The 72,089-nt window shown below is 34.5% G+C and overlaps 1 protein-coding gene across 1 annotated transcript; it reads right to left on the minus strand.

Moving 5' to 3' along the window:
- Window positions 1-17,742: 17,742 nt before the first annotated feature.
- LOC149424366 (uncharacterized) lies at window positions 17,743-56,380 on the minus strand. The gene is made up of 8 exons (XM_089651504.1): window positions 55,052-56,380; window positions 30,669-30,909; window positions 26,906-26,992; window positions 25,303-25,617; window positions 24,785-24,916; window positions 24,352-24,568; window positions 23,958-24,092; window positions 17,743-21,206 (listed from the first exon to the last, which is right to left on the minus strand). The coding sequence occupies exons 1-8, from the start codon at window positions 56,002-56,004 to the stop codon at window positions 21,103-21,105; spliced, it is 2,184 nt and encodes a 727-aa protein (XP_089507630.1). The 5' UTR covers window positions 56,005-56,380; the 3' UTR covers window positions 17,743-21,102.
- Between the last annotated feature and the right edge of the window lie 15,709 nt (window positions 56,381-72,089).

Below are 72,089 nucleotides of genomic sequence, written 5' to 3' on the forward strand. Positions count from 1 at the left end.
GCGTTGAAATTTTTTAATTGAATTGATAATTTTTAACTTAAGTATTTAATCGCGTGTAAACTTTTGGCACACTTGTCAATACCAGTAGACGCCTGGGTAAGTGATCACTGTAATCAATAATATTAGGATGATTTGCATTCTTGTGTACGGCCGTTTTTATGAAAATAAACTCAATGGCGATTGTTGGGACTGTTGGGTATTACAGCGCCTTGGCGCTTTGGCAGTTCGGCGCCTGGAGCGGAATGCTCCATTTGCGCCCGGATTTGGGCCAGCCCTGACTGGAAGGATACCACATTACACGAGATATGTACATACAATAATTATAATACTAGTAGTAAGTAGAAAAAAAATTAGAAAAAAATCATAATAGATAAGTAATGATAACATAAAATAAAAATGAAATTATAATCAAATAGAAGATGATTGGTAATTATAAAGACCTGAAATCCAGAACGAAACAATTATTATCGTAATGGCTGTTACGTTATCATTGGGAATTTAAATAAATAATCTACTTACTTTTTAATATTATTTATTGTGCTAAGTAATTCATTTATTTTTTCTGTCTTGTGAGTACTGTTTTCTGTATTAAGTGTCAGTTGAGTTGAATTGACAACACTAATCTTTGATTTGTCTCGGAGTTCAGAAAGTGTTGGAGACAAGGGATTTAAAACTTCGCCAATATTTGTAGTTTGCCTTTCTTTCTCACTGACTAAATGACTCTCTGGAGCAGCTGTAGAAAGTTCATAATATAGTTGATTATGCGGTGATGCCTCACAACCTTGCTCTGCTTCGTTTATTTGAATATCTCGAACGTTTTTTATTATCTCTACAGCTTCTTTCATTGCAAAAGTATTTTCCACGCTATCTTTAGGGTTTGCTTCTATTTGATATTTTCTGATAACGCTTTGTTGTTCTATTTCACTTTCATCTGTTTCACAATCTCGCATTTCATTAGCCATTTCAATAGTTTCATTAATGGCATAATCCATATCTATGTCCGATTCTTGCCTGACAACGATTGGCTTTCGTTTTTTTTTGGCAATGGCACCCGTTCTTAACGACAGTACTACTAAGCCGTGGCTATAGTATTTCTGTGTATCATTAAGTTTTATATTAGTCGTTATAATTGGGTTTTTTTTTAAAGACTTTCTCATCTTGATTTATTAAATCTTTCGTTTTTGTTTCACATACTTTTTTTATATCTTCAAGAGAATTATTGAACTCCTCTGAAAAAGCTGACTTTTCTTCGGGTTTCGTTGGTTTCTCGTGGTTGTTTTTAAATTCACTCTTTTCAGGCATTTGTAAACCTTTACGATAGCATGTTTTTACAACCTCATTGTTTTTATTTTGAGTTAAAAGGTTTTCAAATTTTAACACGGCTTGTTTCACAGGAATTTTAGTATATTCAAAAGTAAATTGCTCATTTTTTACTTCCTTGGATAATCCACCGCCTTTTGAATTATTTGAAACTTCTTGCCGTGTTGCACTGTTATTGCAAACATGTTGATTAATGAAACTATCAGTACGTATCGTGAGAAGTTTATAAATTTTGATGCTGTTCACCGTTCGATTCGTATTATTGCATTTTAAATCAACACCAGAAATGTTATTTAATATTTCACAATTAATTTTCGCTGTCAAACTAGACACATATCCCAATTGTGTTATTGAATGAGGGGATTCATTATCATTTTTTACTCTACCTGGTATTTTTTCCGGCTCATAAAACCGAATAAGTTTTTTTAATCTTCCGTTTGGTGACATTTTTAAGCTTGTCGGTAATGGTGACCTACACAATTAATTTCACTTAACAATTAATTAAATTCACGAACTTAAAACTTATTTTTGCATTACATTTGAGTAAGCACCAGTCGCGTTACACACAGTTGAAAAATGTGTCTCTAATGGATGAATTTTAATCAATTAGATACGTGAATTTACAACTCATATCATTTATCTTGTTTATTAAATAAAAAGTTATCTTATCCATAATCGAGCAAGCTATTAACTGCACAAGAATTGAAGCTAATACGACACCCCAATATCATGATAAAAATGTTTGACTAGTATTATTATGAATCATTGTAAATTATAAAAGACATCCTTGACAAAGTTTTATTTTACATTTAGAACGTTTAACTAGATTTACTTTACATTTACATCTCTGACTCTGTCAATCTAACATACTCATAATATTAATTTGTTACCTGAAATACACCTAGAATGCAAGAATACCTACATCCACATAAAATGCTAGCTACAATGTAAAATGAGGCTGACTCAAGAAAGGCTGGGCCCGCAATGGACGGCGGCCACTGAAATAGCCCAGGACAGAGACGCCTGATTAAAGTTTTGGGTCCCCGACCCGAATAGGACAAGAGCAAAAAGATGAGAAGAGGGTCTTAGGTAGGTACAATGTGGCATCGTCATCATGGCGCTACATTCCGATATGAAGTTTGGTCTCTTTCACAAATGGTCTCAACTGGCTGCGGTCCCTCTCCATTCGCTGCAGTCCTCAGTCCTTCCCATCCTCTCCAATCCTCTTTCATGCAGTTTATCTACCTTTTCTCCGACTCTGGGTCGCTTCCACTTCCCGCAGAGTCATAATGCTTGGTGTCCTGTCATCTAGCCCAATCTTAGTGATAAATTAGGTCTAAATTTATGCATGCAATAGACTTTCCTGACGTTCTTATCTTGTCACCAAACCTCGTAAATTGATTATTCAACCGATAAGTAACCTATACAAGTAGAGTCAGGTAAAAATGCTGATTACTTACATTAATCTCTCGAATTCAAATTATTCGCAAGACAAGGCTAAAATATGTTTTTATTTTTAGAGTGAACTGGAAAAATGCTGTCGTAAATAATATACGCCAACACTTAAATTGCAGTTCCCATAAGGGGATACCTTACATAACTGTAATACCTACAAGCTCGTAGTGGATTGAAGCTGGCTGCACGGTATCGCTTCCAAGTAAATAAGCACAAACTCGACGATCTTCGGATCTACCGGAGATTGATATTGATGAGATAGGAGAGATAGCGTTTTTGTGGTTTGTGACACAACCACACAAGCGTTTTTGTCTGGCTTGTGTACTCAGCCAGGCCCCGCTACTTTTGCCGGCCGGAGGAATCCCGCCGGCCCACTGAGCAGGCGCTCGCGCCCCCCAACTGCCTTTCTCAAGGCAACACTTTTCACGCAAAGTATTACTCAACATAAAAATCCACGCTGGCCCCTACAAACCGCCCGCAAGCACCCGAGACGTGCTCTCTTTTTAAGAGGAGACACAGACTTCCGCATGTCAAGATGTTCCCGACGAGGATGCTACCTGAAGACCACGAGGACTCCCCGGTCGTGGTACCGCCCGGCGCTCACCAAATCGCGCTGCGTAAGAAGACCGGGACCGTGCGCTATACGGTCCCCGCACCACAGCCCCGCCCCGAGGACCCAAGGACCCGGAGACCATCCACCACCACGGCTCCCACGACGCCCGACGCCACCGAGATGACGGAGCCCGTAGCAGGCCCATCCTGGGCAGCAGGACCCAGTCCTGCCCCCACGCGCCCCCCGATAGGCCCAGCGTCGGCCTACGTGGCGCCCCCGAGACCGCAGCAGCCGATGGAGACGGCTGCCCCCCAGGATGGAGGCTGGACGAGGCCGTCCAACCCCGTGAAGAGGCCCATGTCCCCACGGGGACCACAACCGCTCCAGTGTGGCAACCGATTTGATGAGTTGCCCGAGGTAAGCGAAGGCGCCGGCGCGCCGCGTATAAAGCGTGCCAATACTAATAATAATTTCTCTCCCGCAGGTACCGGCAGGAGAGACCGCGTTCCCCCGGTTGTGATGACCCTGGGGAACATGACGCACGCGCAGATCACAGCTGCGGTGCAAGGACACCTGGGAGCTGGTAAGCATTTTACTTTCAGGTATAACAGGGGCGGCACGGCCAACATCTTCGTGCGCACGATGGAGGACCATCGCGCCCTCACCAATGGACTGCGGGCGGAGGCTCGCGGCTTCCATACATTCACGGCCGAAGCAGAAAAGATGAAAAAGGCCGTCATCAAGGGCCTGCCGCTCGTAGAAGTGGAAGATATCAAGGCAGACCTGGAATCGCAGGGATTCCCAGCAGTGAAGGTGGTCAAGATGACCGCCTCAATAGAATATCCCATATACTTAGCGCACTTCAATAAGGAAGTCAACATGGGACAGCTGCGCGCGGCCGTCAAATACCTGTGCCACTGCCGAATTCGACTCCAGAAGCACAGGAGCAACCACCTTCAACACGGCACTCAGTGCTACAGATGTCAAGACTTCGGGCATGGGTCCCGAAACTGCTCGCACACAGCAAGGTGCGTAAAATGCTTACTGGAGCATGCTTCGGCAGAATGCCCCAAGAAGACGAGAGATGAGCCCGCCGCATGCTGCAACTGCTCAGGCCCGCATCCCGCCAATTACCGAGGCTGCCCCAAGCGGGTAGCGTACGTCGCCTCAATACAGCAGCGACCTGCCAGAAGGGCCCAACGCCCGCCGGCAGAACAGAACCCGAGCAGGCCACCTCCTCAGCCGAGGACGGATGGACGCACATGGGCCAACGTAGCCGGAGGCACCGCCCCCGCCCAAGAGCAGCGCGAGACCGCGCCGCCCCCACAGCCACGCCCACAGCAGGAGCCCGTGCGCGCGCCCACCTCTTCAGATGACAACCTGGACCTGATGGCCCTGCTCCAAGGCCTCCTGAGGATGCGATCACAGCTCGCCCGCTGCGCAACAAGAGCAGACAAGCTCGTCATCCTGATTGAGCTCCTAGACACCCTCGATGCCTAATACCGAGACGGTGAAAGTCCTCGTATGGAACGCATTTAGCGTGCGCAACAAGACAGACGAACTGCTCGCTTTGGCAAACGAATTACACACCGACATTATTCTCCTATCAGAATCTCACTTGAATCCAAGCGTACCGCTGAGAGTGCAAGGTTTCGAGATTTATCGTGACGATCGACAAGGAAGATCAGGCGGAGGAACCGCAATATTCGTTCGGCAATCTATGACGTCCACAAGAATACCTACTCCGAAGTTGAAGCACGCTGAAGCCACGATTATCGAAGTCACCATAGAGGGTAGAGCGCATACCATCATCTCCGTATACTGCACCCAACACAACCTAGTGAGAGAAGATCTCAATAAATTGCTCAATCTGGGACCGATTGTTGTGATGGGAGGCGACTTGAACGCCAAACACAACTATTGGAATAACTACAGAGGAAATGCGAACGGAAATACGCTCTTTACACACATGCAGACAAATACCTATTCGATAATGGCGCCCGACAGACCTACGTACTACTCGCAACGATCTAGATATCCGAGTACACTGGACATAGTACTCGAGAAAAATGTCAAGACAATATCTCCACTGCGCACACTAGACGAACTGTCTTCGGACCACCTGCCCGTGAGCTTTACTATAGGCGGCACAACTTCAAGGACCCCCAGAAAACAGCGAAATTACAAGGATGCGAACTGGGAAGGATTCAAAAAAGAAGTCAACGAACGAATTCATCTCACTTCGGGAACTCTGCGCTCGCCACAAGAAATCGACGAAGCTACAAGCACTCTCACAGAGATTCTTCAAACAGCACAAGACACACACATTCCTCTCAAAGAAATACATTCATACACGATCAAGCTTCCCGAACACGTTTTATCGCTCATCAAGGACAAAAATCGCCTGCGACGCATGTACCACCGCACGCGTGACGAATACTTCAAGACAGCGTACAACTGCCTGCAGAGGGAAATCAAGACCGAAATCGCAGAACTCAAGCGCGAACTTTGGGACAAAAAAGTTGCGTCGCTCACGCCGAAGGATAATTCCCTATGGAAAATGGCGAGCGCGCTGAGACATAAAGATTACACAATTCCCCCGCTACAGAAATTGAACGGCCCCGGGACGGCGCTTTCGCTACAAGAAAAAGCTGAAACACTCGCCGACGGGTTCGAGAGAGCTTACGCCGCTACAGACGGCCTTTCCGACCCGGCTACGGACCGGATCGTAGCTGACTCTCTACGAGATTTGAACGAAGCGGAGCAGACAAACGCTGAAGATATTCATTTCACAACGCCGAGCGAGATTGCGGTCACAATCAAGCGACTCAGAACGAACAAGGCGCCGGGAAGCGATCAAATACACAACATTCTACTCAAACATCTTCCTCAAAAAGCCATCATCTACACAACAAAATTGTTCAATGCCTGCCTCATGACCGGGCATTTCCCCCAGATTTGGAAATCGGCGACCGTGCTGCCTTTCGCAAAGCCGAATAAAGATAGAACGCAACCGACAAGTTACCGGCCGATTAGCCTATTATCTACGCTGAGCAAGGTATTTGAACAAATTATACTCAACAGGCTTGTACCACACCACGACGACAACAAGACTTTGCCAGACGAGCAGTTCGGCTTCAGAAAGAGGCACTCCACGACCCATCAACTCACCAGAGTAGCGGAATTTATCGCAAGAAAATTTAACGAACATCGCTTCACCGCCGCTGCGCTCATCGACCTAGAGAAGGCATTCGACACCGTATGGATTGACGGGCTCGTGCATAAGCTGCACCGCACTAACACGCCCATATACCTAACGAGACTGATACAGGAATACCTAAAGAATAGATCGTTCAGAGTGTTCATAAGGAACGTGCTATCTTCAATGCGTGAGATTCCAAAAGGCGTGCCGCAAGGAAGTTTACTGGGACCATTTCTCTTCATTCTATTCACCTACGACATCCCCCGAGACGAGAGATGCAATCTGTCTATCTACGCAGATGACGTCAAACTATACGTTTCTTCGCTGAAAGCGAACATGGCCGCGATTTACCTACAGAGAGCGCTCGACGCGCTCGTAGAGTATTACAAGAAATGGCGCCTGAAACTGAACGAGGCGAAAACCGAAGCCATCATGTTTACGAGAAAACGTATAAATAGAAAACCTGACTTCAACATCGAAATGGGAGGACACAGCATTGAATGGAAAGATGAAGTTACATATCTCGGCCTGACCATGGACTCCCGCCTCAACTGGAAATCTCACCAAGCGAAAATGCACGCGCGCACGCGACAAGCGATCGGCATGATGAAGCCAATTTTCAATAGACGGAGTCCGCTACTTCCCAAAACCAAACTCCTCATCTACTACTCGCTCATTCGTCCGGTACTCTCTTATGCGATTCCCGTATGGAGCAGCATCTCACACACAGACCACAAGAATCTACAGACACTTCAAAATCTCTGCATTAAAATCACATACAACACGAGACTCAGAACAAACTTGAAGAGATTACACGAACGAGAACAAATTCCAACTCTATACGAATTCACACACAGACTGACTGAACGCTTTTACAAATCACTCACACTTAGTAAAAATCAACTAATACGAGACATAGGACAATACAATGCTCCGAGCGACCTGACATTCAGATACACACATAGACTACCAAAACACATCCTCATGGACCATGACCACATATGGCACATACCAGAACTAGACGCGGACGAATAGCGAGCAGTAGGTATTTCCTAAACTCCCGACCTTCTTCCCAAATATATAATGTTTATATATCTATTTATATATTTATATAATATTTTATAATTTGTATGTATATGTATGTTTATTTTCTATCTTCCCATAAGTATATATTAACATAAAAACAGACACACACACACACATCTCAAAAATGCAGGACATCATATACCGATGTTACTGAAGGCCGCAAACGTTTCAAGTTGACGTTCGGCCGCTCCTTCCTGGGTAAGGTTTTCTGCGATTTTCCTTACTCCCAACGGCAAATGCGGAAGGACTCCAACAAAAGGGCGCAGCCGAAATTTCCCTCCCATTCCCAACACAACACAAACAGACACGTATGTAGTATATGGCCGCTGTAGGTCGCCGCTGGTGCTGATGCTGGATGATGATACATGCAATTTTAGTAGGGTTTTTAGGTAACAAATTTTTTCCCTACCGAGAAAATACAAGGCCTCTAAGTCTATAAAAGCCAGGTAATATTTAAATAAACCCATATGAGGTAAAAATTGTGAGGCGCATATGACGCCGTTCTATTTGTATAAAGAACATTAACTTTAAATTCAGTAAATTTAAATGATTCACCACTTCATGGAATATAAGAATCTAGAAAATGAAAAAAAAAAAAAAAACTTCGGATCTACCGGATCTGCCCTGATGGTGGACACTGCAATGCTGTCCGAAACGTCGGCTAAAGAAGGAGTTAGCGCAACACGGCATAACACCCCAAAAACAAACAACAAAAATACGCCAACAATATTTATTATTTTGTTCGTGTTTCTGGGAAAAGAGAGGCAGGAAAATGTCGGGTTTGCCCAAGTAAGATATGGCTCGATCAAATATCAAGAGTTCGTAAAACAGAATATTATAATAATAATACTTTATTGATTATTTGAAAAGCGCCTTTTTGTGGAAAATAATTATAATGTATTTTTATAATAATAATATATTTTATATATACTTATGTTATATATGAGCGCAGTAAAAATAAACTTACTAATCGTCAGCATAGCAGTGATACAAGAGACCAAATGACTTGATTATTTTGGCGACGTCATTTGTAAAAAGGATGAAGAGAAGTAGACCCAATACGGATCACTGGGGTACCCCTGAAAAAGGTGTTTGCGAAGTTAGATAGATTATTTTCAACCCTTACGGCTTGTAAGCGATTGGATAGGTAAGATGCCAGCCAATTTTTGATGTCAGAATTCAAACCAAATATTTTCTCTAATCTCCTAATGAGGAAGTCGTGATCAATCGTTTCAAACGCTGCACTCATGTCTTCGAGTGATATAAGTGATAACTTAGCTGACTACGGTAAGAGTTATGTCTGACAGCATATGAAGTAGTCCGGTTTCGGTTGAGTGCGAATAATTTATTTGAATTCAAGTGACTGGTCATTTGTGCAGCAGCAATTAACTCCAGGATTTTTAAAATGAAAGATAATTTTGTCGATAATTACTTAAGTTATCGGCGTTTAGTTGTGTCTTTTTCACTATCGATGTAACTACAGCTGACTTGAGTGGTTCAGGAAAATCACCCGAATGGAGTGATTTATTAAAAACTAGTGTTAAAAGTTAGGACTTTCGAACAAAAGGGTAGATTCTTTATTTAAAATAAAACACTTTGGAGAGGTTGAATTCCACCGATTTATTGTCATGTTTTTGCAAAGTTTATATTGCTACCGACACTCTGAAGAGATCACTCAACCAACGGACAGCGAATATTATAATTAATTTGTTTTATTTAGCTAGAAATATCGAGGAGAAGTGAGGTTTTTCAATTAAATTAAAACCTTAAAGGACCTAGTTTTACTGCCCGTAGAGAAGGGATAAACAAGTACCATCTATGATCTAAATCAACTAATATATATTATTATTGTAGAAAGCAATCACTTTGTGGTTTGACATATTTAATAAAATAAAATACTTTTTTGTTTTAAAACCACGATATTTATTAATTTAAGAACCGACCGGTTTCGCTTTACTTAAGCATCATCAGGGTACAAATTAATACTGTATTAATTTGTACCCTGATGATGCTTAAGTAAAGCGAAACCGGTCGGTTCTTAAATTAATAAATATCGTGGTTTTAAAACAAAAAAGTATTTTATTTTATTAATATATATTAACTCAGAGCAAATTCTAACAACTAGAAATGGAGCTAAAACAATAGAACATTGTTTTAATAACCATGTCGGCCAAGGATAAATAATGCACTGCTTATTAGGCGAGCTTAAAATATTTTTACTTCTTCCAGCATTGTGGTTTTGAAGGAAGACAAGATTCCTTTAGTTTGCGGGTGGAGGATGCTAATCCAATAATGCAATGCTTCCATTGCCTGAGATTTGGTCATTCAGCCGTCAACTGCTTAAATAAGGACAAGAATGCTTTTTGCCTGCACTGCGCCATGGATCATCCTTGGAAAGACTGTCCTAATAAAATAAAGAAGAAAAATGCAAAAATTGTGATTTCCAAAACAACACTTTTAAGTCAACAAACGATACAAATCATAAAGCAAATAGCGAAAATTGTACGTATTAAAAAAAATGATGACTATTGCCCAAGGGCGTATAAATTATGAATAGGTATGTACCTACTTCAACATTCTTAATAACTAACTTTAAAATTCTTAACAATATTAAAAACTCAATACGAAAATTTATTTTTTTGTTTCAAATACGTTTGTTTTCTGACATTTCTCACAATTTAGCTATAAATATTAAAACTTTAAAACAATTGAGAAACATTTTAATATTATTAATCTGCCATCGAAGAGCTAACGATTTATCAGAAATATCCAAAAAATATTTAATTATCTATTTCTGTAAATTTTTAAGACAAAAACAAAGCATTAAAATATTAGCCTACTCTCAAAGTGTTAATGTTTGTAAAATATTATTTATACAAAACAAAATTAATATACTACATAGTATGTATCATCTTTATAATATTATCACTAGTAATATGATGCTAAGTTGTTCAATATTGTCACCAAAACTATTTCAAGTCAACCTTGATATTTTCCGTGTACATATGCTGCTAATATATAGCTTGTCATCAAAATCAAATTCAGTTTTGATAATTAGTTATAACAATGGCTCACAAACATTATATGTTTTAGTTACATAGATGATGAAAATGATATTAATTTTTGTAAGGTAAATAACCTGCATGAATGGTTTCAAAAACAAGATACAATAAAATGTAAAACGAGTAAACTTAATTTTGTGGAACTAAACATTAGATCAATATGTAAGTATTGGGACCTATTTCATGTTTATTTTAAAGACTGTTTAAATCAAATTGATATACTCATTCTTTGCGAAATTGCAATTCGTTCGGAACTTGTTAATCTTTATGATATTCCCGGATACAATTCGTATCACTATTGTAGAAACCATAAATCCGGTGGAGGCATTTTGTTATATGTAAAGAATAACCTCTCCTTCTCGCAAATATTTCTGGACACAAAATATTTTGAGAATGTTTTTGGAATATTGACACTTCCAAATACTTTAAATGTCTTAGCAATATACCGACCCCCGAATTTAAATAAGCAAGCATTCTTGTCAGAAATATCCTCTGTGTTTGATAACAATATTAAATCAAATGAAAGTGTTATATTTTTCGGCGATATAAATTTAAATTTATTAAATAAAAATCATGCTATCATAATAAATTATGAAAATATCCTTACTAATAACTATTTAAAAAAATGTATAGATGTCGCTACTAGGGAAGTAATAGTTCTTCAGAAAATAAACCGCTCATGTATCGATCATTTTTATGTGCGTTTAAGTGGAAAGCCAACAGCTGGATTATCCAGTACAATATCTGCGTGCGTGTATGACTATAACATCGCAGACCACAATACAACGGCTGTCACTATACACTATAACTCGATAGATCATTTCAAATCTTCTGATTCTAATTACGTGAAAATTCTTTCGCAAAAACTGATCGATAAAAATATTTGTAATTATGATTGGAAATCGCTTCTAAAGGAAACCGAATGTTCTGTTATTTATTTAAAAAATAAAAATTATTTTGATGACTTTTACAAAAACAGCACGATTAAAATTAGCAAAAAATATAAAAGCAGACCTCATGCCATAAATGATTGGATATCTACGGATGCACTATATAAAATTTAAAAAAGAGATTATTTATATAAACGTTGGAAAAATGCTCCAACAAACAAATACTATGAAAAAGAATATAAGTGTTACCGAAATTTTTTAAATAAATTGTTAGTTAAATTTAAAACCACATACTATAATGAAAAATTTCATAAACCTTTTTCAAGATTAAAAAAATACATGGGACCAGTGTAATCAAATTTTAGGAAAGAAATGTAAAAATAATTGTGACCAAGTTGCCTCCAAATATTTGATGAAAGATCAGACCAAAGAAAATGTAAATAATGATTTTGTTAATTATTTCTCTGATAGTGTTTGCAATATGTTACATAAAATGTAATTACAGGACAACTGGGTTTGAACCAGAGGAGATGCCGAGACAACTTAAAAACTCTTCTCCTGGAATTGATAATATCAGAATGAGCGATATTAAAAAACACATATCTACCTTAGGTCCAATTATAACCCCATTTTGTTAATAGAATATTATTTGAGGCAAAAATTCCAGATGACTTAAAATGTAGTATCATCCGACTCATTTATAAAGGCGGTGATCACACGGTATTGGGTAGATAGGTCGATAGACCCATTAGTATTTTGCCAAAAAAAAACATGAAAAATACATTCAGATTGATTAAATATTTAGAAGATTTTTCTATTATTGATACAAATCAATATGGCTTCCAGAAAAAAAAGGGCACTGAAATGCTAATTCAGAAGTTTGCCAGCCTAATAAATAATGAATTAAATAGTAAAAATCATGTATAAGTCTTATTTATAGATTATTCCAAGGCATTTGACACTATTAATCATAAAAAAATGTTGAAAATATTAGAAATAAGAGGGAAACTTTTAAAACCCTTTGAAAATTACTTAAACAACCGATGCATGAAAATAAAACTTTTGAACACCTTAAGTAAACAAAGGAAAATATTAGCAGGCGTTCCTCAAGGTTCCATATTAGGCCCAATATTATATATTATTTATGTATCTTTTATTAAGTACATTTTTAAACATGTAAAACACTTTGTATATGCGGACGATACTTCATTGGTGATTTCTCGCAGTGATTTGCAATTATGTATTGAACTATTACAAAAAGATTACATTGAACTTTTGAAATGGTCTCACGACTCTGGTTTGATTATAAATGCCAAAAAAAACTAAATTGATACATATTAGATCACCCAATGCTAAGGCAAATATTATTACACCTGAAATAAAGACAAACACTTCAAATTGCTTACATGTTGGTATTCCTGCAATAGGTACATGTGAAAATATTGAACTGGTCACAGAGTATGTATATTAAGGTATTATTATTGATTGTTTTTTCAAATGGGACTTACAAATAAATAAAGTCTGTGAACGTCTGAGATCTATTGTTAATAGATTATATCAATTAAAATTCTATGTTCCAATACGTACACTTAGAATAATTTATTTATCACTAGCTGAATCTATAATAAGTTATGGAATCACAGCTTGGGGACTTTCATGTAAAACAAATATAAACCATGTTCAATCAGTTCAAAATTCACTAGTTAAATTATTATCTCATAAAAGTTTATACGAACAAATGCATAATGTTCCATACCTTTATCAGAATCTTAAAATTTTCTCAGTAAGATCAATTCTGTGGTATAAAATTATATTTCAGCAAATGAATAGCCCTATATACATAAATAGACTGGACCACACTTACAATACTCGTTTTACGTTAAATGAAGGACTAATTGTACCTAAGCATTTAAACAAATATGGACAAAGAACACTGGACTACATGATACCTAGTTGTTTAAATATGTTACCTGCTGAAATAAAAAAATGTAAAAACAAATATTATGTTGAAAAATTGGCTCGCTGAAAGAAATAGTTTGTATTAGAGTCTAATACAAACTATTGGTAGATACTATCACTGTTGTGTATATGTTTTTTATATTTTAAAACAAATTGTTATTTTTTATTATTATCACTGTTGTCATTAAGTAAAATTAGTTTTATCTTTTTTTAATATTTTTTATGTGAAAAGTTGCCATCGACAAACTACTGAAAAGTAGTTTATTGGAACTTTTCTGTTTTTGTCTGTATTTTATCTTATTATTTACTGTTATATATGTTTTTGTCTTGCTTTCTTAAAAAATAACATTGAATATTGGCGGAGGGGCGTGAGATGTGAAGGCAAGAATGGATTCAATTTTTTCCAGAAAAAAAATTGAGAAGGCATCCGGGGTAATATTCGTTGGAACGGTGACTTAGGAAATTACAGTCTTTATTAAGTTCCAGAGACGTTAATCTTTTCTTTCCAATACTTTGATCTTTTGGAATTTATTTTACTCGTATACTGTTTTAAACAAGGATCAACTAGTCTCTTGAAGTTACAGTAAAATTGTTTTCTATAGGACCTCTCTATTTTCGCATAAGTCTCTCCCGGTTTCGGCGTTTATTGTCAAACCATCCGTCAGACTTTCGAACTTTTCGTGTTTTTGATGTTATCGAGTCATATTTATTTAACAAACATCAAAGTGTTTTATTGTATGTCTTTTCAAGCGCTGTTGGGGTCTTTGTTTCCCAAATATTAGGTGTACATAATAGTCTTTAACTCATCCAGAAAATCACTAAAGCTAAATTTACGCTTTTCCCTCGATACAATTGTTATATATAGTACATTAGACGGGTTGAAATCAATATCAGTGCAAAGAAGCGGATGGTCTGACAGTCATATATCCCGAATATCTGCTAAGAGCGGTGGACAACTATTTTTCAAAATTAGTACATATATAATGTACCACCAGCATCGTGAGTTGGGACATCGACCCATCGGCGGCATCCAAAGCTGGATAACAGATTTAAGAATTTAACAGTGTTTAATGATGTCACGCGCTCGAGACGAATATTAATGTCGCCTGTAATAATGAGTGTGTCGGAGAATCCGAATGAAAGTTGTAAAAAATGTAAAACTCATTATAAAATTCGACAGCGATTGGTTTCGATCCGGGCCTATAAAGGGTGCACAACTTGAACGGCGTTCCTGAAGAAGAAACCCTGCATCCAATAACTCAAACGTGTAAAATGTACCGAATGTCCTTGTCGGGCTATTATCGCCACACTCCCGTGATTCACGTGTGAGATATTGTTTGATGGTTCCTCCCCACTAGGTAGAGCTTCTTCGAGCACCCTAAAGCTCGGAGTCTAGTGAGTGTGACGGTGAGGATGTGGAGTTTTTGGTCTCTGAAAACATTGTCCACCACCTCTAAAAACCAATTCCAAAAACCAATCTGAAGCTGTCTGCTACTGTAGTTGGAATGTCATTCTAATCTAATTTTATTTAAGTTGTTGTGGAATTTATCAGAATCGTGGAGGGCTTTAGACGTTATGTAATTTTGTTCGTCGATTGCTTAAAATATATTGGTTGTATTGGTTTGTCTACTTGAACAACCTGTACTGACGGAGTTTTATTAATATAATCATTATTATTGTTATTATTGATAATTGTTCGAACGTATTGTTTCTCTCTGCATAAATATTTTGTTTTTGTTCACCGCGACACACCTGTATCTAAATTTCATATTATTATCACGGACTGGATTGTACAAGGTTGCTTTTGCAGCCTCTAAAAGGTTCAACACAATATCAATATTAAAACTTAAGAGTGTCGCCCGATCATATACAATAGGAGTGTTTCAGCCTGTGCTACATTACAAAGTGCAGTGTCTAGCAACACTGAACAGGCGATTCGGAACTGCTCGGGAAAACGGACCACTTCCGAACCGGTCGCGTAAACGGGCGAGCGTGCGCGGCGGCGCTCGCCAGACGGAAAACAACCCCGATAGCGAGCACACGTTATCAAACCACGATTGTACAGCTCTGTTGTAAATAGCATTTATCGTAATAAATCTGTCAAAGAACCATCAGAGTTTCAATCATCTAACGAGCCTTTGAGCTTCAATATAAAGTGTAGTAAACACCCAAAACACTACACAAAGTATTTTGTTATATTGTTTCTTTCTGATGCACATTTCATAGTCTATGTTTTTTACTATTGCGTCCAGCACAACCACCACGAAATCTTAATTTTCGGTAAGTAGTATTATTATCGCGTCTAAGGTCATACAGTGATATTTTTGTAGCTAATATAGGATCCATAAAAACACATTCTCTATTGATATGGAGTAGTATCGCCCTTTCGTATCGAATATTGTTTACAATTACCATAGTTCACAGAATACCCATTATAAATCACTTGACGCACTGACACGCGACACTGTTCGCTAGCATTCCACCCTGCATGTGCGGCCAGCACCTTCGGCAGATTACCGATGCTTCAGCGTTATTCTGCCCTTTTAGAACAACGTGGCAGATTTGATCATAAAATATTTGAAATTTTGCATTAAAACTAAAATAAATCTCGAATCAGTGACACTGAAATTATTTTATTTGTATTCATCTAACTTAAGAATTATCGCAGTTATTCTATACTATATCTACACCGTAAAAATTGAAAACTTCCCAAGATTTTCAAAATAAACTCGGAGCGCTTAAAAAAGCAGCCGGCCACTTACAATAATTAAGAAGATGTCTGAATGTGTATAGATGAGAAAGTTCTAAATCAGAAATCTTATCTGCCTACCCCTGCAGGGAATCGGAGTATGCTTAATCCACTGATGATTTTAGGATAACCAGTTCTGTCTTGTCTTTGTTTGGTTTCATTCATTTTGTACTAATCCTAGATAGAGATACATATAGATAAAATTATAGATAGATTTTAAAATTATACCGACACGAATTGAGTGTTGTTCTGAAGCCCCCGCATTCCCAATTGAGTGTTGTTCTGAAGCCCCTGCAATTCGGGCCTGCATTCCCAATTTAGTGTTGTTCTGAAGCCCCTGCAATTCGGGCCTGCATTCCCAATTGGGTGTTGTTCTGAAGCCCCCGCATTCCCAATTGCGTGTTGTTCTGAAGCCCCCGCTTTCCCAATTTCTACCGATTTATAACAAGTTTCCCTTTGGTTCTTTAAGTTTTAAGTTCCAAGAAAAAAATCGCAAAGTATGCTCCGAAAATGATTAAAAACACATGTTATAGGCATGAAAAAATTACAGTGTATCTTTAAATTAAACTTAAGCATTTGTCAATAGATTTTTGCTTTATTTCAAACAGGTCGTGTTTTATTAAATAATTTTACCATGTGTTCGCTTAATTTTTATCGTTTTTTAATATTAGCGCGCATTCGTATTTACATATCTACCTTTCAAACCATTTTTATACGCTTACTACGGAGCCTGAAGGAACCCCTTTTAGGAGATGCTTTAATTTATTAAAATCAAATAGGGTGATTAAAATGTACTTAGCATTCACGTCGTTACTTTAAATCTGTGTTTAGGTGAAACTGCTACTGGTTTGAGACTTTGCTAATTATTAGTTAAGACGCTGTACCTAAAATAAACATGAATGTTTAATTTTTTGAAATATCTATGAACCATATTAATTTTTTTTTGTACTTTCACTGCAGTTATGACGGCTTATTGTAATGTCATTAAAGAATTTAAGCAGGTTTTGGCTTTTTCATACATCTCCCCCCTCACTCCGCGGCTTTACATTGCTCCGTCCAGGGTCTCGATACTCGACTCGAAGTCATTTCACTCGAACTACGAGTGATTCGACCCACTCGTTGTTAGGGTGGAACAACTTTTACGTTTGGCGTATATAAGTATGTACCTTCGACGAAACTCAAGAATAAGAGTGCTGACGAATTTATGTTCTGTCGACGGCGATTGCCAGCGGCCTGGATTGGAGAATCGGTACCCAGGCCTGTTTACGTTCATAAAAATAACATAAATTTGAACCGATTGGGAAAGTTATTTTTATAATATGTATTTACAAAGAAATGAGATAAATAAAGAACTTGATACATTTTAATTTTTATTTCAAATAAATACATCCTTCCGCACGTACAGTAATAAACCAAGTTTTAATAATATGTCTTTTTTAAAACTATTCTCAAAATATGTATGTTTATTATTTATATTTTTATATTCATTGCATATTTATATTGCACCGTATGTAGTTATTGCAATAATAATCAATTGTTTCATTTTTCAGGTCTCTGGATTTTTTTTGTAAATTACTGATTGTATGTAATTTTCATTATCATTTTCAACAGAACTTAGAAAAAATGTTTTCTTTTGATCAACGTTATCGTAGCTGTGTATGTAAATATAAATTAAACAATTTAGCTTTGTTTGAACAACTAGATATTTTTAAATAAAAATATAACACTTTGTTTAAAAACCAAGAATTATGAATATATATTATGAATATTATAACGGTTTCGCTTGGTAGAATCATCTTCAGGGTTCAAAATTTAACTAATCGAAAACACAGTGAGTATGCTTATAATATATACATTTAGAGTGAGACAAAACATTACAATAATAGAACACTGAGATAGCATTAAGGCGAGCCTTAATGCCAAATGACTATTTTGATTAATCTTTATTACGAATTGGTGTACATTATGAATACCAAAAAATATGCTTTAGATAAATTGAAGGTTTTCCTATCGTTTTGCTTGAGTAGAATACAATAAAAAAATAAATAACTCAATAAAAAATATAAATGTAAACAACTAAAAAAAAATTTTTTCAATAGAAATGTATGAAAGGAACGTATAAAGGAAACAACTTAAAAAAATACAGTATTATAGCTAAGATTATCTGTGACAGTTTCACTTGATCAACTTTTTTGTTTTCTTATAAAATTATTTACAAAATAAATAATATCCAGTTTTGTGCTTTAAATCGAACGTTTTTAGTCTCCGTTTGTCAAGCGATTTTAATGCCTATTACCTATAATATAAGGTATACCAAGAATATACACATTTTTGGCTTGCAGCTTCCTCTTAACTTAAAATTTAACATAGTATGATTTATGAGATAATTTATGAGTATTATATGGGAAAAGTCCCTAATATTCGGCTATTAGACACATTTAACTGATTATTGATAATTAAAACACACCCAAATCATTAATTTCCCATTATCCCTCACCTGTTCAGTTGACGCTTTGTTACTATGTTAAATTTTAAGTTAATGTTATCTCACTGTTCTATAATTATAATTTTAGACATGTTCTACTAATCTCTAGTCACTCCCACAATCCTACTTCCAATAATATATTATGTTCACTCATTGTTTTGTATAGTGTATATTTTGCCCTGCGGAAGGAACGGTTGTTTCAAAAGCGGTCGGCGATTATTAAAAAATAAATAAATAATGGTTCAAACAAACTTACATTGTTTCGATTATTGTATAATGGATACCCATAAAGTTATAGTTAGCTACTTTCAAAAGTATAACAATACATAAATTGAATTAACGTTTTTTAGAATATTAAGTCACAATTTTCCAACTGAACAAGTCTTAAGACTCAAACCACAAGAGTAGAAAATTTAATCAAAATTTTAAAACTTTCTCGCTCTCCTCTTTGGAATAACAAATCACCCGACAGTCTTATATAATAAAATTTAAGATTGCTTAATATTATATAGGTATGTACAACTAGCTTATATCACAGGTATTCATAAAAATATGTTAAGTAAAAAATGAGCAGGTAGGTACTTTCTTATCTAGTTTCTTTCTTATAAACATTCACACCTGACTTCTGATTATGTAATAACTTTTGCAATGTACATTTAACTGCTTCTACTCTGATAATTTTTTGTTCATTTTTAAAGCGGCACCTTAATAATATGTTCTACTATATTAGGAGAATATTTTTTTTCTAGATTGTATTGGTGGTCGGACACCATTAAAAATTCAAACCTACCGATAAATTAAGTTTTTTTTTAATATAGCGGTACTTATTCTTAAGAAGATGCCACACTGAAAATTTTAAAAAAAGTGTCACTAATAATCACTCAAATTTACAAGTTATTAAGTATGTTCTTCTCACATATTTGAGAGATTAAAGAAATACTTGATTTGAATTTTTATTATAAACGGATTCACCTAAGAGTTATTATTTTTGACACACGGAAGTATGAATGTTATACTTTTTCTATCATAAGTGTAACATCTCGAATTCAAAACATTGTGATAAATAAGTACGAATTTACAAGGTAGTTGTGTTGAAATGTCCCATAAACCGTTATTTCAAACTAACCTTTCGAAATTATTATTTCTTTATAAGTAATTTTTATTGCCATAGTTGCTCAAGAAAGCGAATTTCGTCGTACACCATTCTGAAAAGAGAGCCTTTATAATGAGTTTTTAAAGAAGTTTAAAAAGTTGTGGAAAATTTTTAAATGAGGTAAAGATTCTACCCAATGATTGGATCCACTTTCGTTACTATATCGACTGTTGTCTAAAGGGTGGAAGGGCGCAGTTTTCCGCTTATAAAATGTGTCCAGTTATTATTGAATGTTAATACGCAAAACTATTGTCGCTATTGCACCTCTTCGACAATGTTTCTGAGGGCATCATCTACAGATTTGCCTTTCAACCGAGACACTGAGTAACTGTCATCAACCAATGTTTCTGAGGGTATTCTCTACAGATTCACCTTTCACCCGAGACACTGACATCCGTTGTTCCCAATCCTACTGATCAACAGTTGAGCCGAAATTTTGGCTTACTACTGCTCAAACGCACAACTAAGCTATTTCCAACGGAAAGGTGACAACTGAGCAATCAACCAATTTAAGGAAATCAAACTACTGGATTAAGCCTGCCTCAGTAAATGACTAGTTATAAAAAGTGTCGACAGAGTGAAAAATATTCGCGACGCCAAGACACGGTGGCATAAAGTCAAGCAAACACTTTATTTTTAATATATTACATGCGTTTGTTTAAGAAAATATACAATATCGGATTATGTATTACACTATTTAAAGACAATTATATGCAATAATAATAAACATATTAATTTTACATTGAAAGTTTTTACTTTGATGCCATTTTATTGTCTATGAAAGTGGGAGTGCAAAACGCCCCTTGCGGTTGCTTTGCTCCTTTCCCATAATTCGTGGCTTGGCTCGCGGCAAGTGTATCCTGTTTAAACGCACATTTACACGTCTTTTATTTTAGTAGGTTTAAATTACATAATAAATACTGTTATTATTATTATTTTAATCATAAGAGTCTTTAGAGAGGATTCCTAGTGTCACAAGTCAACGTTCATGAACTTTATCAATTGAGTTCAGTTTCTGTTGTTAAAATTCCAAATTCAAACTAAACTGAAATAAAACTGGTATATAGGTTGTTGTAGCACTCATCTTTTCTTTCTTCTATTTTCTTTTGTTGCTTGGGCAGTGCCGTTTGGCAGTGCGGTGTCGCCAAAGAGATGGTCTGTAGGGTCTGTCTAATCCTGCTATAGGTATCAAGGCTTTTTTAGGAGAGTTGGTTGCTCCACGTACCACGTGGTACGGTGGTTACGCGCCTTGGCCTGTCGTATTTCTCCTGGAACCCCACGAAGCGAAGAATCTATAGAATTAAAAAATAGAATTAGTGTCTAACACCAACACAAATATTGGGTAGATTAGGATTTAAAAATAATAATCCTTTTAAGCTCAAAACATTTTGGTAAAGTTTTGTGATAATAATCTTAACAATAATTTTTAAAACACCCATGTAATAATATATCTTTGTACACGCCACTTTTTTGATTTAATAAGAGTTAATATAATTAACGTATAGCTTCACATGATTCCATTTAAACCTTCTTGTTTCCATTATTTCCTCTTTCTTACATTATCAGTATCTAGTGTTACATTACGATATATTATAAACGAAAATTAAATACTTTCTGTTTTATTTGTGTATTATTTATATGTTTGATTACAACTCCTCCGCCAGTTGCTTCGGTTTTAGCGATATTTTGAAATAAAAAGCAATTTAACATATTAGCCAAAGATAAAAACTTTTCTATTTTTCAAATGTCGTATTGTTTCTGATTTTAACATTTAGTTGTTATACTGGGCTGAATACGATACAATGTTATGGCCTGAATAGGCAAAGTGGTGTTTGCAAAAATACATAATAATATGATAAAATTTTGAATAATATTCCACCACAATTTCCAAAATATGATACATATAGTAATTGTTTGACAAAAATTAACAAAGACCTTCGATAATATGAGTGAACGTCAAACTCAAAACGAAAAAAACCACACAAGCAAATAAAAAGCCTCTTTCACCATATCCTTAAAACTAATAAAAACGATAAGCATTAAACAAACAAATTGTTGAAGGACACAAATTTCAGGAGAAAACAATAAAAATGTGGATGATTTCAAATGTAAAACCTCTTGAAAAGCCCTTTTTCAATAGTCTTGAAACATCAAAATATTTTTTATATATTTTCGATAGAACATTTAGCTATCTGCTGTGTTTTTAATATTTTTTATTCAAATTATATCCAGTTATAGAATACTTAGATAAGACATTTCTGATCTTCTGGGTGGCTATTTCTTATATTCGGGCTGGCCAAAACAATTTCAAACTTTACACCTGATCAGTATTTTTAAAGATTTTTGCATTTAATGTGCACAATATGGTTAAATTTACAAGAATTTTCTATTTACAATGAATATTTAGGCCACTTACCAATATCGCCAACAGAATTGTGTCGAATTCTATGTTTAATTAACTCGTTGAATGTTTAGTACCATTATGAATACTCCTCAGTGGACCACTTTTACTGTACATACAAATTCTTAGTGATCTATATCAAACTAATAAAATATATCGCTTGCTTAGAATTATAACATTCCTAAGAAGGGGACAATATCTTCGAAAATAAATCTAAATAAATAAATATTACGACTTTAGAAGTTAACTACGCATGTGTATGATGAAATATCTTTGAAGGTATTTGTGCACACAGATTGTTAAAACGGTTTTTAGAACTAGTTTGAAACACCCGTCCGTATTCTCTTTTACCCCACAAATGCTTAAGGCTGGCCGCATACATACGTTTTCCGTATTCGATTTCCGAATTCGTTTTCCGTATTCGGACATCCGAATGCACGGAATTAGTAGAAAATACATTAACTGCCGCACACGTTCGTTTTAGTTCCGAACGGAACAAATTCCTTACGCACGTTCCGAATGCGAACCGGCGCGTTCGGAGAAACCGAATGGAAAAAACCTAATGACGTCATGTGGAACGCAGCTCTTTTGTGCCGACGCAAACGTTCGGAAATTTCCGTTCAGTAATTCAGTGTTGCCAACGGATCTTGACCTGATATCGACGTTTCTCATACATAAGGTAGCGTAGAGTAGCCGAATTTGCTGTTAGGTGGGACATGTTTAAAATTGATGTTTTTACGTGAAAATAAAAATTTCGAAGGGGGGGGGGGTTGCTAGAGAATTTCAAAAAAATAAAATTTGTCCCCAGAAAATAAAAAAATTCATGGGGGGGGGTTGGCTAGAGAATTTCAGGAAAATATAAAATTTGTCCCCAGAAAAATAAAATTTCATGGGGGGGGGGGTGGCTCGCTCTGAGTAGCCTAAATGGCGATATATCGCCCTTGTTGGCAACACTGGTACTGACGTTTATACATTCCGAATGAAGAAAAACGAACGTTTGCGCTAGTCTCACGGAATTCCGAATACGGAAAACGAATTCGGAAATCGAATACGGAAAACGTATGTATGCGGCCAGCCTTAAGATGCTAGGTGCGTAGGCGCGGAGTGGATACAACTCGATTAAAATTTAGTCCCGCGATTTAATTCGACACTGCTTTTAGTTTCATTCTTCAGCTTCCGAACAAAAATATGTTTTTATCCATCCAGGACGCGACTAAAATAGCAAGGATCTCTTTATTATTTACCTGTACAATACGAGTTGATTTAGAAGAAACGCTTTTTTTAACTATTGAAAAAATTGCCGACCCACTGTTATGACAAACTAATGATCTACATTTGTTGGTTCCTCAATGTCATTTAGGTCTATCGAAAGCAATAATTTTTTTTGTAATTTTGATACAATTTGTACATTTGCAATACCCTGGACGGAGGATTCCTTCTCTCACCTTCACCCCAACCACGTGAACAACTGACACGACGAGGAATAAAGCGGCATTAAGAGAGATCTTGGTACCCTTTGCTTCCGTAGGCTTCTACTTAAGCGAAGACCACAATACATTCATGTTTCGGCCCACGAACACAAGAGTATCACTGACATTACTCTTAACCTTCTGTTTCCTTTTCTTTCGCTTTGTAGACGTACATTGATCACCTGGGAGGTGCGTGAGAATCGCCTGACTGCTTCCGTTCATTACAGGAACGGTCGTTTGTGAAGAATTACTGGCTTCCGAAGGGGCTAGCGATAGTTTTGAATATCTTTTTGATGATTGCAATTTTTCTGAAAAAAAAAAAGTGGCATGATTAAATACATTTTAACACCTAACCAGAAAATATAGTATTTTATCTCAGTGGTGACTAATACCAAGGTAGCAGATAGCAAACATTAACATTACCACCTCCATAATCGAGTGAGACTATGCTGGGTATAAAGCCACAACAAAGATCCAAATAAATATGAGAATGATTAGCCCCTACTTTTACACTCTTGTTGATAAATAAAGAATTTCTAATTATGCTAAATTATTGCAATGCAATACCTTTGTCGCTATATGCTTGCTTCCAGAGTAAATCAGAAATATCGTGAACCCAAGCCTTCTTGACTATTTTTTGTGTGGCCTCCATGATGTATGGTTTGTTCGTCCTTTTGCCTAACCAAACAGTAAAATGCGGTGTGGAATCGTCCTCGGGGGGCGTTATGCCCAAATTCTCCATCCTAATTTTATCATGATATTCGAAAATTTCTTCCTTTAATGTCTGAAAAAATTTATTACTTATCATCACAAAAACCATGTGTAAAGCTGATTTTTAAATTAAGACACACTTTTACTACTACGTTTTCTAGATAACATTATGAAATTATAAAGAAAATGTGCTGTGGTATATTATTTATAAATAAAATAATTTTTTTAAATGTATAAATCAGCAAATATTGTTTCGTATAGTGATCGAACAATATTTTGAACCTTTTACCTTTGAACAGACTTTTGTGAAGATGATACTTTTTTCGAAGAGAAAGCATCTCATATGGTACCGTTTCTTGAAAGAATCCGTCACGTAGAACTCGTCTTGTCTCAAAAGTTCCCCTTCTTTGAATGGATCAGTCTGCAAATTTGTTTAAAAGAAACATATTAATATTATGTGGGTTGGTTAGTGGTTCTAAAAAGCCAATTCTTGAATTAAATATTGTTATCTCAGATCACTATTTTTTTTGCTTGGTTATTTGAGCCTTTTTTTAATTACTGTACGGTCTAATTAACCTCCTGCTCTTCTAGAAAGGTGAATTATTTTATTTTGAAATATTATTTTGTCGCTCTGAGAATATAGTACATAAAAATAACTCCCGTTAATCGGAGCAATTCAACCTATATACGCGTTTGATCACATTTCGATCAGCTGCCGTGCTTGACGGTTTATCAAAATTTTATCAAACGGATTAAAAAAAAGTTGTTTTTTTACGCGCATAAACTAGGTTTTTATTTTGTATGTACCTGACAATGCTTTATGTTAGCTATCGCAATGGTATTGTCAATCTTCCTTAAGAGTCCCTGCATCATCTTCTTGGCACCCTCCAAGCTTTGCAGTGCTGTTTCGTCCCTCTCTTCATCCTGATTAGAGACGTTTTCATAGATCCCGTTGCTGGCCGTGCTGGTGCTGTCTCTATGGCCAGGGTTCACTACATCGTCATACAAGTGTTGGGTTTTCACTAGCTCGTCCAAGAACAACAGATACCGCGGTATCCTTTGGATTGGCTCTAGAAGATAACTAGAAAGATCTAGACGTTTTCCGAGCTCTACTTGTCTTGTCTAGATTTAAAAAATATATATATACGTTAGTTTAAGATGTAAAACAATATTGGGAAATGAATAATCATGGTTCATTTTCCGGTTTCAAAATGTACTTTAAATCTGGCATTTTCCAAAATGTGACATTCCCATTCGGGATATTTTGTGAGGTTAAAAGAAGAATGATGGAAAGAACAAAGGGGAGATGAAGGTTGTGAGAAGTTCTCTTCTATTCAAATCTGGTCTCTAAACGTAACTCGAAGCCAGTTCAAGCAACACTTCGATTATGAACCGTGGTCAATCGTCAGTAGATACTGAAAGTATATTCCACTCCAGAATAATTTTGATAAAACTATTTTTAAGAGAATTTTTTTAAATCAAAAATCCTTGAATAAAAACTGTTTTTTGGTTTGCTGTAAAGAGCTCGCGATTGTGACCTTAATAATAAATATTGTTTGAAAAACAAATTTCAAAAAATATATTTTTTCATGAAACAAAACATTGTGAGCGTTCCAAAAGAGCTATCATGCAATATTTTATCAACTTCAATCAATAATTACAATAATTAAACGTTTATTTTTTTAAAATATACTGATTATTTATTGAAAGGATTTTTTTGTTGCTTTGTTTCAACATGAAGATTAATTACGTGGATTATTTCGATGGTTTCAACATACATTATTTCAATGGCTCGCTTTTAAAGTGGCAATTGTCAGTTTGTCGAATTTCATGAAACCTACATTATGTCAGTGGCTCGCTTTTAATGTAGCCAATGTCAGTTTGTCAAATTTCATCAGACCTATGTAGAATTGCTCTTTTCAGAAAATTTCAATTTTTTCTCTTTCGAAACCGAATGGTTCTTTTTGAAGAAAAATCGCAAAAAAATATGTGTGCAAAACTTACTTAGGCCCTTTTAGAAAAAACTAAAGAAATTTTGATTAATTCAGTGGTTTCAACATAGATTTTTTTATATTTATTTGATACAATAATTTATTTGCAAACAATTTCTGGGTGCTTTACCCGTGCACAATACATGTTGATTATTTTAATGTTTTCAACATAGATTAATAATGTATTTTGACGAATTAAAATTTGGTATCGTGATTTATTTTTTGGGAATCTCTTCCCCCTTTCAACTCGATAACCGACAGATACTGTCAAGCTGTCTGAAATGGTGACTAAAGAAGGCAGAAGTGCAACACGGCATAATACCCCAAAAAGAAAACAGGATAATGCTTTTGGCAGTGAAAATTTCGATGAACGATTTGAATTTCCATCGTGAATTTTTAAAACTATTATAAATACTTACTTTGAAAAACAATCGATGGTCGAAAACTAATCTGTTGCTATTCTTATTGTTTTTGGAGTATTTGATGTACATCATTAGTTTATGTTCCTGAAATAATGAAAAAATATATTATTTACCGTCGATCACTTATCTACAAGACCTTTTAAACAAAAAAATACTTTCACTTATTATTATTGACAACACCCGTTACTCGTACCCACGTGTATATACACGTAGGTACATGTATAACTCCTATACCTATACCTCCTTTCACATGAGAATAGATTTGTGTCTGCGAAGGATGAATTAAAAAAAATATTGTAAATAATTAACTTAGTAACATGACATGATGTATTATGTTAAAACATAAATCGGTTAAGCACCTCATGGACACAAGAAATTGTCATAAAGTGCTTATCGATGTCATTTGACTATAATTTTGCATTTTATGCATAGGGATTGAACTAATTTGAACAATTTGTGCAGTCTGGACCTAAATATTGAGTGCAAAGTTTTTTTTATTATGTGAACTTGAACTACTTTTTGATCCAGTATCATTTTCAGTGTATGGGTGCAAATATTATTATCTTCGATGGACAAGATAAGATGAATACTAAATTATTATTTTCAAGTTTATTATGCCCACTTGAAATGAAATAACACAAAACTGCACTACATAAATGCTATGTTACTGTTATTATTATGATAAATTAATTAGGGACAGATTTGCAGATCAAATATTGAAATAAAAAAGTACACACACACGGAGAAAAATGAGTACGGCTGATTTATTGAAATCCTATTATCAACGCGATGGCAATCCATTTCCTGGTAAAATATGAGGCCATTCAGAATATATCGAAACAAGTCTTCATGCTGGTGTACTTTCCGGATAAACATAATGACGAAATGCGAAAATATTTGTATTTTTATGAAAACCTGTTCCACCGTTCTTATAACGGTGACCGAATAACTCATCAAGATGATAATGCATCACATCTTTAAAAAGTTATATAAAGTCATGGAAAGTGATGAAAAAAAACTTTATTAACTGGGTTAAGTAGGTTAAGTTAGGTGAGGTTAGGTTAGGTTTAATTTTTTTTTTCATCGTTTCTAATGACTTAATATCACTTTTTAAAAGTGTGTTGAACTGTCACTGTGTTGAGTTATCATGGAACCCTTATAACACATTCACGTTTTACTGATACTTTGCTAGGAAATCAGTTAATTCATTTGAAAGGCTTGTTTTAGCTGGAATAAGAATAATTTGACAAGATTTTTAAACGCTCATACCCGACGGATTTTAATAATTATATTCTCCCTGCAGTGTGTAACAGCACACTTTATTCACTAAGTTGTAACAGCACATACCCTAAGGATTTTAACCAGCGATTCCTGAGCATATTTAAAGTAAAAAATTTAGATGTCATTTTGCTAACCGGTGATTTTTTAACGCGCTACCTTCAAAATTAATGTGTTATTATGAAAGGAATGTAATAATTGTTTACCTACTCGTATAATTTCGACAGAAATCTAATCAATTTAGGAATCCAATAATATTATCTCCCCCGCTATTATTATATACATGCTCGCAAATTCCTTTAACTTGATTTTGTATCTTTTAAGGCGAAGCTTAGTGCTAAATCACTATTTTGATTAATATTTATAACGAATCGGAGTACATTATGAATACCAAAAAATATGCTTTAGATAAATTGAAGGTTTTCATATCGTTTCCCTTAGTAGAATACAAATAAAATATTAATTAAAAAATATAAATTTTAACCATAAAAAATATTTTTTTTCAATAGAAATGTATGAACGCGTAAAGGAAACAACTTAAAAAAATACAGTACTATAGCTATGATTATCTGTGACAGTTTCCCTTGATTAACTTTTTTGATTTCTCATAAAATTATCTACAAATAAATAAAAACTATTTTGTGCTTGAAATCTAACGTTTCTAGACTCCGTTTGTCAAACGATTTTAATGCCTATTACCTATATTAGTGACGATATAAGGCATACCGAGAATATACACATTTTTGGTTTGTAGCTTCCTCTTAAGATACACTAATTAAAATTGCTCGATAACAAAGTCCTTCATATTTTTTGATGTGAATAACATCAGATTCTACAATCATAATTCAACTGAGGTGTTAAACTAATATTAAAAATCGTTTTCTGATTGCCATCTATCAGATAATTACATAAGGTTTTAATCAGTGGACTCTTTTATATTTCTAGAAGTTTTTTGCAGAGTCCTTTTTTTTAAATGTAATAAGTTCACAAATCAGATATTTTTGGAGTTTTTGACATACAACATACTTTAAATTGTTATTCTCTCACACATTTATTTATCGGGAAACAATATTTGACAGTGTAAAGAAAAAGATCAGCAATAAGATGCTTAACTAGTTCAGGTTTTTCAGAGTTCGCAGTTTTCAACATATAATTAATAAAGATCATACTTTTAACTGTGATATAGAAATTAAAGTCCTACAAAAAATGGAATAGGTTAAAGACTAAACAATTTAGAAGCTTTGGAAATAAAAGAATCGGTAAATTCAAAGGTTGAAATCATTAAAACCAATTAAATTTAACTGTCAGCCCAATTCTAAGTATGTTCTCCATTACTTCCCTTATCCCAAGTTCCCCTCCCCCACCTCTCTCCCGAAACTGACGCACTGTTCCACTCTAGTATACTGGTAAAATGTGTACTTATCTACTTAATAGCATCGTTTTCATAACAGTCCTGATGATGGTACGGAGGTATCGAAACCGGTAGACAATAAAATATATCAATAAAGTGACTTGAAACCAAGTATTATCGTTTCATTTATTTAAAATGTGTCACAAGTGTCATTGTGTCAAGTCACAATGTGTTTGCTTCTTTTGAAATACAGAAAGACGAAATAGTGCTTACTAAGCCACTGATGATAAAAAAACATCGTTTTGGTCACATTGTAGCGATATGTTGTCCAGCATTTTGTGTCCAGCATATTAATGGAAGACTTAGTAGACGAAGGAACTGTACCTCAAATCAAATGATCATGTCTCCATGAAAAAATCATCATGAAATCAGGTCTTCGAAACTTAAGTTTTCTCAATCTCTCTGACTGTTCCAGGCCGCAGAAAGGTGAAGATTTTTCCAATGATACCTGCTTAATCTCCAATAGGAGAGGGCACCAGAATAAAAGTAAGTATAAAGAATCGAGAGATAATTGAAGATCACACGCTTCAAGGAGGTGTTCTTCAAAGTGGTTCAAACACCAATTCTCTGAAGATTTTTCTCAGATTTTTTAAGCTCCTGGCTATGGAACTTGGAGATCTGGAGCGTTTTGCAGAATACTTGCTCCAAGGGGTCTAAGGAAGGGTTATAAAAACAAAAAAAAATCTATCCAAGTTCTTTCATTATTTTGCCATGGACCGGAACTTTGAAATTTCATGAATTTTTCAAATTCTGTGAAACATCCCGTCCTAAGACTATATCAGGTATGTAAATCAATTAATATCTCTGCCGAATTACCTGAAGATCTTAAGATCTGAAGACATAGTTATGCATCTCCTTCATCGCATTGACGAAGAAAAGGTGCAATTGGAGCACCTTGTAGAATGCCTTATTCAAGGAGATTTTAATATACCAATTGGTGAATCTTACGTCTGAAGATCTCAAGCACAACGTTCAATGCCAGCAGAAGTTCCTAGCTGTGGATCTGGAGCACATTGCAGAACAAGGAGACTTATCTCTACTCTTATTTATACGTAGATGAATATCTCTTACGAATTGTTTGAAGATCTTCCCTATCGCCCCGACGTCGTTTTGCGCCTCCTTCAACGCGGGCAGCAGCTCCTGACTGTGAAACTTGTAGAGCTGACGAACGTTGCAGAACACCTGCTCTGAAGAGATGTAGACCTCGGCCCCCCCATCCAGCAAAGGCATGTAATCCCGCACGATGTGGCGTAGCTTGCCGACGTACACCCCCTCCGTGACCACCAGCTCGTTGATCCTCTCACGTAGCTTCCTGCAATTCACAACATTAAGTTGATGATAATTATCCATTACTTTGGATTTGTTCCTGAAGTCCAAGAAAGACATAAAATAACTAAAAAATCATTGGTAAATAAAGTAATTTCATAACTAACTAACTAAACTGTGTTGCGCTTCCTCCTTTTTTAGCCAACTTTTCGCTACGTTCAAAGTAACGATTTCCGGAAACTGGAAATCGGCCATTACGTTGGATTTGTTCCAGAAACCCTGAGAATGTCCAAAACGCATCGAGCATGACTAATTACAAAGAAAATTGAAATCCGCAAAAACCTAATTAATATTAATAGAGATGACGGTTCTGAGATAAGTTTTTAGTATCCGGAACTTAACGGCTTCAACAAAACTAAACGCAGAAAACCACATTAATTTAAATAATTATTATACTGAAATATCGGTCACAAGACGATTTCATTTATACAAACATAAACACACGTGTAGAATGCAGCAGGACCAATAAACTGAAAAGCTCGCAGCCCGTTGATGAATTAATGAAATTTTTACATTCAGTAAATCACAATCATGAAATTGAGTGAAAAATTCACAACTGATTATTTTATTTTTCTTGTCATCTGTACCTATTGGGTTTTTTTTGCCAGATAAGAAATTTCTTCACGAAATATATGAATGTAACTAAAAATTAGTTCAAGTTAATACGACCGTCGGATGGTAATAAAGGGGGCCACATAACAATGCTAAATGAGCTGCAGTACTAATTAGTTAGACACAAGAAAGTTATTGTCCTAGCTAGTTAGGGGATTACGAAAGAATATATATAATCTGTTAAAAAATGACCATCTACACATTTGCCCTGATGATGGATAATGTAACGGTGTCCGAAAAGATGGCTAAAAAGGTAGAATGTATAATGCAACAACTGGGAATTATACCACGAAAAAAAATCACGATGCTAATCACACAATGCTATTGGCCGTGAAAATCTCAAATCTATTAGATATAGAAGTAAAATGTTTACGAAAATGGTAGCAAAAAAAAAATATGGATACAGTAAAAACATCAACATGTTCACACAATGTAAATACGAAAAAGAGATAAGAAAAATGGTTTAGTTAGGTTAGGTTAGGTTAGGTTATGATAGAAAATCTCGGGAAAGTGGAAATCTAATATAAATCACGTGTTTCTATATTGTGTATTATGTAAAATTCTCGACCAGCAAAGCAATTTATATTATTTTTAAGCAAAAAATGAAAAAAAATTCCGAGAAAAAATAAATGAAATAAATAATATAATTTACATAGGTGTTTCAGATCTGATGCACTGACCAAGGCCATAATCTGATATGCAACAAAACCGGCTGTCAATAAAATAGCACAACATTCAAAAAATATTTTGAAATTGAACATGATAAGGTATCTCGTCTCTCTTGGAACTTGCATACGTGGAATATAAACATAAATATAAATGAACAACTATAGTTTAGATATTTTCATATTAACGATTCACATGATATTCACATGAGGAGGAACTTACAATAATCACGTAAAACCCTTAGAAATCGCTCAGAAATCCATCATTAAAATAATGTACCAAAGGACCAAGACATATCCCACCAACCCGTTATTTCAAGAAACAGAAATCATGGAACTAAGACGGATCTATTGTATTCAATGTCTCAAATTTATATTTACGCGTCCAATCAATTTCACCAAAAACACAAATCGCTCGAGCCAGAGACATACCACATGCGTGTTCACAGTCCCTCACTGCAAAACTAGGCTGGGCCAAAGGGCCCATCAACTATATTGCCCCAAAATTGTTCAATTCTTTACCCAATTCCATCAACATGTGTCAAAACCTGAACTTATATAAGAAAAATGTTAAAAGTTTGATAAGAAATAATTTCGAAGCGAGTAACTTTTTTCTATAATTTAAGCCATCTGTTTCTAAATAACTAAACTACCACATGTCTATCTGTAAATTAAAGATTAATTTCTTTAAATCAAAGAAATATATACATGCATCTATGTTTTATGTGTGTGTGTGTGTGGGTGTGTGTGTGTGTGTGTGTGTGTGTGTGAGTGTCTGTGCGTGCGTGTGTCTGTGTGTGTATATGTTTGTAAATTTAAAAAAAAAAAAAGAAAAAATAGAAACTTCTCTAAAAAAAAAACCAATCACATTGATCTCTATAGATACATTTAACAAGTTTAAAAAAAATATATTTTAAACACCACTGTTTTATCCTTACACTATAATACCCACGCTCAGGCTTCGCCTTTGTGGGATTTTTTTGTTACTCTTTCATTCTATATTACTATGTATGTACCTGAATTGTATATGTATCAAAAATTTTGTTAATAAAAAAAAATAAAAAAAATAAAAATACTCGTAGCTGTACGATTTAATTTCGGTTGTAGTTCTGTCTGTAACTCAGGTTCAGTGAACCTTACACGGAGAAGACTAACTATTCAAAACCTGGTCAAATTATTCGTATTCCTGTGAAAAAACGGGACTGCAGGCCTGTAACGAATGAATCCACATATTTTCTAACAAACTATCAGTAACACGAATGTGTTACGAGAAAGTCGGAAGACGTGTTCATAAAAATTTTAATGCTGTCGCATTTCGTCATTATATGTATTAGGAAAAGCGCAGCTGCATGAACACGTGTTCCGAAATAATCTGAATGCACTCGTATTTGTAAATGGCTTGCCATCCCTTTTTCAACAGGGTTTTAATAAATCAGCCATACTCATTTTTCTCCGTGTAGAACTGTAAAGTAGGTGCCAATATTATTTATTTTACTAAATCATTATTAAGTAGTTCTTTAATTGATAAGTGTATTTCGTTTGTGTAACTTTTTGACAGATGTCGTAATTTTACTTTATTTAGTTTACTAATGCTGTTCATTCGTAAGCTAAATGTCTGATTGTCTTTAAAATTGAAATTGTTTTTGTTATTGAAATACAATTATCCTGTTAATTGTGTTTAATTCGTAGAACTCATTTAATTTTTATAGAAAATTGATGTAAATCAAATTTACTAACGTTTTTTTTTTAATATTTCCGACTTTATGTCCGGGTTAAATCTTCCCCGCAGGAAAAACTAATCCCTTCCACACACTTTTCCACAAATCATCATCTAGTCAATCCACATTATGCAAGTGCATTATATAAGCATAATTTATACAAAATAATACAAAAACAACACGTCAAATCACCAGAAATCAAATAGGAAAATAATTCACCGACTCCAGATATTTTTTTTTATTTTTTATATATTCAATAATATTGTTATTGGGTTTATAAAAACAGTTTATTTTTAAACAAGTTCTGCTGTGTAATTATTATTACGCGTGACAGCTGTTTCAATAAATAAAATGGAGTTCTACAAATTAAACTTAATAACAATAAATAGACTCCAGATATTTTCATATCAGAGGGTTCGGCTCGGTAGAACTTCTAACAGGGTCTATAAATCCTACTGATCCCTCAACATAAATATTTAAAAAATCTTTCGTTATCCTACATGTATTCAAAATGAACGACTTTTGAATCTTTATACATAAATTTTTTGATAGATCTAATACGCCGAAATTTTTAATGAGAGAGCTAGGTATAATGCCAGTAGCCGAAATAACTAATGGTAAAATTTTTATAGTCTGAGAATGCCAAATTCTTTTTATTTCATTTCCTAAATCAGTGTATTTTCTTATTTTTTCATTAGCAGATTTTTGAATATTACAGGAATTTGGAATAGCGACATCAATGATATAAGTTATTTTTTTAATTTTGTCATGTAAAACTATATCGGGTCTATTATGACTAATCGTTCGGTCTGTTAGTATAGTTTTATCATAATATATTTTATAAAATTCGTTTTCTAAAAATGAATTTGGTTCGTATTCATAATATGGTACTATATTACGGCAGTCAATCAAGTTATGTTTAATTACCAAACTTTGGTGAATTATTTTTAAAACTTGATTGTGCCTAAATGTATACTCGGATGGTGCTAATATAGAACATCCCGATATAATATGTTCTATAGTTTCCGGAAAAGCCAAACATTTTCTACACAAATCATCAATTTGATTTGTATCTTTGATTATATGCTTCCTATAATTTTTAGTATTAATGACTCTATCCTGAATGGCAAGCATAAATCCTTCTATTTCTGCGCTCAACTCTCCAATACTCAACCATATGTTTGACGAATATTTGTCAACATACGTTTGGTTGAGATAATTAAAGTGTTTTGCGTGTAAAATTTTATTTGACCAGGAATCTAATAATTCTTGGTTGGGATTTATTAAAATGTTGGCATTCTCATCGTATATATTTAAAGGTGTAATATTTCTATCTGCCTTGCAAATTATTTTGTTATTAGATTACTTATATAATTATTATTTTACTTACTTATTATAATATTTAAGTATTTTCGTTTTTTTATTATTGTGAGAGCAGTTTCGGCGTTCAAGGCCAAGGACAATTTGAAAAACAGCTGTCACAATAGTAAAAACTAAAATACTTGCAGAAGTAATAATAAATTAAATTAATAACATTATTAAATTTTCATTAAAAAATAATAATTCATTGCAGAGCTGGTACATAATATAATTCATCTGTGACGACTGACCGGGATTGTATACGATTGCATGGCGATATCGTGAGTTATGCCACGCCCACATATCTTTTTATATTACATCCCTCGTCTGTAACGGCCTTATTTATGGTGTAGGTATAGATACAGCTTCCCACAGTTACCTTTAGAGGCGACTAAAAGAGGAACGAAATCTTCAGTATCTACCCCCCGAACGTAAAGTAGGGTCAACGTGTACATTTAGAAAGTTAAAAAAAAGCAAAATTATTCTTCTGCACCTCCTTGCTTAAGTAGTCTATCTTACTTACTATGAGGGCACATTTTCAGTGGTTGTCCAGAAGCTTAAATATCTTTTGTCGCAGCCGTATTTTTAAACGTCAACACATAATTTATTTGGCGTTGAATTAATAATTGGAGAGGGTATTCCCTCTCACGAAAAAGCACTTTCTATAAATGGCTTTTCCCGTGTTTGGTGACCAGATCTGAATATCCGGATACTTCCCAACCTTCTTCTAACCCATCTCCTTCCCCACCCCAGTACCTCTAGCCTCACAACATACTCTAATTGGGGATGCCATAGTGTCACTGGCTCTAGAAGGTTAGGAGCAGTTGGGACCAGTGGCGGCTAGTCCTGAGGAGCGGAGGAGTAACGCACTCCCTGAATTTCTAGCAATCGAAAAATTTCCGAACGCAGGACTTTATACTAAATTTTTGACTCGCCTCTCACAAATAAACCCGCAAAACTCGATTCGGTTATAACATAACGCTAGGTACTGTTGTATTTGCCTTACTTTGCAGATTTAAGTGCCGGGAACTCTTTGTAAAAAGTAAAGGTTCTACTTATAATTTTGTTTATTTACGTTACAAATAATTTCTGGATTTAACTACACTGTTTATTACCCGAGGGTTGGTAATTCTCTGGTTCGAGAAGTTTGTTCCCTGTCAATCTCATCTCACAAGTAATTGTTACACTCTAGCGACATCTGTCAGCCTCTGGAGTAAGCTTTATGACTAGCGCCATCTATCGCTTAAATACTCAACTTATTATCATACAACACAGGTACAAATAGTTGTCCATGTAATGGGTGCTATATCTATATTTGTTACCGATATAGTAGTGCACAGTGGTCCCTCTGTAGGTCATAGCCATAAATTATCGATGACCTCATTATAAGGTGTTTATTTTACGTAAGTCTTGCCTAATTACCAAACTAATTGCAGGTATAAATACAATCCCGGTTAGCCAAAGATGTAATTAGTATTTCGGCTTCGAAAGTGATCTGATTTCTGGAAGTGCTAAATTACTATTATCAGAGCCCTTTTTAGTTTCTGTCACCGTTGCTATTTTGTTGGATTTTTTTATTTGTGAGTGTTGTTTAACAATGGAATTTCAAGCTATGTTAAATTATTTTTTAAATTTATAAATATACAAGCTTTTGAATTGAAAATTAAATGTGTATTTGTGTTTCCATAAACTTTTAACTACTTTGCCGAACAATTCCGCAAGTGTTATTTCATGAAAAATATTCCTTAGAATTAGCAGTTTATGAGGCATAATTTTTGGCCGCGTATTCATGCTATCTTATGCGACATTTACGACGTTCGTATACCGTCGTAGAAGTTACGGTCTACAAAAAAACATGGGTACGGTTGGTAATAGGTTTATGTACGCGTCATCTACGCCGGTTTACGACGTTCTACGTAAAAATCATATGTACATATAGTTTGGTGATAACATTAAAAAAATTATTTGAGGTCCCTTTTACAAGAAATGCTTCTTTACGCGGATGCACTTGTTTGACATTTGGTTAACCAATGTTGGAAGTGATGCAGAAAACGCTCGCCACGTTTTACACGTGGTGACTGGAACCTTGCCTGATATCGAAAATATCAACATTTCTGGCTTGCAACAGCGTATTACTAACATGCAAGAGATTTGTTGTATGTTGGAAGTAGAGTATCCGCTCGAAAATGAGACTAGTTCCTAAATATTCTGATTGGTTGAATGTGACAGAAGAATGCAAACTTTCGGGAGTCAAACGACGTACAGAGGTGGAGGGTTTTTTCTAACTTACTATAATTCGACTAATAAATGTTAAATTGTAATAGAAAGTTATAGACCGACAAAAATCAATTGAAATAACACGCCTGTCTATAAAAGGTTGACCCTTAATTCTAGATAAATAAACGATTATAATTTAACGCAAAATCTCTTAATTTTATCAATTATATATTCATTACCAAATTAAACATCTATATTACCACAAATTCCTGCACAATTGCAATAAACACTCCATAGAACTTGTAAAATTATTCAAGTAATTAGTTTACTTACTAAATAATTCCAAAAATATCAATAAACCATTACTTGAGAAATTAGACAATAAGTACCACCTACTGGATTGCCAAATATCACATTATTAATATACATTAATACCTGGAAAATAGCGTAAAGAAAGAATGTAAATTATTAAGGCGATGCACTACGTCGTTTAATATTTTTAATTGAGCCGCTATCAATAACACACCTTACGTAGATGGCGATAAGGCTTAAATTCCCGCTTCACACCATCCACCTGTTTTGATTTATGCAAGAAAAAAACATGGCCCCAAAGTGCCTTTTATTTTATTTTGTGGATGTTCAGGCACAAATATTTAAATGTTTTTCGATCATTTTATAAATAACTTAATTTTCCACATTATTCTATAAAACTATAACCGAAAATGGGTTCGTAAGTAGGAGATTTAGAACTTTACTGCAGTTTTCATAGGCATATACATTATTTTTTTCTGGGCTTATAAAAAGACTTTAAAATTACTTATTATTTATTGAAATTACTCGATTATTTCAAAGGCCAGGATGTATTCTACTTGCAGTTTTTAATTAAAGCATCTGAAACATTTTCAGCACTCCAAAAACACATGATTTTAAATTACTACGTAGTGCATCGCCTTAAGGGAAAAACACAATATTCTAATAATGTGTGATATTCCCAATAGTAATTAGTAAAATAAATCGAAATTTTAACAATTCATTTAAAACTGATAATAATGCAAGTACCAAACAATTTTAAATTTAAGTCCTTGAGCAATTAAGGTGGAAAAACATACATAATACGTATAAATAAAAAGTCCTAAAATATACACATAATATTATTAGAATTTACCATCCATTCAAAATATATAAACTCTTTGTAAAATCAAAAACAATCAATTTAACCAACATTTTATAGTTTTAAATAATAAATAAAGCCATATATACAGAGTGTATCGGCACGTACCCGACAAATTTTAACCATCGATTCCTGAGCATATTTGGAGTAAAAAATGTTACTACTACTTTGCTGTTCGATAACGTTTTTTTTAATAAAAAAATATTATTCATATTTTCACCACATGTCACCACTGTTTTATCCTTTTTCAAAGTTTGAAAACCCATCTGGCAATATTTTATTCGAGTTTCGTTGAATAATGTACGTATGCGCCTACATTAACGCGCTTTTAAAATCACAACGAAATGGAACGGCGCGGCACCAGTCGTCTCAATTTTAACTATTATTATTTAGTGTGTACGAAAGAGCGGAGACACTTTTCGACATACTTGCTAATAACAGCTGTTGAACACGAGAAGCAATGCCACTGACATTGAGGGAGTGTGGAAATATTTATTATTTTGTTTTTAATTGAAAAAAAATGTTATCGGATAGCAAAGTGCCAATAAGATTTTTTACTCCAAATGTGCTAAGGAATAGCTGTTTAAATTTTTTCGGGTAATTGCCGATACACACTTTATATATATATATATATATATATATATATATATATATATAGTGAACAAACTAATTGATTTATAACGTATTTATCAACAAAATGCATTTTAAAATACAATAGCATATTATTTGAATATTTATCACAAAGTCAACATGCTATAACCGCCCACCCTTGAGCGCTGGCCCACTGTGCAGTGGTTCTTTTGGCGTATCGCTCAAAGAATTTACGAGAATGTTCCCATATATTGTTATCTAATAAAAATCGTAGGTAGGTACATTGCTTTGCAAAATTATTAACCTAGAGAAAACGGCGTTCGAAATTTTTCCACCACATCAAAAGGAACGGTTTGTCAGTGGCATTTTTACCGGTATGTGTTTGTGTGATATTGTTGTCGACATTGTGTCTCTTTTTTAACATCTACTGGGTTCGTTCAATGTTTCACAAACCAACACACAATGCAAATTCGTTTCAGGGATTCATTTTTTGGAAGAGACATGAAGGATTAAAAATGAATTCTGTTATTAACGTTTAAAAAAAACAATGCGTTGAACGAGGCCCATTTTACGTGGATTGTCCTTAGGAAATGGACATGTCCACCACGGAATTTTCTGTAGACCTTTTAAATATATAAAATTTCGTTGTACATTATTTTAAGGTATCTCATAAGGTTTAGCCAGCATTAGCAATGTAAGCAAGACACGGATAGTAACTTTATTTTATACTATTTAGTTAGAGAATAAATAATGCAGATTGGTTGTACGGGTGAGATACGGAACACTTTTTGTTTTTGTTTACCGTGCTTAGTGAGGTGGTGGTAAGACTACAAAATTGGTGATTTATAAAGAAGTGTGTGATATTATATTATCTCAAGTATATTCAAGATTTCAACAGCAGCTAAGTTACTCTATCGTGATAAGTTTCCTGAATAAACATCAAATTTTCCTCGACTATTAGGCATTTTTTTTGTTTACAAAATCCGATGGGTAAATATCTATTTTATAACTATTTTTGGATGCTTTTTCGATTATGTTAAAATTGTGTACAATCCCTGTGACATCAATAGTGACTCGATGTTTTGTCAGTGCTGAGCATTGAAAAATGCCTAATCCAATATATATATATATTGGATTAGGCATTTTGTTTGTTTACAAAATCCGATGGGTAAATATCTATTTTATAACTATTTTCTTTCTAATATTTCGTGGTTTGCTCCCCTGTTCCAGATTTCTTCAAATGGTCAGCCTAACATCCTTTTAAATAGCATCCTTCGGTACTATTTCCACAATGGTTTCTAGCTCAATTAAATATTCGTTTACTGTTTATTTTTATCATGTATACATACAATTCTCCACCATTTGCGTTGGTTAAAAACATCGTTTATTTTGCGCACAAAGACTGCTAATTTGGTTTAATGCCAAATAGCTTTCCCTTTACTACTAAAAAAGTCGTAAGAGGAAAATGCGTACCATCCAAAGGGACGGTGCCCTTCAATATCTCCATTGAACGTGATGTTTTCAAGAAACCAAAATCAAAGATTAAAGAGATAGATTAAACAGCAGCTAAGTTACTCTATCGTGATAAGTTTCCTGAATAAACATCAAATTTTCCTCGACTATTAGGCATTTTTTTTGTTTACAAAATCCGATGGGTAAATATCTATTTTATAACTATTTTCGGATGCTTTTTCGATTATGTTAAAATTGTGTACAATCCCTGTGACATCGATAGTGACTCGATGTTTTGTCAGTGCTGAGCATTGAAAAATGCCTAATCCAATATATATATATATTGGATTAGGCATTTTGTTTGTTTACAAAATCCGATGGGTAAATATCTATTTTATAACTATTTTCTTTCTAATATTTCGTGGTTTGCTCCCCTGTTCCAGATTTCTTCAAATGGTCAGCCTAACATCCTTTTAAATAGCATCCTTCGGTACTATTTCCACAATGGTTTCTAGCTCAATTAAATATTCGTTTACTGTTTATTTTTATCATGTATACATACAATTCTCCACCATTTGCGTTGGTTAAAAACATCGTTTATTTTGCGCACAAAGACTGCTAATTTGGTTTAATGCCAAATAGCTTTCCCTTTACTACTAAAAAAGTCGTAAGAGGAAAATGCGTACCATCCAAAGGGACGGTGCCCTTCAATATCTCCATTGAACGTGATGTTTTCAAGAAACCAAAATCAAAGATTAAAGAGATAGATTAAACAGCAGCTAAGTTACTCTATCGTGATAAGTTTCCTGAATAAACATCAAATTTTCCTCGACTATTAGGCATTTTTTTTGTTTACAAAATCCGATGGGTAAATATCTATTTTATAACTATTTTCGGATGCTTTTTCGATTATATTAAAATTGTGTACAATCCCTGTGACATCGATAGTGACTCGATGTTTTGTCAGTGCTGAGCATTGAAAAATGCCTAATCCAATATATATATATATTGGACTGCAACTCTTGGGTCACCGACGTCTTTGCTAGTTATAGACAATGAATGATTGACATAATTTATAAATAAGTATGTCCAAGATTTTTAGCGCATCACCGCGGTTTCATATGATTTAATGACATGATTTAATTAATATTATTGTGGTACCATGAACATCTGTATGATAAGGCAATCTGTTATCGCTACCCGTCATGTATGAAGGTGAGATTTGTACATTTTTTGCGATAATGGCACAAAGTCACAAATTTATTGAAACAATCTATCCACCTATCGATAAATCAACATTCGTGTATGAGATATGCCAACAAACTTCATCCGATATTAAAGACCGAGATATTAAAGCCCACACTCACGGTTCTCAGAGATAGGTATTTTAATTACATTTTTTATTGGAGTCACAGTTTTCATCGAGCGATTTTTTGAGTTTGCAAAAATTAAAAAAATTAAAAATGTAAAATTCAATGTACAAAAACACATGAATTTATTTTAAACCAATGAAATAGTTTAAAACAAATATGTGTGTTTACATTGTAATTATGAAATAAAAGATTTTTACGAACAGATCGGTAAAAAAAAATTAAAGTGATCTGAAAAAAGTGAAAAAACTGCAAATACCTGCTTAAAAAATTATTATATTATCAGATAATAACAAATTAGCCTGTTAATTAAAGATAAAGGTCCAGTATCATTTCAGACGGAGATTAAAATAAAAAATATTGTATTTCTGAGACAATAACAGGTTCGCAATAATTGTACACAGAAAAGTGATTACATTAAAAAACATACTTATCAACACTTATTATAAATTACATACAATATGATTATATATTTAAAGATAATTATAATCATTATAATTACCGCAAACTTACTTATTCGTTTCGGTAGTGTGCTCAAAATAAAGAGGTATAAATGAGATGATTATTATTATCATTTACATGATGTCTGGAAACTCGTAGAACAAGCGGAAAACTCGTGAATCTACTTTTTAGCCGCTTAAAGTCTACGCTTCTATCCATTTAAAATACATTAAACAGTTGATTTTAACCCTCCAGCAGCTTTTTTTTAATTTGTCCTTAAAAATTCCACCTTCGGACTCGATTTTTTAAAACGAAAGCTCAAATCTTATAAGTTTACCACAAAACCGACCCCAAATATTACAGATTACAGTATACGATGGCGATCTGTCCAAACGTTGGCTAAAAAGGGTTCCTCCCAACACGGCATAACAACCCACGAATTCAGTGAGGAACCTTAATGTTACATAATCATTAAGTAATAAAAAAATGAATAATATGATAAATGACACTTTAAAGCTTATCGTCGAGTGTGAGCCTACAATTAACAAAGTTGATCAAGTTTTTAGTTGAACAACCAAAGTTGAACGTTTGTCTACATTTGTTATTCAAGACAAGTCATCGTCTTTTTATTTTCTTTCGACACAACATTTCAACTCGCTTGCGATTTTTCCCTTGGCCTCTCTATTAGGATCATGGCATCTTCGTGTAAAAGTGTATGTACGGTCGGATTTTTTATTTATTTATTTATTGGATGATTTATATAGTGCCGCTTTTGTGAGATATCACCTCAGGGGCGCTTTACAGTTAATGCAGATATTACAAAAAAAATAAAAATATTACAAATTGAAATTGAAATTAAGTTAAATAAAATGAAGTACAGAAGCAGGTGACACGAAGATGGAGAATCTGCTGCAAGAATCCTATGTGGTGAGGAAACTGGACCAGCTGCTGCAATTAGAGAGTGCACCGCGTCCACCAACAGTGCCAGCACGAGGTTTGTCATCCATCCAGGTATGTGTCTGCCGCTAATAGAGCGCTGACACAATATCCTCTCATGGATTCCAGACCTTGGCAGCACCGCTGTGACATTCGACGAAGATAGAGGATGGAGACTCTGCAGCAAGAATCCTAGGTGGTGAGGAAACTGGACCAGCTGCTGCAGCAGCGAAAGTGTGCACCGCGCCCACCAACAGTGCCAGCACGAGGTTCGTCATCCGTCCAAGTATGTGTCTGCTGCTAATAGAGCGCTGTCACAGTATCCTCACATAGATAACAAACCTTGGCCGCACAGCTGTGACGTTCGGCAAGTCCATCTCCTTGTACACTTGTTCCTGGTGATTATGTTAGTGGTGCATTGTCATAATAAATTACCCTGGGCACTTGTTAGGGCTTCCAAGAATTCCATTGAAAACATCTGGCGTACCTACAGTTACCGATTCTCGTCCCGAGTTCAACTTCATCGAATTTAGAATATTTTTTAGCACAATTTTCGATTATTCATTTTTAACACACTGCACTCTAATCACATTACTATAAAGTTCTGATTACTAATTGGTAAGTTAATTTAAAATTTTGACTGATTTTTAAAATAATTTCAAAGGGATGTTGCCTCGTTTCCCTTGAAAATACTAAAAAAACACAAAGCGGTTGGAAGACGGCATGACGCGTCCAGCTGCCACAAAGGGCGCTAACTAACTCGGATGACATGATGTTGAGGTTTATTGACCTTTCCCAAAGTGATACCTGTCTTTGGTATCAAAAACAATAAATATTTAAAAAATAAAAATGGGAACAATACTATATATTTTTCGAAATTGGTGGGATGGGGTTGACTACGGTAGACATAAACATAAAAATCTTTTTTTTAATGAAGTTTTTTTCCGGTGGTAAACTTGCGAAATTTCGCTACACGCTAAACGTTATTATTTTTTTATATAACACATGATCTCAACTTAATTACCTACTACAACTTAACAACTATTTAGATCGGGAGAGTTCATGTAGTTCATAATTTTACAAGTTTTGACAGGGAGACGGCCATTTTTTTTACAATCGGAGTTACTTATTACGGTTAGGAAATATGCTCTTATTATTAAAATAACCCAAACAAGAAACCTATAAACCTATTTGGTGCATGTATTTCGATCTCCCCGACTTATATAGTTGTTTCCAGTACTTATCCATGGTATTTATTTTGAAATGTGAAATGTTCAACACATATCTGCGTAATTGCATTCGTATTTTTAATTCAATTCAAATTTATTATCTTTGGATTCCTGCTATAGATAAGATAAGCAAACGTTTACTGGATATACGTAAACGTTCCTACAAAAGATAAAAAATTTCACCAAAATCTGCTATTGGTAAAGATATTATTATGGTATTGAAATATTATTTTACCCACTTCAAAATGTCATTCCATGTTCTAGGACAATGCGTTGTAATGCTGCAACGGTTCCGTGATAACTCAACACAGTGACAATTCAACACACTTTTAAAAAGTGATATAAAGCCATTAGAAAGGATGAAAAAAAATTTAAAACTAACCTAACCTAACCTACTTAACCCAGTTAATAAAGTTTTTGTTTCATCACTTTCCATGACTTTATATAACTTTTTAAAGATGTGATGAATAATCATTGTGGTGATTTATCCAGTCACCCTCAATACTCTGCACAAGAGGCCCACAAAACATTATAAATAAGATTCATTTGTCTCAATTGTCTCAATAGTCTACACAAGGGGCCCACAAAAACATAATAAATATGATTGAATTGTCTCAATAATCTACACAATAGGCCCACCAAAACATAATAAAAATGATTCAATTGTCTCAATAGTCAACAATATTAAAGGCCCACAAAAACATAATAAATATGATTCAATTACCTCAATAATCTACACAAGAGGCCCTCCACAACATAATAAATATGATTCAATTGTCTCAATAATCTACACAAGAGGCCCACCAAAACATTATAAATATGATTCAATTGTCTCAATAGTCTACAATGTTAAAGGCCCACAAAAACATAATAAATTAGATGCAATTGTCTCAATAATCTACACAAGAGGCCCACCAAAACATTATAACTATGATTAAATTGTCTCAATAGTCTACAATATTAAAGGCCCACAAAAACATAATAAATATGATTCAACTGTCTCAATAGTCTACACAAGACGCCCACAAAAACCACGAATATATAATATTGATTGTTTGAATGTGGCTTTCAAATCAATAAAGGATCGGGAAGGTCACCGCATCATCTGCATCCATCGCTCATTGGAGCCACTTGGATGCAGCCACAACAATGATCTTGGTTGACTTACTAGAAGCTGACTATTCGGTGGTGAAGTTAGGCGGGAATGAGTACACCCTCCTTTCAGTGATCATTGTGGATTCACTTCAGAACCTTGTAAGTTGCATATTAAGTTGTCTGTATGGATTGCTGTAGCATACCTTCAACTTGTCAGGTTGGGATGCTGGGTATTGCAACATATAAACATTTAGATTTGAAACTCGTTATTGTAGATGATTACTCACAAATTGATACGGCATAAAATACTGGCGAAAATGCCATGGGGAATACATACAGTTGGCACCCCAGACAAATTCATGAAGTACACTGAGAAAAATGAGTATGGTTGATTTATTGAAATCTGGTTAAAACGTGATAACAATCCATTTCCTGATAAAATATTGGTCTATTCAAAATATATCGGAGCATACGTTCATGGAGGTGTTATTTTCCTGACAAATATAATGACTAACTGAGACCATATTAATATTTTGTTGAACACGTGTTCCACCGTCCTCATAACACATTCTCGTTTTACTGATACTTTGTTAGGAAATCTGTTAATCCATTCGTTAAAGTCCCGCATAACCGGTTTTACAGTAATACGAATGATTGGACCAGATTTTTAATAAATTAACAATGTTTTTATCAGTAAGTAAGTAGATAAAGGGTGCATTCGGAATGCATTCAGCAAATATTTTTTCAAATACGTACGTTATGAATATTTTTATACGGCTATTTTTCAACTGATGTAGGTACTAAAAGTAATATGAAAACAAAAGTCGACACATATCTGTAACCAAACTGATTGGGCACTCAATTTTATTGGTAAATTTAAAAAAAAATCATAGAAGAAAGAATAATAAGTTTTAAATACTACCTCTTTAAAATATAAAACCTGAATATGTTTTTGCACTTTGGATGTATGTTGTGATTGAGGTGTCTCGTCATGTATTAAGAATGCCGCAAGATGGAATTCCGCCGAAATAGACGAAGAAGGGTAGACGCTGACGTCCAGTGAGCAGCCCCTGGCAAAGTTGCGAGAAACAACTTCGTAGGCTGTGCGAGGAGAGGCCGGGTCTTCTGTGGACAGAGGCCACTGAAGTAGCCGAGGACGGGGACTACCGGAGGCACCTTGTTGAGGCAGGAATATAACATAACGGAGAGTATGAGAGAGTTGAGAATGTACGAGTATGTATGCTTGTTTGTGTTTCTCTATTATCTAAACAAATCTCACGTGGTTTTCATTGTTTACTTTAGGACCCTGCGAACAAACGTAATTCGAAAATTGGTCTTTATTTCTTTAGAATTTAAAAGCATTATGAATCTCGTGCAATAACCGCAAAAACAATAAGATCAACGAAAAAATAATTTTACAGCCAAATACAAACACTATTATATCACTTAGATGGCTTCGCTTACATAACGAATTTCTGTACATTATACATAAATGATTTTAGTCAAAAATAAGCCGGGCTTCTGGCTTTAATAATAATAATCTTTATTGGTAGCAGGCCATTGGTATTAAATTTGATAAAAACCTTGATATTATTATTATATCAAATTGTGAATAATTTCTTTTTGAAGGAAATTTTTCCGATATCTCAAGCGCCACACACACTAGATTCAAGACTCTCATTATGAAAACAATTTTATTTATTTTTTTAGTACAAAATGAGAAATTTAAACAAAAAAAAGTTTTTGATAACCGCGGGACCACTGACGGTAATTATTTGTTCAGTTTTCGTTTTACAAATTATATTTAATGTTTTTCGCTATAATATATTAAGTGTCGAATATCAGTAATACGTAATTGGTCGGTATAATCAAAACCTCCTAGATCACCGGCCGGGACACTGAATCAAATCAGCCTCCTAACTTGTACGAGAACCACCAAATATATTTTTTTTATTTTTTAAATTAACTAAAACATTTTAAAATGTTTGAGTAAATAAGACAACGGGTTTAGATCCCCTAGCACGAACGCGAACACACCGATAAATATTTTGTCAATTATGTCGTTAACTCGTTTTCGTTCCCGACCACGACTGCAGATTTCCATCGAACAGGATAATCTGTCCAGGCGACCAAAAGAAGAACTGCAAAAAAAAACGAAATAAACATTTTTTATTTGCAGTATTTTTATTAGCTTAGAATATTTACCTTCTAAAGTATATTGATAAGGATGTCGATCTGTGTCTATGAAGTACTCGTAAATTTGAACCTCCACTTATTTAAAACATAAGCTGTCTGACTCATAATCGCGGTATAAATATTATACCGGCGTATAAGATCGGGATAGTGAAAAACGTTGCTCATAATCGCTGCGGGTACGTATACCACCTATTAGTAGCTGTCAGATTTATATTTGCTGGACCCTTAGTATAGGTCAGGATAGCGAATATGAAGAATACGCATAGAGCTATAATTACATCAATGAGAATACACAAATTTGTTGAGGTTTAGTCGCGAAGTTTGACAAAAAATATCTATCTGTCGCTTACTAAAAACGCTAAAAAGCAGTAATACCCATTTGCAGCACTATCGGAGAGATATTTTGAATTGGTTGGATTTCGATGCAAACTAAAACAGACCGGGTAAATGACATTACAAATGTCATCTGAAGAAACGCAAGGTAGCAACAAAACGTGAAATATAAAAATGATCGTGTTTTTGAAGTTCGGAACAAATTGATGCCAGTCTAAAAAAATCTGGAATGGATATTATTATGAGTAACGATTTTTACCTGAGCAGTTATACGACCCTCTTCTTCGTATAGCTGCTATACCAATGCTGCAGCGGAATTATTAGGGAATCTTTATCAGTGAGACTATTTTTCTTGTGAGAGAAGAAAACAATTAGTTAACTTCACCAGGTACCAACAAGCTCCTAATAAAAGAATGTAAAATCTGAAAGTTAATAAATAAAAACCGTTACAGCAATCATTATTTACCTACATTTTATCATATTTCGCCATATTGACGTGATAATGAAAGCAGATAACAGATTACAATCCATCATATAAGAACGAACAGAAAAATAGATATAATAAAAACACATAAATTTGTTTTTGACCACGATAGTTTTATTTTCACTCTACCGGTTTCGGAAGATCCCTTCCTTTGTCAGGAGAATATTTAAAACTGATCTACTACACAAAATATTGACACATAAATACAAAAATGTTAAGTGTTTGAGGGAGATGTGGACAAAGTGGAAGGGGTAATTACGGTAATTCCAGGAAGAACAGAGCGGTTAACTGGAAATATAATAACTCCAGTATAATAAATAACCAAATTAATCTGTCTTATAGTCCTATTCTTGACATATTTCCAGTTAACCGCTCTGTTCTTCCTGGAATTACCGTAATTACCCCTTCCACTTTGTCCACATCTCCCTCAAACACTTAACATTTTTGTATTTATGTGTCAATATTTTGTGTAGTAGATCAGTTTTAAATATTCTCCTGACGAAGGAAGGGATCTTCCGAAACCGGTAGAGTGAAAATAAAACTATCGTGGTCAAAAACAAATTTATGTGTTTTTATTATAAATTATGATGAGCCACAAAGTGAATGCTTTTTACAATTACGTAGAAAAATAGATACTTACCACGAATTAGTGTTTGACACGAAATCATTTTAAAAACTAGTTTAACCAGTTGGCCGGAATAAAAGATACGTTATGGTGACTTTCACCATGAAAAACTGAGCGCAGGCTAAGTTCAATACAAATACACTTATTATACAGATGTCTCTGTGTGGTAAAGTACGCTAACTTCGGGAGGTGATCCTATATGATGGTAGAAGTAGAAAAGTAAATCACTTTTTTCGAAATTCCAATGATTTTTTCCCATACGAAAATATTTCCGTATCTCTTTCCAGACAACGTGCCGCAGGTATACTCCATATTATTTTTAATTAATAAATTGTGAAATAACCATAGACATATGAATATTAGTAGACCTGCCCTAAGTGATTAAAAGCGTATTATCCCCACTCCCCATACCGGTTCCATTGGAGCCGGCTGGGCTCGCGTATGGCCTCAAGTGAAATTTGAAAACGTGACGTCATCATTCTTGTGCGAACTATGGTCGAGGCATCATCGGTTCATTTTACGAAATAACACGGCAAAATGTTGACTTGTACTATGAAAACTTGTAAAAATAGATGTGAAAAAGAGAATAAACCCAATTGTCGTATTACATTCCATATATAAGCATTATTTTACTTTATTTTAAGCATATTCACATCGTATAATATGAATCAGTTGTTACTATCACATCGAGAAACGTCTGGACGCGAAACACAAAGCTGGTTGGTTGCTGGGAAGTAAATTATGAACATTTATAAAAGTGTCTTAACTAAATACTTAAACGAAATATTCGACTCTGAAAATGAACCGAATTTTTTTGCCGAATTTGGACTTCGCAAATTTGTTCATAACGTGGCGAGTAATTTGCGCTCCCATGTAGAAATGTCTATTCATTCAAAAGCAGATTTTACTTTTAAGAACTAAATGGTGATATTATAATGCGAGATGCCTATTTACTGTCAGATTGATTTATTGACGAATCACAGTCAGCCTTACTCCCTTCGTTCTTCAACAGTTGATTTTACCCCTCGCCATTATCTTCTCGTCTATTAATTCCTATGTCTGTGGAAATAACACAAATTCATCAAATAAAATTTAACTCGCGTCACCCGGATTGCTAGTCAACAGGCCAACTTGACTACGGAGACCATTTGTGCCGGGGTTTTAATAATGTAATCCATATGACATGACATACAACAACATACAAAAAATTAAAATGGCTGGAAGGAAATGAATCAATATTATTCAACAAATAAAATTGAAAGAAAAAAGTATAGGCACCGTAATAATCGATTCAGAACAAAGTTATGGAAAAAAGTTTTTTTTAAATCTTCATAAGAATATTTACGTCGGAACAGGCTCAGCCTAGTGAGGTAATTAATAAAAAAAATGTGATTGTACCTTAATTTTTTGGTTATATATTTAAATATTTTTAAATATATATATATTTAAAAATGTGATTTTTCATCCGGATATGCGTAAATAGCCTATTCGTTTTATTGCACACACATAAGATTTTATTTCGTCAGCACTATGCTGCCGCCTATAAAAAGAGAGTGACTTCTCCAAAAATGGAAATATTGGCAAAATAAAGAAAACAGAACACAACAACAAACAAAATGCTCTCTGCCTCCTTGTAAAATACATACATACAGATATTATTTTTATAATCTCATGCTAAGTTTTACAATTTATACAACATTGATGACGTTTGTACGTTTGAGAGTTTACGCGTCGCGCCGCGCCGTTCAATTTGATCAACGAATGTTTCAATGGAAAGCGGCAGGTAGTATCACTACAACATTATAGAGATCAAACGTTGCTTACCTTTAGTTATAATTAGTGATTAGTTGATAATACTCTTCCCTTCTTCGAATTCCTTTTTTAAAAATCCCTATTTCTGGTGTCAACTTGGCCCACTTGCTTGGGGCCATAGGCTCATTATTACAACATGAAAACGAAAACACATTATTTCTACAAATATTTTCATACGAATTATATACCTTGGCTATGAATCTGAAGCTCGTGGGTTCCAATCCGGGCGTGCACAAGTAATTGTTATTTTATTTATTTGTGTTTCAAAATTAATTCGTTTAATATAAATGTAATAAATAATAGGAATATAACATATCTGCGGTACGTTTCAAAGTAGAAGACACTCTCAATATCGCCCTGGTGAAGGACCATTATTCAGAATCGAAACTTTGTTTGAAATGGCTTAAGCCGTGTTTGGTGACCAGATCTAAATAGTCAGCTCCATTTTATTCTTCTCCCTTTCTTCTCCTTCACCAATACCTTCAGCCTCACGAAGTATCCCAAATGGGGATGTCACAGTCTTGCTGGCTTTTTTTCTATTATGAACGGTCAATTTGTTGTTGATCACAACTTTGTTATTTGCTTTTTTATTTGTTACTAACAAATTGGTTTATCATTAGGTTGTCGAACTGAACTCTATCGTACTGTGTTGCTCATTTCCCCACCATGGGGGCGGATAGACCCTGTTCCTGCATCCAGTAAGGTGACATTAATCCGGTGCGGCTGTCCCACGAACCACGGGTGCCTCCCCCGGCATCATGAGCGGGCCTGGGGAATGTTTGCGCGAACCCGGTCCCCTTCCGTCCTGCCTCCGGTGATCTGAGGCTCACTTCATTCCCTAGGGTCTTTGGGAGTATCTCTCCCCCCCCCCCCACCCCCCTTTTACATTTCTTCGAGGGTGCTCTCGGAAAACTGGCTAAGGGACGCGGGTGTTTGGGATCGTTGTGGCCAGGCCGCTTGCCACGCTCATTTTTGCCGGGACTGCCTCGTGATAGTGGGGTAAACTGCCCTCGATACGCGGCTTGTATATTTTTACGTTTCCATCATACTTCCACTTGTAAATATTGTTCTCCTTATTTATTATTTAATTTTAGATGCCAAACCACCAGGCATCTGAAATGTGTTCGTATTTTGTGTTACTATTAATGTGAGTATGCATACATTATTTCGTACTAACAATCATGCATGCAGGGACATTGGAGGGTCTAGTATCGTTTTAAAATAAATTTAGCTTCTTTTTACAAAAAAAATTAGAGTCCTGACGTGTGCGGCTAAGGAGGTTAAACAATCAGTTTCCTCACACAGCCGTTGGGAAAGGGTGGGTCCCCTCCAATGGCTTCAGGAGGTTGGGAGTAATTTGAACTTGGGACTCTGTATTGTGCGGTACCGCCTTAAAAATAAAAATTTTAACTTATTTTAATTACTTGCGCAACATGATTACTATCCGAAGACACCACGATAAAAACAATCAATGTAAACTTTGGACACAAATAATATCACGATTCCATTTTTTTTATAAATTTTATCGAAACGGTAGTGTACAGCATACCATACTAAACTTTGCAGGTAGCCAAAAGACGAAGTAAAAAATCAATGGAAAATTTTCTATATATATGGTATTTTAATTTAAATATCTACATTGGTGACGCTCCCGACCGGAGAGTTAATTGTGTCGATCTATGGATGCTCATTTGTTTTTTTCGCAATCATCGAAACTGCATAAATACAAATATTTTTGTTACGGACCACAATCGTGTTATGCTCTGTTTTAAACCACTTTTCTAGAATACTCTTATTGAACTATGTATTTCCTCAAGATTGACAAAACAGGCTTATACCTACAAACAATCATGTTTAGATTTGCTTTTTGCTTGGTTTTATATGTCAAATGGTGAATGTTATATTATTGCTTTACTATTCTATATCTATAATCGTCAACATATTTTTTTATATAAACTATGTAAAATGGCTGACCGATCGCCCTCGATTTAGCAGGCCACGACAACCTGTCAAATGCAGTATATTTGTTAACAATACTGCCAATAATTATTTCGTTAACTTTCTAACTCAAAGGCCTCACACACTATGGGTCGCATTGTATCATGTTACTGCTGCCACTACCTAGCAATTACATATAAACTTTACATTTCTTATTAACTAATTTAAGTCTGTATAACTTAGGAGTAGGAATATTCTTATTCTTATTTTTGTACAACACGTTTATACCTATAAATAATTATTGTATGCATTTACTATTTACTTGCTGTTATAATATTCCAAATGGATATGGTTATATGTATTTTTACTATTACTTTTGTGAACTTACAATCTTCAGAATATTATTTTTTTATGAACTATGTATGTAAAAGACCAATGGGCGTATAAATGAATAAATAAAAAATAAAATAAAAATAAATATACATTGCATAAGTTAACTAGTTTCACTTATTATAACCATCTAAATATGGCTAAGCTAACCAGTCTGAAGATGGCTAAGCTGTAATAAGCTGTAACCGGTAATGGTAAAAAAATTAAATATTTGACAAAGACTTAAAGTTGTTTCAATTTATCATTACAACAGGATTCCACCACGAATTATGAATATCAAAAATAGTATCAAAAGTATAATGTCAAGCCACAAAGTGATTGCTTTATTAGATAATAATAAATATTTTGTTTAGTACCTACAACGCCTGCTATGGACAAAATTACGCATTTAGGTAACTACCTACCACCTATAAATTTACTATATAATGAAAGAAAAAACAAAAATTTCGAAATATTATAATTTACAAAAAGATAACAAATAATTATGACCAATAATCAGTCATCCGAAATACTGATACAAATTGAAAATATCTCCAGAGTAAAAATAAATGCCGCCAACGGGAATTGAACCCGTGCCTTCTCATGTCCGGTCAGGTGCCACGGACATCAGAAGGCACGGGTTCAATTCCCGTTGGCGGCATTTATTTTTACTCTGGAGATATTTTCAATTTGTATTAGTATTTCGGATGACTAATTATTGGTTATAATTATTTGTTATCCTTTATGCTATGCATAAAACCTTGTCTTATAAACGTTAGTTTATCATTAAAAAATAATTACAAAAAGATATTATTTATTAACATCTGAGAATTGAGCAAACTTCAATCTTTTCTATGGAATTTTTCCCAATCGGAATACAATCAGTACATATCACTTGCCATACTTTATCTAATCTGGATATCTCTATACATACTGGAGAACTCCAACAGATTAATCAAAATTTGGCTCGTGAATGAGTAGCAAAAACAAAGGTGTCGTGGTGACTCCCCTAGTTTGAAAACTGTTTAGTTAGATGACATTATTATAATGTGAAGACTGCGAAGGTTCCATAGGTATTTCTCACAATATGATAATTTTGAAGTGCATTTTTCAGCAATGATGCCATTGTTTATAAGTTTTTTAAAGGAACATTTGTGTAATCTTATCGTGTTAAAATTATAAGTATGTAGGGTGAAAGCATGTTGGCATATTTTGAAAATTTCCTATGTCTGTAGGTCATGAGGTCAATGGTTTCTTATACTTAGTGATAAATAAACTGCAGATAGTAAATAATTTAGAGTAATTGTGTCACACATGCGTCATAGCTTGTAATATATTATCTTATTAAGATATTTAATAAAAGGTTCCAATTTCCAAGAATACTAACTAGACTACCAATGCCAGTCAATCTGTACTGACATAACCATTCATTACCTTTGCAATACGGACCATAATCGTATGTTCCTAGACGTCGAGTGATAACACAAAATTATTTCAGATTGACGTCACACTTACCTTTGGTACTTATCCGCCTTAGTCTCGGCTTGGGGAACTGAAAATTGGCGATTAACAGCAGCAACTATTACAGGAAACTTGTCAATTTCCTCGTAAATATCTGAACCATATTCATCCGACGCCATTGTCGAAGAGTCACACTTATCACTGTCTGGCACTAAGGAAGAGACGCTGGAATAGTTGATGCATTCATAAATGTTTTCCTCCACGGTACTGCTGCTATGAAAGTCAATCCTGCTTTTGTTTGGCAGTGTGTCGGAAAATGTAACTTTTTCCAGCGATGCGCTTAATTCATCACCTTGGTTATTGTTATCGTCCGATGCATCGATTGAATAATACATCGCTTCTTCCTCATCACTCGACATATCCGAAATGTCAGAAGTTGTCTTCCCCTTGACAAATTGTAGCTGACCAGGAACCGTCGCGGCTTGCCGTAAAGTAGATTCATCGCTAACAGTGGAGGAAAGCGAAGGTCGCTGTGAAACCGGGGGTGGTTTCTTGGGTTTGTATTTCATTTGATTCTGGACTGTGTTCTTTGAGTAGGAGGAACTACCCTCGGATGAAGTCACGGAGTCTCCAGAATAAGAAGAGAAGCTGGCATTCATCCTACCGGGAGAATTGCGGGAGAGCCGGGAATTGATGGAACTGTTCGAATCCCTACTCAGCTGGGCCTGAATGGGGAAAAGGAAGGATCCTGTTGCAGGAGCATATCCTGATTCAGATATTCCCGGAGTTAGCGGGTTTTTGACTTCATCTTCAGGTATGTCCACTTTCCCTTCATCGGACTTCTTTAAGATCTGGTACAGCTGCCCTCCTCTCGCCATTGTGTCATCGGCCCGTTCTACGATGTGTAAACTTGTTTGCAAACTTTGCATTCTTTCCAATTCCCGTTTTTTAATAACGATCTTCATCAACTCGGAATTATCCGATGAGGGAGACTTTGCGTAGAACATGTTTTTAATATTTACACTTGACACTGTCACTTAAATGGTTAGCTCATTCTCGCAGGTGCTATACTACCGTCGTCGAGTATCACTACTTGTCGCAATGCATATCAAGAATAACTCCTAGGATGTAAAAATAGTCGCGCTCGTTTGGGCGATTACCAACAATATCACATCTGCGTGGAACAGAAAGCCGGTGTCTCCCGCGGTGAGCGCGAATACGGCGATACGGTAATGATAGCCTATCCTATGCTATCTTATCAAGAGAGTGCCGCGCCATCGCGCTTCTCCATCGTCCGCGGCCGCACTAGAACTAACTGCATCAGCTGACTTACTGTAAGGCTGAATCCGCTGTCACTGGCTCGATAAAGAAAATACGACACTCTGCTACGACTGACACAGACTTACTGCGACGGCGTTGCAAATTGAAAAACCAGCATGTTCATTCTCACACACACGTGCATTTCAACACCAATTGCAACTAAAAATAAATAATAATGAATACTCACGACATAATTCTCACGTTGATAATAATTCCAAAGTCACTCTTCTTTCCTTTCAAGTATGAAATTTTACAATTATTTGATTGAAAAATAAGTCACAATAAAAAGAAATTTATGTGTTTTTATTATAAATTATGATGAGCCACAAAGTGAATGCTTTTTACAATTACGAAAAATAAGTCACCTTTGATTTCAATAATGCTCGTAATTCTTCACTTGTACCCACCTTTAACTTTAAATTTATGAATTTCACGTACCCATTTCCATTTATCGTGCAGTGAACGAATATTTATTGAGTACACATTTCTAAAGCCATCATTTTTTGATTCCAAAAGTCAGCATGTTTACAATTTATTTGTATGAAATAACTCTTTTTAAAATTGTTCTTATTATTTAATAATGTTCACTGTTATGATAGTTTTTTATGCGAGTCCCAACTGCCAGTATGGAGTCAGTGGTACCATGTTACTAGAATTTATCAAGAGTAGGAAAAAGAGTCAACAGGAAGGTTGGGAAGTACCCGACTACGGTATTTTAGTATCTTCCAGGCAGGAATGTAACGCAAGTATACCCACTACATAATCCTATTATTATAATGTGTAAAATTGAGTGTATTTTTCTCTAAAATTACTTAATATTAGGCATTCCATTAATCGTAAAATACATATTTTCTCATGATCGCCGTAGTAGATACTCAATTTTGTAGTATTAACTATTTCGTAACTCTCAATGTTAACCTGATTTGCCGTTATATCGATCAAAGGCAGATATATCCCAAGTAGAGCAGCGCTTCAAATAAAGCCTATTTCGTCAGACCTTCCCGTAGCCTTGTCACCGCAGCCTCGCGTGTCTAGCAAACTCATTAGCATTCATCAACAGACACGTCACTAAACGTAGTACCTACTTCTGTACTAGGTAGTTTTTTTTAAGCACAGGTGATTGTGACGTCAGAGCCCACACAATGGCGGACACAACAGGCCGGTGTTGACAAATCAGCAGGCCAAACAACAATAGACAACGCTATACCGATTCGTTGTGGGTGTGCCATTGAAGAAATAAAATGATAGAAGTGTGTTGTGGGTGTGTCTGTGCGCACGAATTAAATAATAATTTATCCTTACTTTGGGTGAAATCGATGAAACTTTTCAAAATCGAAATTCTTTCTTTAATGGAAAATCATTTTCAATTATTTATATAGGGCCTACGAGTCTAGAGGTTCTATTGAATTTAATTTAATTTTTGAAATGTTTGAATTCTTTCTTGAACAGATTTTATTTTTGAATTTCAGAGTCCCAACTGCTCCTAACCGTTTAAAGCCAGTGTGACTATGGCATCAACAGTTGCGGTACGTTGTAAGGCTGAAAGTAGTGGGGAAGGGAAGGAGATTGGGAAGAGGAAGGTAGGGCAGTAGCTGGCTATTCAGATCTGGTCACCAAACGCGGCTAAAGCCAATGGTATTCTTACACCAAGGCGATACTGAGAGTATCTTCCACTCTGGAAAGTGCCTCAAGTATATTATATATTATGTTTAAATTAATAAATTGTAAATAACAAAAATCAAGCAAATAAAAATTCATGCCGGGATTCGAATCGAGAACTTTACCTCTTGATCACGGAGGCCATCACAATCAGTTTCGTCGGTCTATCTGGGCCTAGGATTCAGCAAATTGGCGATATCAGTTTTCTTACATTTTGATGTGCTCATAGATCACACTTCCAGGATTCTTCTGCTCAGTGGTCTGGGACGAAACATTATTATATTCTGTTAATTCTACTTAGTTCAAACATCGATGAATATGATGTGTCAAAAGTACCTATCGCTTGTTTTATGTTGTATTTTTATGTAACATTTTCAATATTTACGTAAGCGAAGTTGTTAACCTTGTTCTTATCTTTTGCAGAGTTAGTGTTATGATAATATTTTAAGTACATCTATTTTAATTTCATTTTTGTTTTAGGTAATAAATGCAAATCTAAACGATTAGCTGTGACGTCATGAAATTTGTACAGTTTTTTCCGTCGGGATTTCAAGATCAACGCAGAGGTGAGTTTTAGAACTTTTCTTGTTTGCAAGCATCCTTTAAGTTATGGTTTTTCGTTGAAATAAGACAATTTAAATCAAAAACACTTAAAATCCATATCACGGTCAAAGTCGAGTAGAAAAATTAGTTGGTAAATATTAAACTATTTAAGAAAACAAATTTTATTTTCTAATAATAATGTGTTTAACAATCACTTCTCTCCGAATTTCGAAAATTATTATTTCTTTTGAATCTGTTCTCCTCTGATAATATTTTTCTTGATTACTCTGATTGATCATTCGTGTTTATAAATCAATATTAATAACATTTTTTATATTTCTTAAAGACTGACATTCAACGTGTTTATTGTTTAACATCATTCACGACATCTACTTTGTTTACAAACTCGACCACGCAACAATGAATTATAATTCAAATTATTATTGTTAATAAATTATAATCAGCAACGAACGTAAACCTCAAGAAACCGAGCTCACATTATGTAGAGTAATTTTAGAATAGAATAGATTGAATTTTACTTGAAAATATATTTATTTAAAGGTTCGTGACACATCCGTGACGGCAAGTATTGTTGAATTTTAAATGATAAAACGCTTGACTCACAAGGAAACTATTTACGCAAAGATAACCATTTTGTAAATATCATAGTGTTTTGTATTAGGGCATTTTCGCAAAAGTTTGTACTTACCTTGTTCTCATGTCACACGATTTTGATTCTTTTTTCACAGTTAAGTGTTGTTATTGAAATACTGAAAAGTTATGTATTTTTAACGTACAAATGTATTAATTTACTTTATTTATTCAGTTAAATACAACTATCGAAACAAGTACGTAAAAACGGGGGGGGTCAATCTTGGGGGGGTCAAAGAAGAAAGGGAAGGGGGGATACAAAATTGCCATAAAAATTCCTTCTCCTCTACTTATCACACCTTATATTTACACATTGATAAAAGAGATTGCGCAAATAATGTTGGTTTATCTTCCAAGAATGTAATCTACTAGTATTATTCTCTTATTATTATGTAACATTAAGGCCGATGGGGGGAGGTTTGAACCCTCCAAACTCTCCCCATCCTCCTTTTATATTCCTGCCTGGAAATCTTTTAAAATAATTATTTAGATCAAAAGAAAGAATGTTTTACCATGTCCCATGTCAATATTCAATTAAACAAAGTCTGATTTTGTATTTAATTTTAGGTATTTAAGATTAATTTTGTGGTGTCTTAAATAGCTTGCATAATTATCATTTTTACAAAAATTTGGACCAACATTGGAAAAGACCACAATTAACTTCTCTGGTAGAGAATCCATTTGTTCCCTTTTTAAGGACTTTTACACGGGAATAGCTTATACAATTACGACAGTTATATTATTTAGATTAATTCTTTAATTCATAACTGAAGTGCCCCAGCAATAATCTGTCGTACTTATTAAGTGATAAATGGAAGATTTCCACCGTAGGATCCACATTATTACCCTCCATCAGTATTCTGGGTAATGAGGAGTAAATAATATGGTAGTTAGTCCCAGAATTTCTGCGCTGAAAAAAAATTCTGACTTCCAGAAATCTGGTATTGGTGGAAATTTATAAATAAAATACATATAAAAGTAACGAAATAAATATAATGAAAATTATAAAAACACAAACAAATAAATACAGATAACGGCGACTTAAGGTTAAACATAGTCTGATTGATTTTCGTTATTTGTTTTTGGGGTGTTATGCCGTGTTGCGCTAACTCCTTCTTTAGCCAACGTTTCGGACCGCATTGCAGTGTAGCGTGTAGCGTGCAATCCATAAATACTGAAAAGCTGTGCCTACATGATGGACACTGCAATGCTGTCCGAAACGTTGGCTATAGAAAGAGTTAGCGCAACACGGCATAACACCCCAAAAACAAATAACAAAAATACTTTTGGCCGTGAAAATCTTAAATCATATTTATAGTCTGATTGAGTTCAAACAACAATAATAGTTTTGTAATAATAAAATGCTTCGTTATGGGATACAAGGGAGATGGCTTGTAAATGCAGAGCAAATGAACGGTGTAAAAGTAGTGTGATGCGAAAGAAAATGAAGAAATCGGAACACCTGCGAAAGGACATGGCAATTTCAAGTTACTCAATAATTGAGTTGGGTTATGTCAAGAATAAGAAGTGTTTTTAAAATACGATGTATGTAAGTGAATGAAGACTAAGTCGTGTGGCGGGTTATTCTTCCTGCATACTCCTGCAGACTAACGAAGTGATGTTTAGTTAGTTATTTAGTAAACGGATAAAAGCGGTGACTATTTCCCAGCAAACGATTTCAAATCCACGTACATGTGTATATGTATAGGTAGTTATATCATGTTCGAATGATTCTTCGATAAAGATATCAATATAATTCCTATAGATATCACATGACGCATCACTAATAATGCGATGTTCGCAGTTGTGACAAACATTGTATCCCTCGGTAAATTCAAGTATTAAGGTATAGTACGTGCGTGGAATGAGTTATAACAAGGTAATCCGCTGTCAGAATTCAAATAACGTATCCGCTGTGCACTCAGCTTGCCTGTTTCAAGTTTTTTACATGGCGCCTTTCTGAATTTGAATTAATATCGGGAATACATGATATTCGTCACATTCAGTCCAGGTACATTGCGTGGAAATCAGTCCCTTTGAAGAAACCGATGCCTTCTATTCCTACGTGTGTGTTTATCAATTTTATTTTATCTTTTATAGTTATTGGGATCCATGTTGTAAGTGCTGGAAAACGATAGATAATATACAGGCACACAACGATACCACCTGAACAACTTGCCAAGGCGCCAAAGACCAAGGAGGATAAATACCTAACACCTAATACAACGTAGTTTTTTTACTTAGCGCCCGGCGTTGGTAATCCCCAAAAGCCAACAGCGCAATAGGATAAGTTCACACTATAACTGTCAAGATTTTAGGCAGATAGGTTACTCGTTTCTTCTGGGAAAATTACTCGAGACTTAAGGCGAAGCTTAACACCAAACCACTATTTTTATTAATCTTTATAACGAATTGGTGTACATTGTGAATATCAAAAAATATGTTTTAGATAAATTGAAGGTTTTCCTATCGCTTCGCTTGAGTAGAATACAAATAAAAAAATAAATTACTCAATAAAAAATATAAATGCAAGCTACTAAATTTTTTTAATATATATGTATGAACGCATAAAGGAAACAACTTTAAAAAAATGCCGTATTATAGCCAAGATTATCTGTGACAGTTTCATTTGACTAACTTTTTTTCTTTCTTATAAAATTATTTACAAAATAAATAAAAACCAGTTTTGTGGTTGAAATTGAACGTTTCTAAAAATTTAAATAGACTCCGTTTGTCAAGCGATTTTAATTCCTATTACTCACGATATAAGTTATACCTAGAATTTACACATTTTTGGCTTGTAGCTTCCTCTTAACAATCGTCATGTCGTAACTCCATGCAGGGATCTGACAGGCTCAAATCTCAACTCGCAAATTAAAAACAAGTGTCACTACGGGCGGGCTCTTGTTGTGGATTTAAAAATTATTATGTTTTACTGAAACTAGTAATAATACCCTAGCAACCGTTTTGAAAGCACAGTTTTGCGATTTTCTTCCGTCCAATTAACAGTTTTTTCCTGTGTTATATGCAGAGATGTGCAAAATTAGTACCCAAAACCATTTGAAATGCAAAATGGAAATGGGTCAAAACTTTTCCATTTGAAAATGCAAAATAGTTTTTAGAAAATCATTTCAAATGCAAAATGCAAAATACCCATTTTCAAAAAGCATTGAAAATGCAAAATGGTTTCTGAGGTCAAACAATTAAAATAATTATAGATTTTTTAAACAATTTTGTCATTTAATAATGGACATCAATGTAGTACAAACATATTACATGATGGTAAATCCGAAAACACCACGACTACAGATTATGAGACCACAAAAATTTTGCGCGGGACTAATGTTGCCAACGTAAAAACATAGAAACTACTTTCTAATATTTAATATTACAGCGTCATGGCCCCATGTTCAGTATTTGAATGAATATTTTTTGTAATGGTATCACTCAATTACCAGGGCTCTTACCAGGGAGAACTTGACAAATGTAAATTATCTCTCATAGCGAGGTTGAGTACCGACTGATATTTGGGGCTTATGAAAAAAAGATGAGTGGAGATAGTACGAAGAATGTTGTAAAAAAGCATTTAAAATGGAAAATGCATTGAGAATAGCATTTAAAATGCAGAATGGTTTTTAGAAAAGCATTTAAAATGTAAAATGGAAAATGCCCATTTTGCATTTTGCATTTCCATTTGAAATGGATGTATTTGAAATAAAGCACATCTCTGGTTATATGTATATTCCTAACTGTATCACTTGTATATTATCAAAGTGAATAAGTCAGTATGAGCTCCAACGACAACGCCTAGCATTACTAGGCCAATGCCAATAACTTGGTGATTTTTTAAAAATAAATCAATTAAAAAAAACCGATTCAATAAACAACACATTATCTCAGAATTATCTGGAACTAATAACTTTAGCCTATATGTCATTGAAAGAGGAATACTCGAAATGACATTTTTTTAAACGTAAATCAATTAATGATAACAAAAATAGCAATAATCGAACTCTGGATCCAGTGGAACTGTATTTCTTTTGGACGATTGCCATCCATCTTTAGATATAACAATAATTAAAATCCTAAAATTAAACGAATATCTCGTAACTTTCGTAAAGCTAATTACACTGAAATTCGTGACTTTCTACTCAAGGTTGATTGGTCATTTCTGAATTATGACGAATTAAATTACAATAGCGAACAATTTTAAAACAAACTGTTATAAGTTATGTATCTGTTACGTCACATAATATATCAACTTTTCCGAAATGTTTTAATAATGATTTTGTTAATTACTTTTTAAAAAAAAAATTCACAACAACGAGAACTTTTCATGATTATACTGAATTTCACAAGTTGCGTAAACAGGCATTGTTACTTCAAATAAATGTAGTTAAAAAAGTTGTAAACTCTATAAAACATAATACTAAATCTTTCTTTAAGTATTCTAAATCATTACTAAACAACTATTCTTCTATCCCTAGTGATATGAACTGCGGTGGTAAGACCTGTACCAAAACGGAAGATATTGTCAATCTATTTGCTGACTTTTTTCAAATTCGTATATGAGGATGATTTCTCTGTAAATATTGTTTCTAAATGTGTCACTGATGTTAACTTTCAACTATCTGAAATAATAATTGAACGTAATGATATCATAGCTTCGATAAAACGCATGGATCCAAAATCAAGTTCTAGTCCTGATAATGTCCCACCCATATTTCTAGAAATTTGTGTAAATAGTCGTTTCTATCCATATTATGAACATAATCTTTAACAAATCTCTTAAAACATGTAATTTCCGCAATAGCTGGAAATCTCATTCCAGTGTTCAAAAAAGGTTAAAAATTATGTATGCACTAATGCAATATATAAGACCTATTTGTAATTTATCCAGTATTTGTAAGTACTTTGCAAAAAATATTATAGGTAAAATATCCTCTATTGTTATTTCAAATTTCCAACATGGGTTTGTCTCATCTAGACCTACTCTCACAAACATTATAGTAAATGAAAACTATATAAAGACAGTATAAACACCTACTAGTAAGAAAATAACTGTAATTATAAATAAATAATTATTTATATTTATCTGATTTATCAACAATATTTATTTAAATATGACGTAATATTGCAAAAACCACCTCATCTTCTAGAAAAACTCTCCTACAGTTAATTTAAATTAATGATGAACAGGAAAAGGGAAATGCAAAAAAAATAAAACAAGTTAAATTATATCAGTAATTGGATCAAATGCGAACTGAGGGCCTAGGATAAGATTGCGCGTATAAATACCCCCACCGAGACATGATATTTATGTCACTTTTAGCAAATAAGATGTGGAAAACAATCATATTTTAAATTTGAATTCCTAATATCTCATAGTCATGTTCTCAATTTTTTTTCGAATAAATTATCCACATTACATTTCGTGACTTGAGCTGGTATGTGCCGGAAGCGTCCTATATGAGTATGTAGCATGTATTGCATGTAATAGGCACTAAACACGAAGACACTGACATTGAAGTGTCTAGAATTATTATTGAAGATGTCGTAGAACACGGTTAAAAGGTTAGGGACATAATATAAAAATACATTGAATTTAATATTAAAATTCTTCATCAAAATTTGGCCGATTATTTAACCGTTTAACTATAAAAAAAACTCGTAATTTGCCTGAAACAGCTAATATGGAGTCAAAAAATTAAAACAATTTTTACACCTGAAGTTTCTGGATGAACTATTTTCAGCTCACAGCGTCACAGAAATTTTGAGCTGTGGAATTAAGAATTATAATCATTAAAAAGTTCAATGTGGAGCTTTTAATCCCGGGATATCGAGAACCAGGACTCCGGGAATCCCGGACGTTTGTCGGTACCGTAATTTCGGTGCTGCCGTTGTCTTAAATCCGGAATCGCGTGATTTGTGTTGGTTTAGCAACCTTTTTCAACCGTGGGTATATCTTTTTTTATCGGCAGCCTATAGTTTATTGCACAATATTCTAATGAATTATTACTTATCATTTGGATTGTTCTAATAAGAATCATTATTTTTGGGTTAGATTATAAAAGTTGTGCTGCTTTTTTAGAAGTAAGGAATGCTTTATGGAAGCCTGAATAACATTCGTTAAATTGAATAACATTAATCAGCGTTGTGTATTTGGGCTTTTGAACAATACTTCAACATCTTAATAGTATCTAATGTCTGTCAAATGTCTTTCTCTGTGACGGAGTAGACGTTGAAATTTTGAAGAAAGGATTTAAATGTGTATCTACAAGAAAAGCTATTATCATGGATTTAATTTCAATATCACTTTAAAAATAATCTAATATTATTAAAAAGGAGTTAGACAATTTGGAATTCGAAACGCAGCGGGGAGTAAATCCAAAAAAATGATAAAAGGGATTTAAAATCAGTACCAGTAGATGTGATAAAATGGTAACATCATTACTAAAATTTGAAAAATTTTAATCTCTTTAAGGTTGAATTTAGGTCTCAAAATATTGCAAAATTTTTATTGTGTTCAGGATAAATTATTTTTCTTTTGCGCAACTACATATATTAATTCTTAGTTACATTTAGTTAAAAATGTATGTTACCTAACCTATGTATAAAAAGTTTAAAAAAACATTGATTATAACTCCAATTTTTAGCAACTCCCGGTGCTAGTACCGGAATCCCGGGATTGAAAAATGCTAGCACCGTAATCACGGTTCTTAAAAAAATTCCTGGTATTGAAACCCCATAACCCATCCCATATTGTCGCTTTTCTCATTTAACCACATAACTACAAATATGTTTTTTCTCCGGAGATTTATTCTTTTCAAACAATTATTTTTGTTTAAATTTATACTTAAATATGTAACACTTTAAATTTTTTTTTAAATTGTTTTTAAGTATTAGTAACGAAAATAGACTATTTCTTTGCTTGGGGTAAAATGACTTTGTATATACGAGATTCAGACAGAACAACGACGATATTTTCTATTAAAAAAGGGTTTTGAAAAAGAATATTGAAATCGTCAAACCTACTGAAATTATTAAATATTTATTTATTCTAGTTACCATTAATTGATATAATTCATATTGTGGTTTTGTAATTTGTAAAACGATAATTAAATCTGTTGTAAAGATAAAAGTAAATTAAAACTTAGTAAAAATCCTTTAACCAAAAAGCAGTGTTTTAATGCGTCACAAAAAGTGTTTAATCTTTGGAGTCGATAAAGAGTGATTGTAACAGGACGACACTTTCTGATACTACTCAATACAATACTCTCCGACCGCAACAATTTATTCCTACACAAGGCAAGTACTTGTTTCACAAAATATAACAAGCTTTCAAAAATACCACTACACAAATCATTAGAGTGTCATGACATTATAAAAGTTGCAGAGAAACGTAAAGACAGTTTCTCTAATTAAACCGGTATTTACCTACCTGCCTGCCTAATGGATGTGGCTTTTTTAACTGCAGAAATACATATCATGATATAACACCGGTTTTTGACCGGTCAGTGGTTGAGTGGGCATAGCGCTTGGGTCTCACCCGAGCGTCGCGTGTTCGATTCCTCGGCTGGCTAAGTCCTCCATCACTACACAAGCAACATTTTCGGCTTTCTGTGGTGGTAGTAGGAGATTTTCAAACATTGTTGGGTTATTCGTAACCCGGGAATGTTTGTCTTTCTTTAAAAAAAAAAAAAAAAAAAAAAAAAAAAAAAAAAAAAAAAAAAAAAAAAAAAAAAAAAAAAAAAAAAAAAAAAAAAAAAAAAAAAACAGTGCCCATATGTACTTTCCATACTATATTAGGTATTACCAGAGAAAGAAAAGAAGAGAAGTCGATTATGATATAACCAACTCATAACGAAAATTAGATGCTTTTTGCTTACGCACTACGTGTAATGCTTAGATGAATTAAAAGGGAAGATAGGTTACTGAGACAATGCTCATTTGTTAGATAAGAATGAAGGTAAAAGCGGCCCACTAACGGGCAAGCATGTTCGCGTCGAGCAGTCTGAGCAAAACGTCGATACAAAAATGCTCGTCGCTCGCCTGTGACGTCATTCTTGCCACGGAGACGGTGTCGCGAGTATGTGAGAAAAACGAGGGACGTTCATAATAAAATAGTCGTTTTACCCGTTCACATAGTCTTTGAATGGTTATCTCTTTCTAATGCGTTTCGTTCGTTTAGTTATGTATGATGTTATTTGTAGCCATTTCATTCATTCACACAAATTCGTTGTGGCTATTCTTTTCTCGTGCGTTTCGTTCTTCGATTTAAAACTAGAAATAGGAACTTGCCATATTTTTTGTTCGAATAATATGAACGGAACTTCTTTGAATTTATGTCAATGGTGTAATAACACCTTTATTCTCATAAAATACGCGGATATTTGGTTTCTCGTATTTGTCAGTTTTATTAAAGTAAGTTCACATAGCATCTCGTTGTCTGCAGTGCGATCTTTCTTTTTCCTTTAATCTTCTGAGCTTCTTTTTTGTGGTCCTCACTCCTTACTTATCAGAATACGGCAGATCTCTTCAGGTCATCGGCCCAGCAATTTTGAGGGTGACCTCTGTAACTTTACCGCTTCTATTAATTTTATTGTTGGAGTAATTAAATCATTTATGGCCAGTAAAACAGGGCATCGTTATATAATTAAAACAAATCCATGACGGTTGTATTAAAAAATGTGTAAAACTTGTAAAGGATGCAATCACTTTGTGGTTAGACATTATTTTAATTTGAATAAAATAGTTTTGTGTTTGAATGCCACTTGAGGTGATTTTTCTCAGAAACGGCGCTGTACGAATCATCCGAATATTATTATTATAAACCAATTTGTTCAGCTTGAACCTTCGTCAGGTTGTATGAATATATAAGTATGTATGTATGTAGAGTATTTAATTATACAACCATACTTCGATTTTAAAACGATGCGATGTATAAAATAGTAGCTGCTGGGTAGGTGTACCGTTAATGCATTGCCGTAGATGCTATTTAACGTGCTATGCACCGCAAGCTAACAACTGATCTAACAGGATATTAACAGTTGAAACAAGAATTACCAACCACGTCAAATCTCCGCTGGTTATTAGTTAACAGCTAAAATTCTTCACCTCTACAATATTAACAACTTTTCAAACCGCTTTATTGTAACATGGAATGCCGAGTACATAGTGATATTGAGACCAGCGCTTCATCGGGAATGAATACGTTTTTTTACACTGAAACAATCTGCATGAGGCGTATTCCGTTATCACCTATTTCATTGCATATCTTTGACAGTATCCTAGTCCCTCCATTGAAGTACAAATGGGTTATCATCATTGATGTATAATACCTCTATGATTAGTATTAAACGGAGAAAACTTCCTGGTAACGAAGGAATTGATAGGTACCCTGAAAAACTTTAATTAAAATTCCAATGTTTTGTCACGACGACAAAACACGTGTTCATATAAATCCTAACATTCCGTCATGATATATTACTAGGACATACGCAGGTGGACGAACACGTGTTCCGATATTATTATGAATTTACCTAGACATTATCAGGAAGCGGCTTGCAGTCTCGTTTTTAACAAGATTATCAACAATTTGAACAGATTTATAATAGATCAGCATTACTCATTTTTCTCTATGTAGATATTCTGATATGTCTCCTGGTTCCATAATGTTCTTACGGTATCTGAGCCTACTTTGCAACAAAAAGGATATTAGCAATATGAATCAATCAATCAGTGTTTCCTCATCCTATTTTCATTTTCCACTCTCTTGGGTTGCCAAGTTATCATTGTATTTGATTCCCCAAAATGGCTCATCAAGTGGCTCAGTCTTATTCGCATCAACTTCTTCTGTGACGTATCATTCCCACAACCATCGGTGTTTTCTTATGCCAACAACTGTATTTGTCTGCAATGTGTAATTACTCAATAACTATATAAAAGATACAGAAATACACACATTCATTATACAGATAAACCTGCGAAGGTACCGTATATTAAAATAAAAGGTAAATATATTCACTTTTACGAAAGAGCAACACAAGAAAGAAGCACACATATGGGGTGGGGCAAGTAATGAATATGCCAGTTAAATAAACTATTAGTAAGTACATGAAATTAAAACAACAACTGCGTGATTTCCAAGAAATTAAAAAGAAAATATAACTATAATTATGGAATTCACGGACACGAGACGAGACATTTAAAATGCATATATTAACCAGAATGAAACAATCAAGCACGCAAGCTTTGCCGGCTAGTAATGAAGTTCCGGCAAAGTTATAGTACCGGCCTAGCCAGAAGTATAATGATTTAATTCATTTACTCAAATATTATAAATAACATTTTAATACCTACGTACGTACCTACTCGTTTAGGGGAGAAATTTATATTTAGAATTATGTGTTTTTCTGATCATTAATGTAGCATACGTAGGTATTAATATGATATTTATAATATTTTAGTAAATTAATCCCATACTTGAGGTAGGTACCTACATACATACATTATATAGCAAATTATTATAATTTATTGTTTATTTATATCTATATATTTTTTGTCATTTTGCTTTTCAAATTGTTATCTGTTTTAGGATGTGTTGTTTCACAAAATTTCATCAATTCATTAAATTTAAATTCAAGTTTTGTTATCATTTCAGCTATGTGAAAAAATGGCCCGTAATGATATAATAACAAAACTTTTAGAGAACTTGAAAACTTACATTGAATTTTGATGAATTTTTCAAATTCTGTGAAACAATTATATTCATTGTGGGTTTTTCTTTGTTTTCTGAATGTATTTATACGGGGTGTCCGGGGATAAATTGCACACACTTGGGGAGGTGATTCTTAATTTGGAAAAAATGTTTTTACTAGTACTATCATGCATAATCACCTCCCGAAGTTTGTGCACTTAACCCTGAATACACTGTACATTTCATCTCACACCGTTTTAACTGGATTACGAACAATTAGAAGAGATTCTTAAAAAAATTGCAATATTTTTATCACTAATTTTTTTCCGTGTGCTCTCGACTCCCGAAAAATGTGGTATTGTTCCTTAGCTTCATAATATGTTTATAAGGGTGCAAGCAATACCCATCCTTTTCGCAATTTGAAAAGATCATATTTTTTACCCTCAAAAATGAGTTAAATTTTTTTATTGTAGTAAGTATCTAAACAAATTCATTCATTCATTCATTTCACGTTAACCCCACACAGGATACCCTAAATTAATCTCCCTCGGGGCTTGGCATCTTTGGGGATGCTGTGTAGAGGGTATTTTTAAGGAATCGAAGTTCTGCAAAGGAAAGGGGTATGAGGGGTGGGTAGAAATCTATGGGTCAGTGTGTCCAGGATTGACGGACGTATGAATCCATCCCTCTCGTTGCAGTGCAAGACTATGGGTCGAGAGAGACAAGCTTGAGAGATCAAAGGGTCTCCCCAAAACGGCGTCTCACAATCTGGCCTGCTACGGAGCTTGTGGGTAGACAATCTTCACTCCATGAACCCAGGCACTCCTCTTAAGTCACCGAACGTAGCATACCACATAGGGTGACTTATGGCAGAGGTGTTGGTTTTACAATAAATGGTACCCATACCTGTATAGTTTTTTTCGACAATTACCCTAATATTATAAATACTCCTAGATACTCCCAAAACCACCCTGCAGAAAGACCACTTATTAGAAACGAAACGTTGCTTTAAATAGCTATATCCGTGTTGGATGGTCAGATCTGAATATTTAGCTATTTCCCAACCATCCTTTACCCAATCTTCATATCTTCCCCACACCCTTCACCCTCACAACATACCCCGATTAGGGTTGCCATAATCCTGGACAACTAGAAGCAGTTGGGACTCTAGTGCGTAAATCGCACTATACAGGAGTGGTAGAGTTGTTTCCAAGACCTTTCCAAGTCTCTGGTTTTCAATTGTACCTAAATTAAATTAATGTGAATTTTAACAGAAATGCAGACTACAGACTTGTTTTCATCCTCCTGAATTCTTTCCCAGGCTTCTCAGGAGTATAGTATCGTCTTACTTTATTCACAGAATGCAACACGAGTGAGAAGTTTGGTCTCATTTGTTAAATGCAATCCGATAACGCTGCTTCAGCACGTCCGCCCAGTTAGGCCAAATGACGTAACGCCTCAACTCAATAGATAGGCACGAAATGATAAACATTGAAATCTGATGAGGGCAATGTTTTGCTTTTATTCATTTTAATGACTCATCGAAAATACGATTATCGAGTGTGATTTTAATCGATTTTATCAACTACTGCATTTGGGTGCTTACTTAACTACTGGGTTTTTACATCCCGTCAGCAAAGTCATGAACAAAACTTTTAAATACTCTATGCAGCGAGAAACAGATCTTTAAGAATTCTTAAAAAATCTTTAAGAAATGTACTCAGTTAAATTAAATTTAAGTTGTATTGTTTATCTTAAAAACAGAAAAAGAATAATTAATAAATTGTTTTTGTTTTAAAGCGATTTTACAACACAAGGAAAGGTAAGGCAAATAGTCTTACAATTGTATTAACATTTGTTGTTGATTTAATTGCTCCCAACCCAAACTGTATATTTGAATGCATTTATTTTTATACATAAGATAAACACAATGATGATGAAGGAAATGAAAGGAAAAATAAATTACAATCACGAGTACCCGGGACAAGAAATGCAAAGCCAATAAGATTGCTCACAAGGAAGAAATCAAGTACCCAGAAATCTCTGATGTACCAGGCAGTCCAACTTTAAAGTAAAATCCTGAATGAAGTCATTTAGATTAAAAATATGATTCACTTTAAAAAGGAAACTGTCTGGAGCCAGTGAGACTATGGCATCCCCAAGTGGGGATGTTGTGAGGCTGAAGTATGTTTTGGGGAGGTAAAGGAGATGGGGAAGTTT

Source organism: Hesperophylax consimilis, chromosome 4 (genome assembly GCF_061612785.1).
Source record: "Hesperophylax consimilis isolate HC1 chromosome 4, BYU_Hcon_1.0, whole genome shotgun sequence".
NCBI classification, from domain to species: Eukaryota; Metazoa; Arthropoda; class Insecta; order Trichoptera; family Limnephilidae; genus Hesperophylax; species Hesperophylax consimilis.

Coding starts and splice junctions, on each gene's coding strand:
- LOC149424366 (XM_089651504.1), bottom strand. CDS start 56,004: ATGTTCTACGCAAAGTCTCCCTCATCGGATAATTCCGAGTTGATGAAG. Junction 30,910..55,051: donor AAGGCGGATAAGTACCAAAG/GTAAGTGTGACG, acceptor TGTGAATTGCAG/GAAGCTACGTGAGAGGATCA. Junction 21,207..23,957: donor GCACCTCCCAGGTGATCAAT/GTACGTCTACAA, acceptor TTAATTCTATAG/ATTCTTCGCTTCGTGGGGTT.